We start from the raw sequence: 72,089 nt of genomic DNA, 5'->3' as shown, positions 1-72,089 counted from the left end.
GTTTCATTTAGACCAAAGGCTCCGAGGGCACACTTTGACATTTTCGTAGAATGTATTGTGCAAGATTATAACTCGCTAATGGACCAAACCTAGTCGAATCAGGTCAAACCATGAACTAGTGATACCACGTTATGTTTTTATAACTCGACTTTAATTGCACCGGACCGTGATAGTTAACTCGCGATTAGTTAAACGATGAGAAGAAACAAAATCAAATTCAAAATTCTAAAATATCATTTTATAACACAACCCTTGGCTGACTGGCACTCAACGTAAATGATAAATATGATGGTGTCAGAGCCTGTAGCTGATGTGAGACTAAGCCCCCTTCCAATGACAACTGGCTTCAACTGCCTGCTTGAATATAAAGCGAACGAGATGTTGTATGTGGATAGATAACATCGGAACTTTACTCCTATGTGGAGACTTAATTTTAAGGCTCTTAACACTGAAAGCTTCATTAACTTGCTTTCAATTCTATAAATATCAATTGGTTCCGTGAGAAATTCAATTATATATAGGCCCACTAAGCCCACGATGTCTTACGATGAGAGTACGGCATTGCATCATCTTGGCACTAACATGGTCACGAAGGCTCTCAACCAAATAAACTCCCCTAACAAATTTGCCAGTCGGGAACACCGACTGCGCGAGATAATATGAGGAACCAGACGGCTCGTGCTGGAGCTAACCCGTATGCTAGCAGTTCAGCGAAATGAAGGCCAAGGTTCTTGGTTCTTAAATATAACCTCCTTGTCAGAACATAGAGATTTTATCACATGCCTTCACTCAATAGTCAACAAAACTTAACCCACCCGGGGTAAACTACTCTAATAGAGACATGAAGTCTCAAGGGAGGTTGATACAATTAAAAATTTCAATCCGAAAGAGCTACACCGCCCAAAGGCCCACGCCAACCGAATTGTTCACCCCCTGCCGCTTCAAACACAATGGGAGGTACACTAAATACTTCAGAGAACTGACGCCTTCCTAGAGAGGGTTGGAGCAAAAAAAAAAATTACTTCAATTCATAATTATCCATTATATAATATTAGAAATATCATAACAATAATTGTTAACACGAAGAGCCGCAACTAAATTATTATATTATAATATATGTAACAATTCAATAATAAAAGGCCTCTCACCTGTGAATTTAATTGAACCCGTTGTTCATGTTTTGTTCTTATTTACATGCGGAAACTTAAATACTATCGCATTTAGTTGTTCCTGATTTTTTGTCTTCTTTCTGATTTGGGTTTTTTTTTTTCCTTTCTTTTATAGATTTCATTTGAACATATTCGTTTTGAGGATTTTATGTCTTCTTAACCTATTCTACAACAATAAGTCGAGCTAAATCCGTTATGAACGTGTAGTATCCATTATTTTTGACTGATTTCAGTATGAAATACCCTTATTTATAGGTATTTTATTCAAACATAAAGGTTGAAAGGTTAATAAAAGAATAAATTAGAGCGGCATGTTTTTAAATCCCACCATTTTTTTTGAGATATCCTGTAAAGAAAATTAAACTTTTAAATTTGTATTAATTTTTTTAATTTTCAATCGCCTACAAAGACCTATTCAGTTAGCTTATGTACAATTATGGTTATTGAGGTCAAAATGCATCTTATTCTACATCTAAAAATTAAATAATAATAACTGCAGCTGTTTCGCCACAATCTGTGGCGACCACTTCAGCAGGTTCGCGTAGACAGCGGATGAAGTGGACTGAAGAAATGAACCTCTGTATCATCCGCTCCTACTACGAAATAACGGCGGGGGCGAGTACAACATCTTACCGCCCCTTGTTGCACCAGAAATTCGTCGAGGGTATCTCGCATTTCGCGCACGTGACTGTGCAGCGAGTCGCAGACCAGTACCGCTTTATTAGTCGCAGCGACACAGCCCCGGCGATCGTTAGGGAGCGTGTTCGATTTGAGGTCATCGCGGAAACTGGTGACCGAGAGTCGATGTCTGTAAAGCAGACTGTGGGCTGACTTCGTTTAACTTGAAGGGTCGATTTATCAATCTTCTGAGTGGGGTGAAGCCGGAGCAAGAGCGGATCGATGAATGGAAGTCGAAGGCAATGCACGGTAAACACGTGAATTCTCTTTGGCAGCCATTTGTCGATTTGCGTATTGTACCTAGATCCCTCATGGCTTCCCTTGATGTCCTGGGCTTTCGCACAGTCTGGTTCAAACTATACAGAAGTACACCATTCTGCATACGTGCTCGATGTTGCGGGGAGTTCTCGACGGATTCTCCCATTGACCTATCACCGGCCACCACCACCAGCGTCCCTTTAGTTTTTAAGCAGGTAGGATTGTCCGAGTCTAAATGATTGGCACTTAGTGCTAGTATTAAATAAAATCCGACATCTGACGAGATTGTGACAACTCGGAAATATAATAAGTGTCACATATTTCAAAATATCTAATTCAATAGCAGAAAAACAGGCCATTTTTATAAAAAAAAATTAAAACTCGAGTATCTCGAAAACGGTTAAGTTTGGGGTAGGGCGTAGTATTAAGAAAATAGCTCAAAAACAACAAAGCCAATGTTCACTGTTCATCACGAAATAAAAACTTTAAAGAAAATGGTACTGTTTCCTGTAAAACAGGTGGTGGTGGAAACGACAGATTTTGCAAAACATAAGAATCAACTCCAAGGCAACAACATCTTTTGCAAGAAATGTTGGCAGGTATAGTAACACAAGTTCCTAGAACTGTTCGCAATTTTCTCCACAGAGAGAGATTAAGGGCCTGTACTTCAAAGAAGAAGCCATCGCTTTCCCAAAAAGATACTGAAACAAGTCGGGAAACCGGAAGCTGGACGCTTCAGGTACGAAAGGTTTTGTGTATTTCTTAGTCCATAGCACGTAATATATCCATATATTATGTGAGAGTATCCACTTTCGGGTGATATTGACATTCACAATCTTCAATTTTCAAAGAAGCAACAAATTTGAGGTATTATAACTTTGTTAGTAATAGTGCGATTTCCACCAAACTTGGTAAGATCATGCTCCATATTATAGCCTATATCAATGCAAAATTTCATGGTACTACGATGAACTTAAGGGGGGTTTCTAACCAATTACAAAAAATGTAGTAATACACTATTATTAACTTTATTTAAACAGATATCGGTATGGAAGGTATTTCGGAGCCCAGGCACCATATAGTGGCAGCCTTCTGATTTTTTTCAGATTTTTCGGTTTGGTAGTTTCTGAGAATGGCCCCCTTAAAGAAGTGATCACTTTCAACCCCCCGCGCTCGCCACCCTTCCAACGAATGTCAAAACTAAGATCGGCTTTGAAAAGTACTAATCGAGACCTTTAATTTGATACCCCACATGACTATATTTGATGAAAAAAAATTGGACACCCCCTTTTTGCATGTATGGGGACCCCCCCTTAAATTCAACGTAAAAGGATGTAATTCACTGTATGCGTGAGCGTTCACAGTTCCCACCTTTCTACCAAACTTGGTGTCAATCGCTATAACCGTCTCCGAGAAAAATGCGTGTGACGGACAGACAGACAGACAGACAGACGGACAGACAGACAGACAGACAGTAAACCGATTTTAATAAGGTTTTGTGTTTACACAAAACCTTAAAAACGAGGTAAATATGCTCAAGAGGTCGCTAATAAGACAGAAGAGCTTTGGCAAACCGTTATTTTTTCGCCGAGTCTAAATTCAACATTTTCGATTCTGACCGGCTGCAATTGGTATGGCGGAGAGAAGTTTGTAATAATGAGCCAACAGTTAAACACGGCGGTGGCAGCATTATCATGTGAAGTGCTATGGCGTCTAAAGGACGAGTATTACTATAAATAAACCACGAAAATACATTAGCTTGACATACCAACCCGGTACATACCAGCTACGGTTGCTATATTAGGCTTGTCATCTGATATAATGTTAGATCATTACATTGATACAAAACACTTAATCGGGGGGTTAAGAAATGGGTCCCCTATAACATCAAAGGGACTCTTGCCCAGCCACCTCGAAGCCCGGGTTTTAATCTGAAAATTACTGGTTACCACGAAAAATATTAATCTACTCAATATTAATCTACTCATTTTTAAGGTTTTGTGTTTGTCTGTCCGTCAGTCTGTCTGTCTGTCTTATTTTTTTTAGCTGGGGGAAATCCATCACGGTTACGCATCTGGAATCTAGGACACGCATGCCGGACACTTACCGATTAAAACCTCCCATATTATCTCCAGACTCTCCCCGCGGAACCACAGTTCCAGTATTGCTTCGCGGGGCTGTTCAGTTCTTAGCTATTCACTCTAAACTAGATGCTACCGCTTTGCATAGCGTTAATTGCCGTAGCTTCTAGCCTTCTATGTCTCCGCTGTACTTCTGCTGCTTTTAGCTGCTGGCGGATCCGTTTCACCATTGCAACTACCGCGTCCCATGCTGTATTTGATTGCACCATGTACCTTATCAGATTTTCCACCGTCAAACGGGTATTTAATTCTGTTTCAAGCTTTCTCCTTAAGCTTTTAAATCTTGGGCAGGCGGAGAAACCGTGTTCTGTATTTTCGGCTGCGCCTCCACACGTAGGACAATTCCACGGTGTCCGGTCAAGAACTGAGTCAAATCGTAACTCGTTTCACCGTGGTTCTGCATAATCCACATGCTTAGGTTTGGGATAAGCCTGTGTGTCCACCGGCTATTCTCCGCCTGGTCTAACCATGGAATATCTACCGGGATCATCCCTGCAATCACGCATGCCGCCTCATAAGATGATGTTCAGAAGGCGAAACATGTTCGGAGAACGCTTAATCGATATGCAGCTTGAAGTTGTCTGCGATTTTCTCCAATTTTTATCGCTGACGCCCAAACTGGTGCCGCATATAAAAGTACAAAGTTGACGACTCCGAGAAAAGTAATCGTCGACTGTGCTTCGGGCCGCCTACATTTGGAAGCCCTCTTGCCAGTGTTAAGCTGATAGTTGCCGCTTGCTGCCCAGTAAGCTTCAAGTGGGGTTTAACGCTCAGCTTGGAGTCGAATGTTACTTCCAGATATTTCAACGATGACTGAGAGCTAACAACATGCGCCCCGATGCTAATTTCAACAGTTTTCTGTTTCCGCCGCTTTGTAAAGAGTATCAACTCCGTTTTGTGTTCGGCAAGCTACACCGCGTGGTCTTTAAGCCAAGACTTGATCGTCCGTATAGTCTCGTTCGCATATATCTGTACTTCGTCGGGGTGATTGGTTGTTATTACCACTCCAAAGTCATCTACGAATCCGACGACAACGGTTTGTTCAGCAACTGGAAGCCGTAAAACGCCATTATACATTAAGTTCCATAGCAGAGGGCCCAGAACAGACCCCTGCGGAACTCCTGCTGTTATTATCATACATTCATCTTCGACCGTTTATCCGTATCATAAAGTAGCTTCTGCTGTCGGAAGTAATCGAAGATTATATTTATAATAATATATATTTTGGTGTTTGCGCCGCGATGAGCGTTTCGATGATATGGTCCCATCTGGCAGAATTGAACGCATTCTTGATGTTAAGAGTCACCAGTAGGCGGTTTTTTCTCCGTCGTTGGCTTTTCTGGCTAGTTCAAAAATCAGTTTGGTAGCATCAGCAGCTGACCGAGCTTTCTGGAAGCCAAATTGCCTATTCAATAAGAAACCGTCACTAACAATTTATGGATATATCCGGTTATAGATAACCCGCTCGAGGACCTTGCCTATTGTATTCAGAAGACAGGTTGTTGGTTCACCTATCGGCTTACCTATCTTCGGGATCAATACAAGCTTTTGTATTTTCCACTTTGCGGGGACCCTCCTCTTAGGCAGTCAGTAAATACCCGTGCAAACATGCTTGGTGTCATTCTCATTGCCAATTTTAGCGCCTTGTTGGGGATTCTATCAATGCCGGGAGCTGCGGCATCCCGGACCCTTTTCACTGCCTCGAACCGTCTGTGTTTACTGGAGGTATGCCTTCGACGCCATTGGTGTCATTTATGTAAAGGACGACGTAAGGCACAATTTGGTGGTTTGAAGAAAATCCAAGTTTTTTTTTTTATTCTACATTTTAATTAATTACAGCAAGAATTAGATCATTACTTATACCTCTAGCTTACTTTGTTACAATTCTTAACCTAGGATTTAAGCGCTAACAGTGCCAGTGCATCTGTGAGCTTTTTGTTCAAAAAAAAAAAAAAAAATTTAAAAATGGCCTCAAAGCATCATTTCTCAAGATTCAGGGTTATACCTGTGGAGATTTAGCACTGCCCGAGCTGATTATGTTGGATATGTTGGATATGTATCTCTTTTTCAGGCTCCTGCGATAGTCCTTATAGATCTGATATCCAAAGGAAATGCCGACAAGCGATGTTAGTATGATTAAGATAAGTTCAATTTGTTTTGACTGGACGTCTACCGGGTTAACTATTACTGAATTTATCACCTCGCCGGTATTGTCGACTTGTTTGGTTTGGCCGCCACCCATGTTCTTTGTGGTCTGTTGTTATGCTAATTGAAGCGGGTCTGTTCTGTTTAGTCTTATATACGGTTTGCTTTTAAGTATAGTTCTTGCAGTTACATTACGATGGGTCTGTAGTTTATTAAGGTATTTACTGCTAACTTTCATGGCCTCGGCCTCAATCGTTGCGATATTTGTGTCACGTTGTATGATTTTATTATTTACGTAATTTGGTGCGCCAAGTATTGCGCGAATAATTTTTGTTTGAGTTCTTTGAATAATCGCTAAGTTGGATTTTTTTGCAGAGGCCCATAGTTGCAGTCCATATGTTCATATTGGTTTTAGTACCGTCTTGTAAATCAAAATTTTTGTTGTTGTGTTCAACTTTGATTTTTTGTTTAGTAGCCAGTATAGTTTCCTAAATTGTATGTTTATTTGTTCTCGTTTTTTGTTAATGTGCGTCTTCCATGTAAGTCGTCTGTCAAGGTGCATACCGAGATACTTGATTACTTTCGTTTGTTGGATTGGTTTGTTATTTATGACAATTGGTTTGCATGTTCTTTTCCTCAGGGTAAAGTTAATCTGTTGGGTTTTTGCTTGGTTTATTTTTATTTTCCATTTATCCGCCCAATCTAGGATTTTGTTTGTTAGTTCTTGTAGTACCCTTGCGGCAGTTTGCGGATTTATATGGGAAAAGAGTATTGCAGTGTCGTCTGCGAATGTGGCTGTTAATATTTTTGCACATGTTGGAAGATCAAAAGTGTATAGTAAGTAGAGAATTGGGCCAAGGACGCTACCTTGGGGCACCCCAGCTTTTATCTGATATTTTCTGCTTAGAGCCTCTTTGTATTTGACCTTGAAGGTCCGTCCTTGAAGGTAACTGAAGAGGATTTTGTGAAATTTCGTAGGGAGGTACCTGGCTATTTTGAGGAAGAGGCCCTGATGCCAAACCTTATCAAATGCTTGGGAAATGTCGAGGAAGAGTCCTATGCAATATTTTTTCTCTTCAAGGGCCAGTTTGATATAATTAGTGATTTTGTGAATTTGTTCAATGGTACTATGACCGCTTCTGAACCCAAATTGATGGTCGGGTATTATTCCATTTTCTTCTAGGGAGGGTAGAAGCTTATCTAACAAAAGTCTTTCAAAGAGTTTGGATAGAACTGGCAGCAGGCTTATTGGCCTGTAGGATGAGACTATAGATGGGTCCTTGCCGGGCTTTGGGATCATTATGACCCTAGCATGCTTCCAACTGTTTGGGTAATAGTTTAAGCATAGAATTGCGTTGAAGATGTATAAGATGGCTACTAATCCCATTATAGGTAATTTGTTGAGCATCTTTCCAGTGATACGATCATGTCCTGGGGCTTTATTGGGGTTTATTTCGGAAAGTTTGCTACGTAGCTGGGGGAGTGAGAATTTCAAGGGTCTTCCCTCATGTATGGTCGGTGAGTCTATGTTTGGTTCAAGATCCGTGTCCTCTTGGCTGAAAACTTCGGCTAAGTGCTTAGCAAATATTTCGGCTTTTGCTTCGTTATTCATTACCCAGTTTCCTGCAGTGTCTTTTATAGGGGTTTCCGTTTCTACTGGTTTTTTAATTTTCTTTGTTGCTTTCCAGATTGAGTAATTGGTATCGGCTTCGTTGGAAAGGCCACTGATAAAGTCCTGTATTTTGTTGTTTCTGTCTATATAAAGCTCTTTTTTTAGGTTCCATGAAGCTTTATTGAAAGCTGCTTTAGCTGATGGAGAACGTGTTTTCTGCCATGCAGCTTTTGCCTATCTTTTAATTCTGTAATTCTGTAATTCTTGTAATTCTGTCATCATTGGTAGTAATTGTAGGTGTTGCAATATTTGCGCTTTCGGTGTCTGTTAGGTAGTTCAATGCGTTGTCTATGTCTTCTTGTGTTTTCAGTCTAATGTGAGGGCAAAAGTTTTTTCAAAGTATTTCGTGTATGCAATCCAGTTTGTCCTTGCGTTAGTTAGTCTGATTTCGTTATTTATAAGCGTTGGCTCAGAGTTAATAGTAATAATCGTGGGTAGGTGGTCAGATGAGAGTTCACTAGTAGTTACTGCGCTAATAAGCCTTGGGCTGACGTTTTTTGCAACTCCGAAATCGATTAGATCGGGAATTTTAGACCTGTCTGTTGGCCAGTAGGTTGGTGAGCCACCAGAAATGCAGTGAAGATTATTGTTATATATGGACTTTAGGAGTTGCTTTCCCTTCGGGGTGGTCAGTAGAGAACCCCAATGAGGAGACTTTGCGTTGAAATCGCCTGCCGTGAGGAATCGCGGTCCCAGGGTTCTAAAGAAATCGTCAAATTGTGCGGAGCTTATCGTTTGCTTGGGGGGGCAGTAAATTGCTGCAATATTAAGTGTATAGTAACTATCTTGCATGCTAATAACCGTGTGGTGGATATTACTGAGTTGGGTAGTAGGTAATGGAAAGTGTTTTATCCGATTTCTGATCAGAATCGCTGTACCGCCGTAAGGTTTGTCCTCGGGGTGATTATTGCTATAACATGTATAACCATAAATCTTAAAGAAATTTTTGCTATTGAGGTGGGTTTCTGAAAGTAACATTATATCAATACTATTTGTGTGAAGAAACGTTTCTAGTTCTAACATATGTTTTAGGATACCGTTTGCATTCCAGTGTGCTATTGTTATTTTCCTCATTATTTACCGAGTAGCTTTGATAATATCTCTGTCTGCTTGTTGAGAGCTGCTTGCATTTGATTCATAGTGCTGGTTAGCTGTTGAATATTGGTTGTTAGTGATAAGAGGATTTGCATGATATTACCTTGGAAATTTTCATTTATGAGGGGGGCTGCTGTTGGTTACTTTGTTTCGCTGATTGATTGTCTTGAGTGTGGTTTTGGCTTCTCACAGCGTCCGCATAGCTAGTATACTCGACAGGCCGATGTTCGGAGTTTTGATGGAAGTGGGTGATGTTAGTTTGCAGATCGTATTTCAGGTTTCTTTTGTTTCCAATGTTATTCGTGTTTCTGTTGAGGGCTACGTATACTGGGCATCCACGATAGTTAGCGGTATGGTTTTCTCCGCAATTGCTACACTTTCTGGTTGTTGGGTCATCCTTCTTCTTTTCGCAGTCTTTTGTTGGGTGTAGATCTCCGCACGCTACGCAGACGTTTAATAGTTTGCAATAGGATTTCGTGTGACCAAATTCTTGACAATTTTGGCACTGTACCATTGTTGTTCTTTTATAAGGCTCATCAATTGTCACTTTTCGATGGAGTATGTACTTGACATGGTATATTGGGTGTATCTTTCCTTTTGGTATTTTGCTCGATTCGGGGGTTAGTTCAATTTTGAACATGGGCTGTGGTATCTTGGATTTGTTAAGTACATTATGGGCTGTTTTTACATCAAAACCTTTCGTTTTGAGGTCACTGATTATGTCGTTTGGGTCGACATCTGAGTCTATTCCCTTAATGATAACACGAAGACCTTTTGCACTTTTCAATTGATAGGTGTAGTAGTGACTTCCTTTGCCATCAAGCCAGCTGACAACCTGGCAGTATTTTACTTCATCTGATACCTGGACTTTTGTTTCTCTTATCTTGCCTCTTTTCAAGTCGACAAGATAAAAATTGTTTTCACCAATTAATGATTTGAGTTCTGCTACTAGCTTTGAGCTACTTGGTTCCCTGATGTATATGGGTGGTGGTTTGTATTTGGGGCTAGGAGGGTCTTGCCTTGTTGCTTGCTCATTTTGACTATTAGTCATGTCAACATCTTGTTCGGTGTCTTGGTCGAGGACGCTGTAGTAATTGGATAAGTTTTCGTTATCTTTGACTATTTTGGCTGCTCGATCTGTAGTAGGACTGCCTTGTGGGCTTCTCTTTCTTTTCTCGACAATCGTCATGTATCTTTCTAGGCCAGTCTGAATGATGACCTTAGGCTTGGATAATTCAGTTCCTGCATTTCTTGAGGTACTGGGTTCAATGATCGTTGGATTCAATTTATTGGTATGTTGCGTAGTCAATTCATTCGAAGGTTCAACGTTCATTGAATTAATTTCGCTGACCCGATTGTGTGTGTCAGGCATAATCATGTTGTATGCACATATTGATTTCACTTCACTTGGTGATTGTCTATTTTGCACTTTTTGCTTTCTTTGCACTTTTTGCACTTTCACGAAATGTGTTGCACACGGTCTATTTTTCTTTTCCACTAAAATTCACTTCTTGCGAATTTTGCACTTTATGTTAAATGTTGAAATTATTTTCTAGAGCTACTAAAAAATGCGACAATGTCAGCTGATATGAATGGGGGGTCACAAAGAAACATTTGATTTTAAGTTTTTGGGTCATTTGAATGTCGATATCAATTACTCCAGACAGACATGTGTGTATGTAGGTATATATGCGTGATAATGTAGTTTGCGGGTCGTTAATCCAAACAGATATATTTGTACATTAATCGGTATTCAATATACGTACTATATATATATATATATATATATATATATATATATATATACTTTTGTCCAATGAAGTAAACCGAAAACATAAGTAGGATCAATTTATATATGTACAGTACTCGGTAATAGGCATTTTGTTTGTTTAGGATGAGAATAATGTCTGTGTCTGCAATATGTCCGTATTTTTTTTAGTTCGGAAATATAAATATGAAGCAATATGTCGGATTTGTAGCTATATACGGATGGAACAATGTGCGTATCACATAAGATGAACACAAAACCTTTATACCTTAATCACTCTGCTTCCGGTATTCCGACTTGTTTTGTTTTATCGCTATTTTTCAGCTTAAAATAAAACCAATCAAATAATAATGACGGCAGAAAATTTACATAACACAAAATAGGTTATCTGAAAACATAACCTGACTTGAGTTATTTGACTTCAGAATATATTGTAGTAACAGTCCAACTTTGACTGACTGTATATATACATATATTATACATCTTTTTTCTATTTCTACTTCATCCAGTAGTTCTATCAGTTTGGAGCATATGATCTTAATATAGTTTATTTTCAAACATGAACAGATCGGAAAACCTTTCTTGATTCGATCCTTCTTCCTTCTTTACATCAATTCCCGTCACGATGCTTTATCTCAATTGTTTTCGTTTATACGCCGTTCTATACGCCAATAATTACACAGAATTTTTTTTATTGAAAAATAATTCCTCTGATTACATATTCGACATTTCTCTTTTCTTAAGACACAGTAAGCCCTGAGATTTTTCATGATAATGACCATCAGATATTATTATATTATTTTGCCCACTCTTGATGAATTTGAAGAGCCAGAAGTAACCATTGCCTTGATCCCCGTCGAGAAGTTCATCCTTCAGTGTTTTGTAAATTTCTATATTTTCCCTAGAAACCCTGTGTTTATTTAGGACGATTCGCTCCGCTACCGTTGATTTGAAGCCAACTCACCCTTTTTTCAACCAATTTTGTTTCCTTTAAGTGCTTCCTAAAACGTATTTCCACGTTCCGTCTGGTTTGTCCGATATATAGTACCCTGCAATCAGCGCAGGAGAGTACCCCAGAATTTGACTCATTGGATCTTTGGTCGAGAAGAGTTTTGAGTTGGTTGTTCCTGCTGCTGAAAATGACGTCCAAACTATGTCTCCCCAATTTTCTTTTCAAATTCCATTGGTTTCCAAAGCTATTTTCCGTCTAAGCTGTTGATCCGGAGTAAGCTTGGTAAGCGCTTGCAATTGCAGCGCCCTCTTTCGTTTGCTAATCAAACTGCTGACGACCTCAAAAATATGCTTCGTCTCATTCGTCATTCCCTCCGAGGAAATGGGAAGAGTTAACATCCGATGAATCATGCAGTTGAAAGAGCCGACTTTGTACTGATAAGCGTGATTCGGAGTGCTAGGGATAACTAGTTTGATATCTGCCGGTTTTCTGTAGATTTCCGGGTCTACTTTCTTCTCCTTATTCTTCAAATCTGGTCCAAGAAATGTAATTGACTTTCTTTTTCCATCTGCAGGGTGAATTTGATACTGGAGTGCAGTTTATTCGAGCTTTTGGCTGCGCAGAATTCTTTCACATACATCCTCCAAAATCTTGGCATCTGATCCGCAAAAATTAATTTTGCTTCCAGGTTAGCCATGAATATTCCGCTGATGAACGGGGGAATGTATTGCTTTAGCTTACCTGTACATTGTGCATCTTCAAATTCTTGAAGAAGACAGCCCTCTATTAAGATCCATAAACCAAGAACTCCTTGCTTGACGAAAATCATTTCAGCAGATTGCTAAGTCGTTAGTAAAGGAATTTCAAAATATGGAAAAACAGTTTCAGACTAGATCGGTAACGAATTCAGCTAAGTTCTACCGGTTCCCCAATTGAATGGAGAAATCGATGAAGACGAAGCCCTAGTGTCTTTCGACCTCTTTAGTAGAGGATTGGCTTCTTCAACAACATGAGGATCCAGTTTTCTGCTGTTACCAAAGTTTGATCTTGGCCACCATGGCGACTTGATTATAGATGTATATATCTAGTGAACCAGTTGTGACGAAAGTACCGAGTCCTTTGTCATTTCTAAACTTATTAAATTGTTCTTGAATGTGGTGTTTCCACCTTAATCCTTAATCCACCTTACCACACTCGCTCGCACTCCTCCCCTACTGTTCTACACCAAGTCCCTTGGGTCGACCTCTTCCTCGGCCATCTTGAGAGAGTGAATTCCATTGTAAGGTGTAGCCCGCAATGCAGTTGTAATCTCCCCTTAGTGTGTAACCTATCAGTTCATTCAGTTCTTCATTTAAGATTGTGTCAGAACACCGTACTCCGATGGTACGACGCGGACAGGTATTGGCTAATGGCTAATGTGCTAGTCCCATATAGCAACACCAGTAACTGCATTACTAGATTTTAGAAAGGACAGCGAAAGCGGATCTAGTGCTGTTAATGCGTTGGGCAATCTCCAGTTCGGTGCTACTGCCCTCAGAAACCACGCCGTCTAGGTATACAAATTAATCGGCGCTCTCGATGCTTTGGATATTAATGCAGATAGGGAGAGTGCGATAACCCGTCAGGCTGAGAACCTTGGTTTTGTTGGTGTTTATGCTCAGTCCAACTCTACTTGCCTCTCTTTCCTAATCCAGAGCCATTTGACCAAGCTCCATGACCCGGTGAGAGAGCAAACAGAAGTCATTAGCGAAGTCGACGTGTTTGAAGGAAAACGCCATTTCTTCATGTCTTCTGGACAAGGCAGCATTGAAAAGTTCCCGATAGCAAGAAGAAATAATATCGATGACAGAATAGAACACGACCGAACTCCGCTTCCAACCTCAAAATCCTCCGAGACTTTACCTCGGTGCAGCACGTCACGATTTGCACCGCCATATGTCCCTCTTATAATAGCTATTAGTCTCCCCTGCGTAGAACACTCCAGATACACTCTCTATATACTATCATACTATCGAACGGTGTCTCGAAAGAGATGAAGAGCAAGTGGACAAAGATCTGAAATTCGCTCGTTGTTCCAAAATAATCCGTAGTGTGTTGATGGGGTCAATGCAGGAGGATCGGGAGCGGAAACCAGCCTTCTCTCGATCGATCATGTGCATCGACGGTTGATCTCCCCTTACGAAACCCGAATTGCTTGTCGGATAGGCCTCCTTTCTTTTCCGAAAAAGCAAACACCTTGTTGTATAATAGTCATTCAAATAGTTTACCAGTGGTACAGACCAGACATTTGTTAGCACTTCACTGGTGAGGGGGATGGCTTGGCAAGTGAGTGAGCACTACACCCACAGTGACCACCAGGCCATCTTCTTCCACATTGGGAACCGGGGAAGCAGTCAACGACGCTCTGGAGGTGGAAAGGCTAAGGCGGTTGGCTGGTCTATCGGAGTTTTCGACGAGGAGACATTCCTGGCCGCATTGGAGGGAGCCCATGATCCGGATGGAACAGCGGTGGAAAGGGTCACACAGCTGTCTCAGCGTGTAACCGAAGCATGCGACGCTACGATGCCACGACGACGTTTGCACCACGGCAAGAGGTCAAACTACTGGTGGAACACGGAGATCGCTGCCCTGAGATCCTCTTGTCTCCGAGCGAGGAGACTTTCCCACAGGACAAGAGGAAGGCCAGAGCACCAGGAGCGTGAGGAGGAATACAGGGATATGCGAAGCAACCTTAAGAAGGCCATTCGGAGAAGCAAGCGGGAATGCTACCAGAAGCTCTGCATGGAGGCTAATACGAATCCGTGGGGTACAGCCTACCAAGTTGTAATGAAGAAGATCCGCGGGCGAAAATCACCTCAGGTGACATGCCCACGGTTCTTGTTGCAAATAATTGCAACTCTTTTCCCGCAGCAGGAGCAGGACGAAAGGGAACCCCAACTGGCAGCTCAGCAGGACGTCTTCTCGATCCCTGATGTTACCGAAGAGGAACTTTGGGAAATCTGCAGACGTATTGGGGACAGCAAGGCTCCGGGATTGGACGGAATTCCAAACAGGGCTTTGAAGGTGGCGGTCAAGGCCAGACCAAGGTGGTTCGCAAGCACATTCGAATCATGCATGGCGGAAGGAGTGTTTCCCGCCCAGTGGAAGAGGCAGAAACTGGTCTTGCTACCGAAGCCTCGAAAACAACCCGGCGTGCCCTCTTCATATCGCCCTATTTGTCTCTTAGACACCATGGGGAAGATGTTGGAGAGGGTGATATACAACAGGCTGCCCCCGTTCATCGAGCCATGGGCAAATGCTGTGCTCTGGTGACGCTGGACGTCAAAAATGCTTTTAACTCAGCCAACTGGGGCTGGATTAAGGGCGTTTTAGCCAAACTGGGTGTTCCTAGCTACTTGGCTCGGCTCATCGAGAGTTACTTTTCGGATAGACTTCTCTGGTACGAGACGGACGACGGGCCGAAGGAGTACATTGTGACAGCAGGTGTGCCTCAAGGTTCTGTATTGGGACCGCTGCTGTGGAACATAATGTACGACGGAGTGCTTGGCCTTCGCGTGCCGGAGGAGACAACGCTGATTGGTTTTGCGGACGACTTGGCGGTAGTTGCAATTGCAAAGCATCCCGAGGACGTGGAGCTTTATGCAAATGAAGCCATTCATACCATCAAGTCATGGTTACGAATGGTCAAGCTGGACCTGGCGAACGAAAAGACGGAGGCGGTCCTCATTACCAACCGTAGGAAGAACAACACGGTTACCATCCAGGTTGGTAATCGTGAGGTCGTCTCAAAATCGGTTGTCAAATACCTGGGGGTGATGATCGATGCCAAGCTGAGTTTCAAGGGACACTTGGATTATGCGCGAGAAAAGGCAACAAATGCCAGCTCATCCCTTGCAAGGATGATGCCTAACGTGGGAGGGCCGAAGTATAGTCGCAGGCTACTCATCGCGGGAGTGGTGAGGTCGATCCTGCTATACGCGGCCCCTGTCTGGGCGGGAGCGTTGAACCACGCTGTCAACCGGAGGAAGATATGTTCGGCATACCGGCCAATTGCGCTAAGGGTGTGCAGCGCATTTAGGACGGCGTCGACGGAGGCAGTGTGTGTTATCGCAGGAATGATCCCTATAGATCTTCTAGCGAGCGAGGCACACTGGCTCTATGAAAAACGGAAGGCAAATCCAGCCGAGGTGAATGCGGATTTCCGAAAAGCCATCAGGAGAGAGTTGTGTGGCAAGTGGCAACAACGATGGGATAACTCCGACAAGGGCAGGTGGACCCATACATTAATCCCGTGCATCGAGAAATGGGTCAACCGAAAGCACGGAGAATTGAATTACCACCTGACACAGTTCCTTACGGGACACGGTGGCTATAGGAAGTACTTGCATCGCTTCGAGTTGGACGAGTCTCCCAACTGTCCTGAATGCGGTGCTACACTCGAGGACCCGGAGCATGTTATGTTCTATTGTCCCAGATTTCTGCAGCAGAAAAGGAGGTTGAACAGCATCTTAGGGGCGGACATCGAGCCCTCCAACCTGGTGGAAGAGATGTTGAAGTCGGAGGAAAACTGGATGGCGGTAAATGAGGCAGTAGCCGTGGTGCAGACAAAACTCCTGGAGTTGGATCGAGCTCGGAAGGCGGCGCGACGGAGACGTAACATGGACGAGCTGGTATAGCGAACCAGAGCCTCCCCCGCGAAGTAATACTTCACGGTGGTCCCGCGGGGAGGGGCGGAAGAGTGGGGGTGGTTTTAGTGGGTGTGAATCCCACACACTGCTGCAACCTGGCGCAGCAGCGTCTTTCTAAGATTTCCACCTCCATCCATAAAAAAAAAAAAAAAAGTGGTACAGACCAAACATATCAGTCGATATGAGGAGGGGCCCCCCATTGGTTGGGGAATTCTCTTTCTCTAAGTCATGCCGTAAAAACTTGGCCAAACATACCTGGTGCTGTCCTGGCTGTCACTTTCTGGGCGATATTCGGGATTTCATCTGGCCCTGGAGCCTTAATTTCAGAGAAATTCCATGCTGCACCAAGCATTTCCTCTTCTGCCACTACAGGAATTTCGCCGGAGTTTCTTTAGGCAGATGTGTGTAGTTCACATCCTCTAGGAAGGGAGTGTCCACTATGTTTTGTAGTAATTTAGGACAGGTAATCATGTCCGGATAGCTGAGTGGTTAGAGCACAAGGCTATCGTACGGAAGGTCGCGGTTCAAATCTCACTGGTAGCAGTGGGTTTTGTATGGTGATTTGACGTCGGATACTAGTCGACTCAGCTGTGAATGAGTACCTGAGTCAAATCAGGGTAATAATCTCGGGCGACCGCAATGCTGACTACATTACCTCCTACAGTATACTGTAGTGAACCGTTACGGTCTTGAAAGAAGTGCTCTAACACACTTCAAGGCCCTGATCCAATATGGATTGTTGCGCGTTTGCCTTTCAGTGATGACATTACCGACGTGTAGGCGCCACCTAATGGATCAGAGTCAGCTTCAGTACACATCCGCCTGAAATGTTCTTAGCTCTGAGGCAGTTTTTCCGACATTCCTCAATTTCTGAATTCCACTAGAAATTGGGATTTTGTCTTCGGAGAGCATGAACGCTGCAATTTTCCGCCCCCTGTAAATCTTTTTCTTGTACGCTTCCCGAAAATAATTTGTCATCAAGAAGTACCTCCTTGAACATTTCTGCATCGAGTTTGTTAGTTACCAAGCGCATCGTTATTCTTTTTGGTGGCTTTATCTAATTCCTGTGCGAGGTTTGGAAGATGATAGCCTGATGGTCGCTGTGTATGTACTCTTCGCTGACGTGCCACTGCAAGTCTTTGATAATTATATTACTGACAAAAGTGAGGTCTACAACCGATTGTAATTCTCCCCTCCAGTATGTGTTGACTCCTCTCCGGTATGTGTTGAGTCCCCCAGAGTTCGCAAGTACGACATTTAAGCGCGAGAATGTCTCTAATAGTATTTGCCCTTTGTATTTGTTTTTCTGCTTCCCCATTCTTCTGCCCATGAGTTTAAATCGCCGGCAATTATTTTGGGATTGTAGCGTCTTGCAACGAAGGATAGTTTCTCTAGCAATAAAGTGAACTCCGCCAGTGTCAGGCTCGGGGTTGGGTAACAGCTATAGATATATATACTTTCTATCTTGGCACGTGTAAATCCGTCCTCTGGATGTTTTTTCACATCTTCTACAGCTCGACTTCCATAAGTCCATATCGCGGCTTTGCTGTTTTTGTCTGCTATCTATACTCCGCTGTACAGATTTTCATATTGTTCGCATACAATAGCTATATCGATATTTCTTTCGAACACGCTCTGGGAAGAGCAGATCTTGGGTCGCATGACAGTGATTCAGATTTAGTTGCGTAAGCTTCATTTGTAATAGTACTTTGTGTGCTGCTATCGCTTTTTTTGCTGCTTTGATAACCAAACTTAGCGACGCTATCTTTCTATCACCGTAGGCAGCACTTTAGCCTCGCTCACTGATTGTAGTCCTGTTTGTCCGTCTGTTACACCCAATTTATTCAGAAACGGCTAGACCGATTGTCACGAAAATTGGTGAGACCGTGTGGTCTGCTGTTCCATTTACATGCAGCAAATGCCGCCATTTTGTGTTAGGTTTGAAGAGGGGCTCTCCATACATGTGAGCGAAGGGGCTCAATTAGTATTTTTCGGTCCGATATTGGTCCCATATTTGATATCGGATGAAACGTTGGGGAGTGAGGGCTCAAAATATAACCACCAAAAAGTGAAACAGGTCTCGTTTTCAGATCCTATCCAACCGGAAAATCTGAAAAAAATCATAGTGATATATCTAAACGAAATTTAGGCCTCAAAATATATTCGGCTCCGATATCTGCAATAAAGTTAATAATAGTATATCATAGAAATTTTGCCGGGAACCCCAGTTAAGTTTGAAGGAAATCCAACTATTATTTACAAAGTTATAGAACGTAAAATTTTTACATTTTATGTGGATTTCGTGCATTCTAAAACGTGTATGACGTCATCATAAGATATCAATTTGTTAATATCACAATAAAGTGAGCTCACGTGAATGAGAGGCCGCAAGGAAACATTTCGTTTTAGTTTTTTAATCATTTACATATCAATACCAATTACTCGAGACAGACATATGTGTGTATTTATTTGCATATGTAAATGAAGTTTTGGGGTAGTGCCTAATTTAGATAGATATATTTGTACATTGAACAAGCGGTATTCAATATACGTACTTTATATGTACATATGTATATTTTTACGGATGAAGTAAATCGAAAATAGTTGTACGATCAATTTATATCTTTGCATTTAGAATACAGTTTTCGATAATAGGCAATGTTTGATTAGCGTGAGCATAATATCTACGTCTATAATATGTAAATCTTGTAGTTTGAAAAAAATATGAAGAAATATTTTGGGTTTTTAGCCATATAAGAATGGAAAAATACGGGTAGAAAGTTTCCCACATAAGATGAACACAAAACCTTTACACGCGAAGCGTCAGCCATACCGTTAAGAATTTTGGCGAAAGCGTTTATTAGGTAGGTAAATCTGAAGTTAATGGTGTTGTTCAGATCAATATTGTTTTTGGGTAGTGGAACAACCTTGACTGTCCGCCATTTTTGTGGTGGTTGAAGGACTCTCTAAGCCCCATTAATCGCGCTCAGAAAGTGTTATTTTCTTCATTCAGCCAGTTCACATAAGAGTAAAATATCTTATTACTTCCTCAAGGTATACTTAGCAAGAACTTTATTGTTTGTTGAACTCCGCATGGCGCTTAAGGTGCTGTATCTAGGGATACAGATTTTCGCCATAGTTACCTTCTATTTCTGTGAGAAATTTTTCATCATCATCAAAGGCGCAACAACCGGTATCCGGTCTAGGCCTGCCTTAATAAGGAACTCCAGACATCCCGGTTTTTCGCCAAGGTCCACCAATTCGATATCCCTAAAAGCTGTCTGGTGTCCTGGCCTACGCCATCGCTCGATCTTAGGCACAACCGGACGGTCATGGTATCGCTCATAGATTTCGTCGTTATGTAGGCTATGGAATCGTCCATCCTCATGTAGGGGGCCAAAAATTCTTCGGAGGATTCTTCTACCAAACGCGGCTAAGAGTTCGCAATTCTTCTTGCTAAGAACCCAAGTTTCCGAGGAAAACAGGAGGACTGGCAAGATCATTGTCTTGTACAGTAATAGCTTTGACCCTATGGTAAGACGTTTCGAGCGAAACAGCTTCTGTAAGCTCTCTCTGTTGGCTGACAACAACCGTGCGCGGATTTCATCATTGTAGCTGTTATCGGTTGTGATTTTCGACCCTAGATAGGAGAAATTGTCAACGGCCTCGAAGTTGTAATCTCCTATCCTTATTCTTCCTGTTTGACCAGTGCGGTTTGATGTTGTTGGTTGATTCGTCTTCGGTGCTGACGTTGCCACCATATATTTTGTCTTGTCTCCATTGATGTGCAGCTCAAGATCTCACCCCGCCTGCTCGATCTCGATGAAGGCAGTTTGTACGTCTCGGGTGGTTCTTCCCATGATGACGATAAAGTCAGCATAGGCCAGTATTTGGGTGGACTTAAAGAGGATCGTACCTCTTGCATTTACCTCAGCATCACGGATCACTTTCTCGAGGGCCAGGTTAAAGAGGACGCATGATAGGGCATCCCCTTGTCGTAGACCGTTGTTGATGTCGAATGGTCTTGAGAGTGATCCTACTGCTTTTATCTGGCCTCGCACATTGGCCAGGGTAAGCCTAGTCAGTCTTATTAATTTCGTCGGGATACCGAATTCTCTCATGGCCGTTTACAGTTTTACCCTGGCTATGCTATCATAGATGACTTTAAAGTCGATGAATAGATGGTGCAATTGTTGTCCATATTCCAACAGTTTTTCCATCGCTTGCCGTACAGAGAAAATCTGATCTGTTGCTGATTTACCTGGAGTAAAGCCTCTTTGGTATGGGCCAATGATGTTGTGGGCATATGGGGCTATCCGGCCTAGCAAGATAGTGGAGAATATCTTAGAGATGGTACTCAGCAACGTGACACCTCTATAATTGCTTCACTGTGTAATATCTCCCTTTTTATGTATGAGACAGATAATGCCTCGTTGCCAATCGTCAGGCATGGATTCGCTGTCCCATACTTTGAGCACAAGTTGATGAACCACTTGGTGTAACTGGTCGTCTCCATATTTAACCTATTCGGCTGTAATTCCATCGGCTCCTGGCGACTTATGATTTTTTAGCCGATGAATTGCACGGAATATTCTTCCTAGACTTGGTGGTTGCAGTATTTGTCCGTCGTCTTCAGTTGGCGGGACCTCCAACTTGCCGATGTTCTGGTTGTTCAGTAGCTCATCAGAGTACTCAACCCACCGCTCCAATATGCCCATTCTGTTGGAAATCAGATTTCCCTCTTTGTCTCGGTAAGATGAGCATCGAGGTGTATAAGGCTTCATCCTGCTGACTTGTTGGTAAAACTTGCGCACCTGGTGCGGTTGCTCCCTGTAATTTCCTAGTTCACAGACTTGTTGGTTCTCCCAGGCTTCCTTTTTCCATCCGTGAAGTCGTTTCTCCGCTCCACGGATTTCGTGATAAGTCTTTGCGCGTGCCCGCATTCTTTGAGAATGCAACATTACTCGGTATGCGGCATTCTTTCGTTCCGTTGCTAGCTTACATTCATCGTCAAACCAGTGGTTCCAACTCCTTTTGCGGCTGGGGCGAAGTATGTTTGTGGCCGTATCCGTGATAGCGTTCTTCATGTAGTTATGAAGATCATTTGTTGATGCTTCATCTCCAGTTCCTCTGTTGATTGCGGTTATTGCGGCATCCATTTGCCTCTTATCGGTTTCGCAGAGGGCTCTGTTATGGATGGCTTCAGTGTTAATTCTCACCTGATTGTCAGAGGGGATTCTAGGTGGTGTTGTTATTCGAGCTCGGAGCACCATGCCAACGAGATAGTGATCCGAGTCTATACTGGCATATGTTCTGACATTCATCAAGGCTGAGAGGTGGCGGCGTTCGATCAACACGTGGTCGATTTGGTTGAAAGTGGTCCCGTTTGCAGAGGCTCACGTTTGTTTGTGGACCGCTTTCCGCGCAAACCAGGTACTTCCAACAACTATTTCGTATGACCCTGCTAATTGAATAATCCGCAGTGCGTTACCATTGGTATTTTCGTGTAACCTATGGGACCCAACGTATCGCCTGAATACGGGCTCCTTCCTTACTTGGCTGTTAAAATCCCCAAGTATGATTTGGATATCATATCTGGGACAGGCTTCGAGGGTTCGTTCAACTGCCTCGTAGAAGGTATCCTTCTCCGACTCTGCAGTTTTCTATGTAGGGGCGTGAACGTTAATGAGGCTTATATTTCTAAACTTGCCTCGCAAGCGCAGAGTGCATAGTCTTTCGCTTATGTTTTCAAAGCCGATAACAGCAGGTTTCATTTTTTGGCTGACTAAGAAACCTACTCCAAGCGCATGGTTTAGTGGATGGCCACTATAATATATGGTGTAGCGGCTCTTCTCCTGGAAACCGGTGCCTGTCCAACGCATCTCCTGTAACGCTGTTACATCAGCCCTATATTGGGACAGGGTATCGGCTAGCTGCTTATCAGCTTCATCTCTGTACAGGGAGCGCACGTTCCATGAGAAAATGCGCAAATCCTTATTCCGTTGTCGTTGCCGGGTTCGTCGTTGTATAATCCGTCCAGTCCAAGGCTCCTGTTGTGGCTTCGTAACAAGTTGTTTTCGGTGTAGGGTTGTCAGCCCCACCCAACCCCCAACCTGGAGGACCTGTTGGTCCAATTTGTCCCGTTTGTTGTTGTCCCAGCGGTGGAGATAGGGTTTGGTAGTAGAGCTGTTGGTGTTGGTTCACCAGGCATTTCCTAGGTTTTATGCTCCATCGTGGGTACCAATCCACGTTTGATTCTTGATTAAGTAGGTTGCCTAGACCCTTCCAAAAAAAATGTTTGACCCCCTGATCTTTAGCCAGAACTGTTTGGGTCGGTCTAGTTCGACATTTCTTCCCATAAGTTTGTTTTTGCCCTCCTGATTTCTTCCTTCGATCGTTCAGTTGCCTGTTTGCTCCTGAGGAAATTAATCGACGTTGCAATGGGTTTAAGATTTAGTCTTTCTGCAATCAGTATTTCATGTTCAGTGTCAAAATTGAATTTTCTAAAGGTTACTCCGTTGCAAAAGGCGAGCGCCACTCCGCCATATCCACCATCTCTCAATCTGGACACTAAACAGTATCTAACTGTACTTTGAAAACCGGAGAAAAGTTTCTTGCAGGGAGACTATGTCGATGTTGTTTAAATTGTAAAATCTGGTAGTCTCGTCCTTACAGTTCACTATGTTTTGCATGTTCTGGTCCTTACCATCGGTAGAATTGTTAAATTGAAGGAAGCATTTTAAAAAACATTTGTTTATTACTTTAACGTTCACAATAGGACAATACTTAATCCACTTACAAAATTCTCTCATTGTTCATAAAACTCATAGCTTAAATCACACAAAGGCAAACACACATCATACACTTCTAATACGCCGGATGGGTCACCATTAAAATTAGAATTTGTCTATGTACAAGGCAAAGCGGCCATCGGCACGTAGTTTAGTCATCAAATCTCTTGTGCTTATTCTTCAGGGTAGAAGAAGGCCCTCCGAACTCTCTGTTTTGGTTCTCGTCGTCCTGTCGCTTCTTGTGCAACCCGTGGCGGATGAATCTTCCGGCCGCTCCTTGATCCAGGACCGGTCGAATCGTATTCCTGTCGTGCAGCGCCTTGTCCCTCATCATCGCTTGCCGGACTCGAGACAGTTCGTGTTTGATGTCATGCTACGAGTAAAATATCAAATTATCTAGTATACTTGGTCATATGGGCTGCACCTTACATTGTTAGGATCCATTCCTTGTATCTTTACGTACATCCAGTAGAGCGAGTTTATCGCGTACGAAAGGTAGAGGTCATACTTCACCTTCTCTTGGGTCGAAAGACGCTCATAGTCTCTCACCTCCAGCATTTGCTGGATACTTTCTTCTATTTTATCGAGTGTAGCCGATATGTTTGTCACTTTGTTAACAAAGTTGGTATCGTTCTTTAATTCACCGAAGTCTATCGCTTCAGAACCCATTTTGCCTCTATCACCCACTTGTTTACTGTTACTGTCACCACGTGAGTGCCGGGCAAATGTCAAAATAAACGTCAACTCAGGATGAACAACAGTGGCTTACATTATACGTGCTCTCAACTTCGGTATCGTACTGCAGCTTCTTTTTCGGTGATAGTAAACATGTGAGCTGTCAAAGTCATGGCGGAAAGGAACTTCAAGGAATCGTTCAAATTCTATAAAGCGCGCTTTCCAGCTCCTGATCTCAGTGAAGTTCTTGATGTGGATAATGCTTCCGAAGAGGTATTTTTTTATGTTATTCATATACCCGTCGAAAGGCTCATACGGCTTCTTTATTTTAGACATGTTCCCCATTCAAGGCACAAACATCCGGATCAAATCCATTTCCGCTAATTCTAAAACCGCCGGATAAATGGCTCTGTTACGAAGTAAACAATCGTCCTGGGTTGATATTCATTAGGAATCCGTTCACAGCACTTGGCCAACGATATTGGGTCGTTCGGAGTGTACGTGACTACCCACAGGCGCCAAATGTAGTCAATCTAATCCCAAAGAAATTTGAAAAGGAAGTCATCGACGATTGGTGGCGAGCATTCAGGTCGGCCAAGGACCCAAAATTCAGAGAGAACTTGAAGGCATCCATGCGCTGGGCAACACTTGGATACCACCATGATTGGGATACCAAAGTTTACAGTGAAAGCATGAAAAATGTGTTTCCCACCGATTTGAGGGAGATGACGAAATTCTTTGCGAAGGCTTTAGGCTATGGAAAGTATTCTGCCGAGGCGGCAATCGTCAACTTTTACCCTCTGGGTACCACTCTGTCCGGTCACACGGATCATTCGGAAGCGGACTTGGACGCTCCTTTATTTTCATTCAGGTGAGTATGTGATGCTTTCCCCCTTTTGCGACTCAGTTAAGTTATGCAAGGGTTATTCAGCTTCCATCGAAATCATTTTTATGGGACTGTGCATCCTAAGGTCATTCGGTCTCCATGTTGCTTTCTGTGTAGCGTCCGCGGTCTCCAAGGATAATCTGACAAGAGAGTGCATATAATTATATGTAATATTCCTCCTTTTTGCCGTTTTAACACTCCTTCACTTTCCCAATTTTTGCCATCCCCATCCCGACATTCATTTATTATATATTTTATTCAATGCCGGGGTTGGCGCAACGAGGAATTAGTGGGATTCGGACTGGCGGATGAGGTTGAGGATTGATCAGCTGATGTCGGTGGGAGAGTTAGATTTTAAAAGGGCATGGATTAAGAAAGTGGAGGAGTGGTTAAGTCGACTATTGTCTTGTCGCCGTGAATGAAGAAAAACTGGTGTCAGTTGTAAGAACGAGTAGGATAAAGTGGCCATTGTTCAAGGATCGCGGATTTAGATCTTCCTCCGTTAGTTCCCTTTTACGTAGTTTTGCAGTCGTCCTGCTAAGGGCATTGTGTCGTCACCATTGAGGTAATAGTATTAGTTTATGAGTAAACAAGTTGTATGTGAGTTGCGGGTCTATGGAGTACGTGGAGTGCATCGTTGCAAGTGACAGCGGATCCACCGTGATGGATATAGTTTTCTATTTCCTTCATGTCTTCGTCCAGTTGCCGTTATGGAATTGAAGTGTTTAGGATAAGTGCACTAGGGACGGGAGAAACAGTTTCACATTCACTGAAGATACAATTCAAGTGAGGTCGGAAAGGCAATGTATAAAATGGAACATTACATTACCTTAAAGATTAATTCCAAAGATGTGTTAAAGAAGGGAAAGAGAGGAAAAAAAAACAAAAACATTTAAGTTTTCTTCGTGTGTTGCACCGGTACCTTTGGAATGCAACAAAAAATGAGATGGTCCAACGTCTCTAACGCCGAAGCAGACATTCTGCACTGGTCGTTCTCCAACCGCTCTTTCATTATGAATGGCACACATGAATTCCTCCGTATCAGCAAAGAGTTCCCTAGCATGCAGCCATCTCCTCGACAAATGATCTTGATCTGTCTTCACCCTATTCAGAGGATTGGAAAATCGATCCTTCAAGTTAAGTGAAGTCAGCCCGCAATCTGCCTTACAAACAGCTCGCCTGCTCTTTGCTGTAAAAATAAGCGCTAAGCGAATCGACTGGGCAGTGAAGTTGTGCCGCCAAGTCAACAACGTCCCTACCTCTGATGTTATGAGGCAGGCGCATCCGCTCCATGGCAGAGTTTGTATGATGTATTCGGAATTTGGACATAGAAGTCCGTATCCGCCGCTAGACATTTTCCAGGTCGGTTTTCGTTCGCAGTAAAATTTCGAATTATATAAGCCAGTGAAGGAATAGCGAATACATTATTTTATTCTTCCCCAATAGATGCGATTTCAGTACCAGTACCAGTTTGGACAACAGAACACCCTTCAGATCATCAACTAGACCATGGGTTCTTTGCAAAATTGCTAGGTTGTAAAGGTCTGCCTCGATCATAGCTTGGATGTGGAGTTCATCAATGCTATGTAATGCGGCTCGTGATGATCCTTGCGAATGACTTGAATTCAACACTTGTATAATTCAAATTCCATCCGAATATCACGGCTAAACATGTCTACTATTCGCAACAGGCATTTAAGGTGCCATGAGTACCAGCATACAACCTGCCGTTATCTAATCGCATCAAGTTCGTCAGCCCGTACTCAGCACGTAGGCCATACTTTATTGCGAAACTATGCCCTCTAGCATCATTCAGTAGCCATAAAAGGGAGTTCAGTGCCATGCTCAGTGATTTCCCCTGGAAGATGCTCATCCGTAAACGGTTAGGCTCTGAGGTATTGGTACCCTCAGATGAGTGCACTAATAGATGGTATGTCACTCCTCCATGACTGTTGCCAAAAGCTTTATTAGTTTCAGATCAATGCGATACAGATGTAGGACAAAAGCCTTGGCATAAAGAGGTTTCTTTGGCTTCTAGTTGCTTATCTTACAAATACTGATAATGAGTTGCTCTTTGCAATACCTTGACCCGCGTCGGCAGCCCTTGTGCTTCTCGAACAGAATGAAGATGCGCATTGACTCTTTCACTAATTATGGACGTTATGCATTTGTAGAGGGTTGGTAAGCAAGTAATCGGTCTTGTGTCTGCGTGGTCCTATACGGTGTCCTTCTTAGGAATAAAGTAGGTAATCCGCGCAGTGAGGAAGAGTGGAAATCCCTCTGGGCGACTGATGACCTGATTTATGCTGTTTGCCAACCGACCATGTATGCTGGTGTACTGTTTGTACCAGAAGTTCTGCATCAAACCCAGACCTGGGTCGTTTCAGTTCTTCGGGCTGTTTATGGCTCATCGAACTTCCTTTTCAGTAACGTCCGCAAAATTCATGCTCGGGAAAGTGGCATTGCCTTCGAGCCTCATGGAAACCACCTTGTCGTGGTGGGGTAGCCCTTGGTAGTTTACTACTACACTAAGGGTGCCCAAAAACATGAAGATGGGAACAAAGCATTGTAATTCTCCAAGTGGTAACAAGTCATAGACTTCGAATTCATCTGCGACTTTGAGAAATCATGTCGTGGCCGAAGCACGGATTTTGGAGGCTTCATCAGATTCATGTTCTCCCACGGAGAAATCTGTTTAAGACAGGCTCTCTACTTCAGTCGAAAATCTGATTGTGGTGTATACGGCGGGGTCAGTCAGAAAGGATAGTACAGCAACTCCCTTAATTAGAGGAACTGTAAAGCTGACTACGGCCGGCCTATCGGTGACACAGTTGTCTAACTCTTCCAAAAAAACGGGAGAGGAAAGCTCGGCAGAAGGAAACTTCACCCACAAACGAGGGAGGCTCCTAGTCGACGACAACGGAACGTACTGTAAAAGAACTGGAAGTTTCTCGGGAATGAAGACATGGGCGTTGCTAGACCACCAAGTGTGGCGATATCCAGAGAAATCGGATGCAGGAAAGCGAAACTTTCCGCGAAAGGTGAGGACGAGCTGGTAACCCCGGTGAAATCCGCACTGAATGCAACAGACTCTTCAATTAGCGGCGGTTTTCATATTACTGACTGCACTTATGTCTACAAACATAAGAGTTAGTCGAATTAAACTGAAGCATACCAAAGCCTCTTTCTATCTACTGGCAGCAAGGCTGGCAAAGTTGCAGGACTGTCCTTATATATTTCTGGTTTAAGAGCCATGGGTTCCTTTTAACAAAATCTGCGATATTGGATCAGTCAAGGGGACTAAGATCTTCTTCTATGAGAGATCCTCGAGATCGAGGGCCTGCGTTCTAATATCAAAATTGTGAGAGGAAACAATGCTGGAGACATTTCTGTTCACAGGAACTTGCTGCGGTCAATTTACAGTACCAGGCTATTGGTAAGAGGAAATACGTCATAGTTGCCTCTGCTTACTTACCCTATGATGTTTTGTGTCCCCCGCCAACGCAAGAACTAAGGGATCTGGTAGTGTATGTGGAATCAAGCGGCCATGAACTCTTAATAGGTTGTGATCCGAACGCTCAGTATATTTGCTGGGGCAGTAGCAAATGCAATCCTAGAGGAGAGAACTTGTTTGATTTCATCACTTCAGCTAGTCTGATGAGCCCCCTACGTTCGTCGGGCCAAGCAGAAGTAATTGACCTAACAATCTGCACTTCAAAGTTGTTAGAGCTGATTAGAGACTGGCGAGTGTTAGATGAAATCTCATTTTCAGATCATCGTTTCTTAGAATTCAGTCTGGCTATTGCAGGCGAACAGTCCGTAATAAAGTTCAAAGAATTTCTTAGCGCCAGAGTGGAACTCTCTATGCGACTAAGGATGGCGATAGAAGATCAATTGGAAATTTTGAATCGCACTCTAAAGTGCTTTGAAGAGGCTTGCCTTATTTCTCGGACCAACGTGGTAAAACTGTTCCATGGTGGAAACGAGAACTGCAAAGACTCTGGAAATCAACCAGACGACTTCTAAATCGTACTTGCAAAAGCAATAATGATGAAGACTGGTTAAATTTCTGGAATTCACAGCGTGAATATAAGAGGCTTGTAAATCGTGCGCATGGATGGTATCTACCTTGCGATGTTAAAGGAGGGTATAAAGCACTTAAAACAACTTCTGAGAAATATTTTCCGAGGATGCCTTACTCTGGGCTATATGCCTTCCTCTTGCAAGAAGGTTAAGGTAGACTTCATATGTAAGCCTAGAAGAGATGAACATTCAAATCCAAAGACCTTTAGGCAAATCAGCCTAACATCATTTTCGCTGAAATGTCTAGAGACTCTGATTGAGCGTCACATTCACGAGAAGGCGCTAAGGTCGCACCCACTAAATGAAAACTATCATACTTACCAACGTAGAAAGTCCTATGAGTCTACTCTTCACTCTTTGATTTTCCAAGGAGGATGCAACTCTGAAAGGCGAGTACGCGTTGTGGATGTTCATGGATATTGAAAGGGCGTTTGACTGTTCATCCTTCCAAAAGCTTGCTATCATTAGGCCGATATTCGCTTATGCATACGCAGTGTGGTTAGTTAAGGGGAAACAAAAGAATTTTCACAGCAAGCTACCCACACTGAAAGAGCTCATAGACTAATTCGATTAGATCTATGGGGAAACAATGGACGTGGGGGGCACAGAGCATTGGAAGAGTTATTGGAAGAATTGAATTAAGTTTTCGCAATGCCTTCTGATTCTCCAATCCCCATAAATCTGTTTGGTAGAAGATATGAAGTTATCTTGAAACGAAGAGAAAGCTGGGACGAATCAAAAGAATACGTGTCACGATATATTGATGTCTTTTACATCGAAGGCTCAAAAACAGAACTGGGTTCTGGAGCAGAAGTCTACCTCTTGAATAAAAACGAGAAGTGTGATTTTCCATTGGGATAATATACAACGGTCTTTCAAGCTGAAGATTACGCGATCCTAAGGGCGGCAACCTGGATAATTGACGAGCGGTTGAAGGGCAGGCGCATCGCAATCTGCAGCGGAAGTCATGCTGCATTGGTGGCGCTGAGCAGTGCTTTGATCACTTCAAAAATCGTTTTGGAATGTAGAAATCGATTGAAATCTGTTTCTAGTTTCAATACGATGGAACTACTTTGGATGCTGTAGAGGGAAATGGAATCTTGGATGCTTTAGCAAAAGAGGGTTCAATTTCCCCCATCCCCGGACCGGAACTAGCAATTGGGAGTCAGTAGCATTGGCTAATGTTTCTATCAAAAACTGCGAAACAGCGTCCCATAATGACAGATGACCGAGCCTTTCCTGTCAGAATCAAATAAACATACCGCAAAGTTTATCCTCTCGAAAAACGGGAAGACTTGCACTGGCCAAAATTCATCATACGTTCAGAATAGGAATTCTCCAAGATGATACGTGTCCATTCTGTAATGAGGAAGCGGAATTCACGGAACATTTTCTATATGAGTGCCCCGCCGACTCATCAGACATCAGATTTTTCGTGTTGATGTCCTACAACAGTAGCGGGTAGCATCATATCCACTAACGGAACTCCTGCGATGCATAAACGAATCCATGATATTCCGGTAGATGGGGCAGTCGAATGCAATGGACCACTAGAGCCTGAGTGCTTTTTTCCTTCCCTCACTTCAAAGACACACTTCCACACGCCTGGCAGTCCACAAGTTCCCTCTCACGCCCTACCGAATTACTATAATTTGAACGACTGAGACTTTCCGACAAGACAAGCAAAAAAAGCCAAAGACGGTTTGCATAACATTTAAATTATAAATAAAGTAGGGATGGGGAATGGGGGGGGGGGGGGGGGGGGGTGGGTAATGGAAGGAGTATATTAGAGAAGCAAAGGGGCGCTAGAACGTGAAAAATATAAAATAAAAAAATGTTGCATAGTAGCGAACGCACTCTCCCGTCAGATTGTAACCGGACAAGGTGAGTGAAACATTGCGTATGTCACAAAGCCAAGGACCCTAAAATCTCATCGTGTTCATATATGACCAATTTGGGTTAAATAGCTTTCAAAATGTGTTTAATAAGGCGAATAAGCGAAGAAATCCTATACATAACCCTTCATTCTTGGGAATTGTTATCGCAGTGAAAAAAATGTGTTCCGATAAGACAATATTTTACAATTTTAACTGTTTATTTTATATATTTCATATGTTACAAATTTTTTTCAGCTTTGGTCAAAAGGCAATCTTTCTGATAGGAGGGCCCACCAAAGAAGAGCCAGCAACAGCATTATTTCTCAGGAGTGGTGATGTTGTTGTTATGTCAAAGCAAAGCAGATTATGCTACCACGCTGTACCTAGAGTAATGAAGGATTGTCTGGAACCTTGGAAAAACTTAGGGGAGTCAAGTACAACCGTATGTGAAAAAGACGAGGTTGAACAGCCAAACTGTAAAAAAATGAAGGAAGAAACTTCGGATTTATTAGCTGAACTATTAGACGATTGTCGCGATGATTCCTTTTGGAAGCCATTTCAAAGTTATTTGGAGACAACACGTATAAATATTAATATAAGACAAGTTTTAAAAGATGGACAAACAAGTTTATAGCAATAAATGTATTTTACGATATTTTTTACGATTTTCAGTTTTCCTATCATCACCACTATGGGGTAGCTAAAGTGATTGCTCCGAAGAGTCCAATTAGCGTTGTGGTGCGTCGTTTTTACCCCACAAACGCCTAAAACCATGAATGCTGTGCTGCGGAAAAGGCAAGGGGAAATCTAGCGGACTTAGATCTGCAGACCCAACCCGTAGCATTTACGAACGATAAGAACTCCCCCACCCTTAGAGATCTCATTGAAGTCTCTAAAGAATTTACCTAGTATTTGCAGTCTGGTTCTAGCCAGATTTGAGGATCGCAAAGGAAGAGCCTGAGGGTTTTTCCTCCTCTCTGTAATTTCTCAATGCGAACCGTAGACGTACGTATACCGAATCTGCCGGTATGGTCCTCCATTGGCTATTGACCTGTGCAAATGAGTGTTTTATCATTAGTTAGTCATATTGAGGAGATAATTCATTATACTTTGGAACGTTACTGTTTTATATAAAGGAGAGGAATTGTGGAAGTGATAAATTTTAATACAGAAACGCCGAATCGATCAATCGCCAGGAGAAGAATTGCCGCCCAAAAAAGAAAAACAGAAATCCAGGTTGAAGTACGATCGCGGAGATGTAAACAGGAGGTAGGAAGGTTCGTTATAGGATAAGGTTAGCCGAGAGTGACTGCTCTAAAAGTAGTAAGAGTAGTTTGAAAACCGCAAAGAGTAGATGGACAGTTCTTGGGGAATCGTAGAAAGGTTGCTTACAAGGGAAGTGCTCTAGATTTTATTCTAGTAGATCAATGTCACTTCTCTTGAATTGATATGACTTACAGAAATTTGAAACTTAAAAATTCAATCACATATTTCAAGAAATTTAGACTTGCCTGTAATTGTTAATTTGAGTACAGTATAGTATATGTGATAATCTTTTAGTCTTTCCGATGAAGTCAAATAATTGGAAAAACATAATATAAAAGTGTAATAGAGTATTGCACTTCAAAAATTAATTTTTGGAAACTTCGATTAGTAGTCGCTTCCATTTTTGTGTAACTGGCAGAAGAATATCATTTATCTTATGATAATTCAATCGACGCGGCCGGATGGCCCCGAACCTGTCGAATACGGCATCCATTGGAAAACCAAGGAACTCATAAGAGCCCTTCGGAAAAGGCGCGTTGATATGTGCGCTCTTCAAGAAACCCGATGTTCTGCTGCCAAAAGCTGCGACGTAGAAAGCGAACGTGGTAAAAATGGGTATATACTTCTCTATTTTGGTAACCCCCACATTGAATACGGTGTTGGCATCGCCATCGCTGGTAGTATTAACCAAGTCGAACGATTCGATGAACGGCTGATGAAGTTCACAATTATATTAGCTGATCGCATTGTTTACTTCTTCACCACGTACGCACCACAAGCAGGTCGATCTGATGCCGGGAAAGATCCCTTCTGGCAATTTCTGGATGCAAAAATTTATAACGTGCCCGCTGATGACTATATCATCATTGCCGGTGACGTTAATGGTCATGTGGGGGAAAGCCAGACAGCAACAGGTGCGATTGGTGAAAGGGGTGTGGAGCGCGCAGTGAGGGTGGCGAGAGAATAGTGGATTTCGCGGACATATCCTTGTAATTATGAATACATGGTTTGCCAAGCGATTGTCTCATCATCCTATATTTTATACTGGGAAGAGTAAAACGCAAATCGATTACATTCTCATAAGGCAGCGCCATTTTACCACCATCACTGACTGCAAAGCCGTTCCCTATGGGATCATTCCACCTCACATTGATTGCCGTCCTGCCAATCAGCCACCAATAAAACAGCGTGAGGAACGAATTAAATGGTAACGATTTCGTGAGAAGAAAGAAGAAATGATCTCACTTACGCTATTACTAACCATTACGAATCTGGAAACAAGTTAAAGACACAATCCGCAAAGCCCAAAGCCGCCTATGCCACCTTCGTGGTTACCAAAGGCGGTTCATCAACCGAGACAGTTGGCTTTGTAATGACGATCTTGAAGTGAAGGTCCTTGAAAAAAAACATCTCTACCACAAGTTTCTGCACGATAAACCTGGCTGGCCAATTGGTAAATTTATAAGAATGCCAAACTGGAAGCAAAGAGAGCGATTGGTGTCACCAAAGTGGTCCACTACAAAAATCTATATGATAAACTGGACCCTCGAGATGGCGAGAGAGACCTGTATTGACTTGTGAAAAGTTAACATGAACGTACACATTATAACGAATACTTCTGTTGCGTTACTGACAAAAATAGTACATTGCTAACCGACCGACGAGCCGCGGTGAATACATGGCGAGAATATTTCGAGCAGATTTCAGTGGAAGAATTTGTTCATCCTCCTCTTCCACAAGCATTGCCGACATTTGGAGCAACTCCTCCTGTCAGCGCGACTTCAGTCAAGTAAGCAATAAAACGACTTAAATTGGGGAAAGCAAGAGGAATTGACGACATCGCATCTGAGCTCTGGAAAGCGAAGAGCTGGGACCCAGCACTGTGGCTCAGTGAATTCTTCAATCAGGTTATTGAAGAAGGAAGGAAATAACCTTGAATTAAGAAGGGTTTGTCAAGAATTGTGGAACTATTGACGTAATACACGCTGCGCAGTTACTTATGGAGAGAAACCGTGAGTAGCATCGCGTTCTTTACATATATGGATGTGGAGACCGTTTGATCATATGGTATGGTGACAACACATAGCACTAGAGCAGCTCGTGCGCTGGGTCCAATTGCTCTACTACGATCCGAAAAGTAAAGTTTAAAAGTGTGGCGGTTGTATCAAAACCGCTTCGTGTCTCCAACGGTGTTCAACAAAGACGCGCCCTCTCACCACTGCTTCATGTTCCTTGTTATGCCACATGTGACATTCGACGTAAAGCGCCCTATCCACTGCTTTATGCAGAAGATGTCTTTCTAGCGTCTGATAGCAAAAATAATTTCAAGTAAGTTGTCCAAAAATTTGAATAAAACTAAATTTCTGACAACCGATCCCCAGAACTAAGCGATTGAGATACCTCGGGTTAATGCTATCAGCCAATGAAGGACTACCTTATGTAATTACTTCACGCATTACCGTTCCACAACTGGTTTGCTTTGTGATCGACGTACAAATCAAATCTAAAATTAACCGTAAAGTCGTCCGCCCTGCCACCCTGTATGCTTGAGAGTAAGTCTACTATAAAAGATAATCAACGGCTTTTTGCTTTAATGAAGCTGAAGATGTCGTACTAGTGGCGTCACAGGCCTTGATCACATCCGAAAAGAGAATATCCGCGATCGATATGGAGTTTCACCGATCGTCGAAAAAATGTGAGAGAGGCATCTTCGATGCTATGGCTATGTAATTTGCGCTAATGATAATTCATTTGGCAAGATTGGTCTGAACATTGAAGTCGATAGTAAGCGACCAAAAGGCCGGCTAAAAGAACGGTGGCTTGACACGCTGGAAACCTCGCGATTACATCCAGATCAGACTTATGATAGAACAAAATGGCACAACCGATCACGACGAGCTGACCTCACTTGTAAACAGGACAAAGGCTAAAGAAAAGGAAGAAGATTTGGCTCAGGTACTCATTCAAAGCTGAGTCCGACTCTTAATCAGAATATGAATCCCTCTGCCACAGTGAGAGTTGAACCGATGTCTTCTGCTACGATAGCCTCGCGCTCTAACTAGTGAACCATCCTAAGATTTTGGTTTTATCGGTATTTCTTTTCAGTGCAATTCTGCTTGTCTTCTTCTTTAAATCCAGGATTCCGATTTTCAGTATCTTAACCATCAGCTCTTTTTTCCTCTCTTTGTGAAAGATCACGGTTTCCCAAAATTTACAGATTTTAGTATTTCAAATTCGTTTAGCTGCTCTTTAACCCGAGTTCTAACTAACGTATTCTCACATGATATCATGTAAATACCATTTCGCTTTATTTTTTAACGCATGGCTCCTACTGGATCCTGTCATCTTAATGTCTATCTTGCACATGATTCGTCGTAAAAGGAGGAACATTTTTGTCAAGTCTATTACAATGTCAAGTGGTTACGTTCCATGTTTCTTTCTTATTAGGCTATGGATCAACGGTAGATGATATCCATCGCTTCTCTCACTTCGTATAATGAGGACTTAATGATATAAACTTCAATCGCCTACAACGCTCCAAATTTTGTTTCACACCGATATATTTTTTAATGGTCAATGTTTACGTGTTTGCGTGATATTTTTGACATATAAACCAAACGATAAATTTAGGAGTTTCTGATGTTTCTTGGTTGGAGTACATAATAATCCGATGTCGAGATGTTAATATTTCCTTTTCACTCCGTAGTGGAGTATTGAACATCAACACAGTTATACTGTGATTAGTTTAACTATTAGCACATTTAACGCTGTGCAAGTTATAAGCTCACAGCAGCGAGACAAAAACAAAACGAATACAGATACGCATGGGGACTGAGGTTCGAACCCAAAGCAACGGTATTGAGAAGCTGACGCTCTACACTCTGAACCTCGCGCCCTTAAGCCAAGATGTACTTCTAAATATTATGCTTGACTGTTGTCATACCAGTTGGATTTCTGCTTGTAGTTGCCTCACCTATCGCTCCTAGTGAACATAACTAGTCAAGTCTTCCTAACGTTTACCGTTAGTGAGTTACGGCATAGATGGTATATACTGCGAATATGTAGACTCAGGGCACCTACTTCTTCCATTGCTAGAGCAGGAATGATGTCATCCGGGCTCGCAGACTTGTATCTATGGAACAAGTTAAATGCCCATTTTACTCACACCGATGATACTACTCTCTTTGCTAGAGTCCAGTCTTTCGGGTGAGGGCGCTTCGGCGCTGAGTTGTGTAGCGATTCCAGCAAACGACTGATTCAAACTTTAGAGCCCCGGTGAGGAATACCCTTGTCGTCCTCCGTTTTATCCAATCCGAGTTCCACGATGGTATTTTACCCTTCTTTGGTGTATTTAGTAGATACCTCCCCTCGAGAACTTCCCTCAAACTGATTATCTATGTCGTTAGCCCAATTCCGCCAATAGATTTGGTGCGCCTCCCAGGAATTGTAGCTCAGGCCCTCCGTTCTGTTTTGTACCCCGCCCGGTCTGCTTTTTCCTTAAATTCCGAAATGAAGCGGTTAGAGGTGAATCTATGGCCATCTCGAAATCAATGCATTTGAGATCAGTGAGCGTGATACTGGTCGATACTTCACTTCGACAAGAGCAGTCATTTCAGTGGATGCTACCAAAATGTTGCTAACCTGTCGCCTGACTGCATTAAAGAACAACAACACTATCAGAGTAGCGGATCTGAAGTTCAGTTTCTGTCAGATATTTTAATAGTCTTGATCCTCTTCTGTTAATGCCAGAACTCCCCTAATAGATGTGGTGGGCGTTAACATCACAATTTCATTCTCGTCGTAGGGAAAATAAGTACAGTATCAAAGAATTTTTTTTTCTCTGCTGAGTTTTTATGTAGGTTGTTTACTAAGATGGTATGAAGGCCATTTGAAGTCATAATGCTGGCTGGGGCTCCATACCCCCATTGACACAAAACAGGTCAGCATATCGGAAGTTCAAGCTCATGAATTCTCCACAAACACTCCATGGTTCCTTGTATAAGGTGTATAAATCTCTTGCAGCTATTGACCCAACGACTAGTTAGTGCAGCGGTCGGTTTTCAATTAAAATTTATTGGGGAGATTATTTGATCTTCAGATGAAAATGTTCTGGGTTGCACGGCCCCTTCAATGACCTAAAAAACGGCACTTGTAACGTCACGTGTTCTAAGCCCGTAGTAGAGCTGACAGCTAGTTTGTTCCGAGCCTTCTAAATATCTATTTCAGCAGCGCTATAGTAAGGAAAGTTCCCGGCTTGTCGACTCTCTCTCTTGCTTTGCTATCTACTAGCATCTAGATGAAGGTGCTGAGAGTATTCTGCACACCAAGTTTCTCCAGCACTCAGCACCATTATGCTTCTCCTCTGAAAGCGTGAGAAATACCATTTTGAGTGATGGGAGCTCAGTGACCCCTTCATTGGGTTAGTCGCGCACGTCTTACATATCATTGAGCGAGAAGCAGTACTGCTTGAGCCAATCGTTCGAGCTTTCTGCGGCCACGTTTAGCAGCAACATTTTGCTTTATATATTTACCAACTCAAAGCGAAACTTGATGCTTTTTGAGGATGCAATTCTTACAGCTAGGAAATGATTTTCCTAAGCTGCTCACACCGCTCACTACCGTAGCCGGGTGGATTGGTATCCTTATACAGGATGATCCGTTGGCTTTATTAGACTTGGTTGGAAATAAAGGCTTATCCGAGAACACAGGATAGCAGCGGATCGCTACCATTTCAGTTCGCCCGTGGTCGCAGATGACCTGGACGTTCCTTTCCTCTCAACTTCGGTACAACCCGGGCGTTTTGGTTTATCGTTTGCTCGAAAGCAATGTTTTGCGTAGGTGGTTTTTTGCCCGAAAGCAGATTCTTACCGATAAGACTTTGACAGAAGCGGTCTGCTTTGGTTTTCCGTTAAGGACTTAGTCCGGATTGGATTGGTCCGCAATTGAATGAATGGAGGATTCGAGTTCAGATTCAAGTTTTCCATCGATGTGGCCTGGCTTGTTCTTTTACCTAAGGGTTGCGTTGTTACGACTGAAATTTAATTTTGACTTTGTTTTCCTCGTCAGTTCTATCATGACTGGCTGCCAAGGCCTTTATTTATATGTTTTGATTACCCATAGTTCCCTAATGGATCTTTCTTGCCGAGCTCTTTCACTACGGCAAGTTTTCTGGCCAGCACTAATAAAAGCCAGTCTTTTAACTAAACTAGACACGCCTTTTCGCCACTTGTCCGCATCATTGTTGTTGGCTAGCTCTATCTGGTGGTTTGTCAAAGGGTAGTATACGTCCCAGATCGAAACGTGGATTTGTACCCACGATGGAGCATAAAACCTGGGAAACGCCTGCTGAACCAACACCAACAGCTCTTCTGCCGCATATCTGTCGCATACATAAAAAGGGAGATATCATATTGCTGAGTACCATCTATAAGATATTCTCCGTTATTTTACTAGGTCCGATAGCCCCATACGCCCAGAACAACATTGGCTCATACCAAAGAGGCTTCATTTCAGGCAGATCAGATTTTTTCTCTGCGGAAAGCGATGGAACAACTGTTGGAATATCGGCTACGTTTTGTCGATTTTAAGGAAGCTTATGATATCATAGCCTGAGTTAAGTAACAACACTTAGTGTGTCTTTGTTACACAGTTCTTTATTTTAGTACTTCCTTTATGTGATATAGAAACAAGACTGATATCGTATCGAAACCAGCCTTGTATTTATATTTCTTTAAAATTGTTTACATAATATACATATGTTCCTTATCTTCTATGAAATTATCTAATACGTAACACATATTAACATATGGTTCTTATCTACGTAAAATCCTATAAATCCGTAGATTATATTATTTTTTATTAGGGTCATTCTGAGCAGCGAAGATGCGCAAATGCATCATCGTTTATTATTCAACAACAGGACATGTTGCGAAGGAAAACATTTGACCTGAGTCGGGTATGACGAGATATGGAAAATGATAAAGACCGAAATATTTATAAGGGTCATACGGGGGAAAGAAGATGCGCAGATGCATCTTTGTTTATTATTACTTAGAACCAGGATTTATGCTGACCGTTAATAGATGCCGACGGTGCCGACGGTTCCATAACTGCCTGTACATGGCCATAAGAGAATTCGGTATCTCGAAGGAATTGATAAGACCCGACTAGGCTATGGCCAACGTACGAGGCCAGATAAAAGCAGCAGGATCACTCTCGAGGCCATTCAACATTAACAAAGGTCTAAGACAACGGGATGCCCTATCATGCGTCTTTTTTAACCTGGGCCTAAAGAAAGTGATTCGTGGTTGGTTGGTTTTCTAACTGACGGCGTTGTTTGGTTTGTACGTTTAGGAATGCTTGTTTTTGTCGACGACGACGACGAACTTGATATCACTCTACACATTAACAGCACTAGATCTGTTGTTTTGTCCAAATTAAAATGGAGCCATCTCAACACGAATTTTGAAATTCGAGTTAAAGCTCTTGTGAGCAGTACATGGGTAGTGACCAGCAAGCATTCATCAACAATGTCTTGGACATGGCCGTATTGAATAAAAGGTGAAAGTGACATTGAATGGGTCACACATTAAGCAAGGGCGAAAACTCCATTGCTGGCTATGCCATGCCGAACACGGTGGACGAGTGGGTTCGCCCAGAAGTATGTAGCACAGAACAGGGGAGGAGGTGCAAAAGCTTCTCCCGAATTCCTAGGAGAATTGAAACATATTTCATTAAACCACCAACGATAGGAGTTTACATACTATGTTCCATTTGATGATTGATCGATTGACTTTTAGCAATTTGATCAAATTTCTGTCTGCTTGCATTGAATTTGTTGCGCCTGTTTCTAGATTTATACACTCATATTATGATTTACTGATTCCTTCCCCTTCACTAGCGTCAAAATACTTTATCTTGGTGGAAGCCTTTGTTCACGATTCTGAGATTCTGATTTTATCGCATCACACGGAGACCTCCAAAGGTTTTAAAATATTGTTTCTATATCTAAATCATTTTGCTATTGCATGGATAGTGAAAATGTACTGGGGGTAGACCGGGGGTGACTGACTAGAATAATCACGCGTTGAATTTCAATTGCACGCCTCGGTTGTACGCATATTCTCCCGAAATGAAACCAGTATCCTTTGGTAATATCTAACACATGAGCAAACTATTTTAATCCCTAATACACAGTAGAAATATAAAAAATACTTAGTATCTCTATATTAGTCGTCCACTAAAAAATTCCCTAAAAATAGAAATAGAATCGTGACGACACTATAACGTTCACATTATTGAAAAACCGAGTTGGAACAGGAAAGCGCCAAGAGCGGTTTCAGCTCCCACCGCACAGCCTACTCCTGTTTGCTTTCATTGTTCAGAAACTTTCTTCTTAGGCGTTCCGCATGGCAGAATCAAGGATAAATATGGATGAGCGATATGAGCTGAATGGACCGGAACAAGATGGCAAAGGCCTAGAAAGTCGTAAAGATTTATTCCGAAGATTGCTGTCCACCATAAAATTGAGTGCTTTGCGGACATCTGTAATAAAAGGATAGGAAAAAAGATCATAAATTTTCAACGAATTTCTCCTATTGTCTCCATGAAACAGAAAACTCGAGAACTGATTTTTAACGCTGCCTTGCATTCCCCACTTTTCCGTATTCCAGAAAAGTTCAATTATGAATTATTCATGGCGGTTACTTATTGGGATAGGACCTTTACACAGGGCTTTGGTTTGCCTTCGTGTCCTTGTGTAAATCGCGAATAAGGAACTTGAAGGCAAAAGCCAGAATCAATATTTACTGTGCACGAAGGCGTTCATATGTAATTTTTGTATAGGAACTCACCTTCTCCTCTTGGGTCATTTTGCTTGTTCGAATTGTTGCCTTTCTCCAAAATATAATCTCAGTGTTTTTCAGCGATTGTTAGCACAGCAAATTATTCCAAACAAAATGGATGTTTAGCAGAATAGACTAGAAAGTGGGTATTTTGTAAAATATTAAATGACGTTTTGCAATAACCGTTAATTTTGCGAAGCTACATGAAACTTAAGGCGGCGTTGGCACTTTCGTGCATTGATTTGGCCCAAACAGTAGTTTGGAGTGAAGCAGGAAATTAAGAGAAATATATAGCCAGTAATTTTAAAATGTAGATTAAAATTTCTGTGTGTATTAAAAAGGAAGGTGCAAATATGAATTAACAACTAATTTTAAAAATAATCTATTTTACGAATAATTCACTCACTTAAGGACATTTTTAACACTCAGAGCAGAATTAGAAGTGTTCTTAAAGTTGTAGTGAAAAACTACACGTAAATTTATATCGGTCACTGTATGCGTGGTATTTCACATTTCCCTTATCCTGAACATTCTAGCAGCAGCCTTGTCTGCGGTGTTGTGAATCTGCTCGAAGAAGCTCATCTTCGTGTCTATCTTAATGCCGAGGTATTTCACCGTCGGCTGTGATAAAACCATGTTTTCACAAATTTGACTAGGGTGGACTCTGGCAACCCTTTCCTTGGTCAGCACAACCACTTCAGTTTTCTTCCAGAGCTAGGGAGAATCCATGCTCAGCCATTCATCTGCTTACTTGCCGCATTATCAGTCCCAGTATGCGCTGAGCTTGCTCAACTGTGCATGTGGTAACCAGTGGCGCAACATCGTCCACCTATCCGATTAGATTCGATTCATCAGGCATCTCGAGCCGTAGAAGGCTATCGTATAAGGCGTTCCAAAGGTCCGGACCAAGGATAGAGTCCTGAGTCGCCCTGATGTTACATTCATTTTGCGCTGTCCTTCTAGGGTCTTATAGAGTAGGACACGATCCTTTAAATATTTCTTCAACATCCGCAGTAGGTAGCCTGGAGTATGGAGTGCCTCAACCACCACGCAGAATTAAAGGCGTTTCTTACGTCGAGGGTCAAAAAGAGCACCACTCGCCGACAATGGTGACTGTGTGCCTCAGCCAGTTTTACGGCTTGAACCACCTCCTCAATGGCATCAATTGTGGATCGCCTCGCTCTAAAACCATATTGTGTTGGTGAGTACTTTCCCGCTGCACGTATTGCGTCAGTCAGTGGCTTAATGAGCTTCTCAAGCAGCTTCCCCGCTGTGATCACCATACTGAGCGGACGATACGATACCGTGGCGGCGTCTCTGCCCTTGTTTCCAGGGAGTGGTGGGGGGGGGGGGGGAGGGGAGGGGAATACCCGCTGTCAAAGATGGGTTGAAGTACTCACACCTTCATAGACAGGGTCAGTGCGGATGGGGTAGGCAGGAAAAAGGGCCTGCACCATTTCGTATATCTTCGGTATTTAGGACAATGAGCCCTGGCAGCAACCTCCAAAATCTGTGTACCTCGAAAATCTGGTTGAACCATGCTCCATTCGATTAGTGTTAAAGCCTCCTCCGACTAGAATTCTTCCTTTTATGTTTCTAATCTCGTCCTCTGAGGCGGCGAGCCTAGTTCGAAAAGCTTGTATAGATACGTTTGGTGTGAGGTAAACGCTGAAAAACGTCAGTTCCGCACAACGAACACAAACGAAGCAGTCCTTTTGACCATGGGCACGCACTCGCAAGTTACCCGTGCCTCTCACCCAGATGGGAGCAGCAGTGCCAGATATATTGGCATACCACGATGGTGAACATCTATCTCGGTACGCTAAGAAGCAAGAAGTCAATTTTCCTTTCTTGCACCATCTGTACATGAGGTTGTGAGCAGTTGCACTCCTATGCCTGTTTCCTTGAAGGATGTTTGCCATGGTGCTTGACTTTTTGCTTTCTGCAACTCTTCCTTGAAGACCTGGCAATGCCCAGAACCGGGAACATGGGTCACATCTTTTTTTCCAGATCGCGGTCTTTGCAAAGGACCCAGCACTTTGCGAATCACAAGTTTTCGTTTTGTTCCCGGGTTCGCCACACTTGTAACGCAAAGCGCTTCTGCCTTGCACCTTGCAAGGCTTTGATATATGTGTATAATAATAATAATCGGTCATTAAAGATCCAAACCATACACTACAGTATACTGTAGGAGGCAATATGGTCAAGATTGCGCTCGCCCCAGATTATTACCTGGATTTGACTCAGGTACTCATTCACAGTTAAGTCGACTGGCATCGGACGACAAACCAAGATCCAAATCCCTCTGTGGTCAGTGAGATTTGTACCGCGACCTTCCGTACAATAACCTTGCTTTCTTACCACTCAGCTATCCTGATACATATGTCCGTATGCCCAGCACTTAAAACAGTGGGTTGGAACTGCCCTTCGCTTTATTTTACAAATAATCCAGCCGATTTTGATTTTCCGGCAATGGAGAAGTTGGCTCGATGTTTCTTCAGGGACAGTGACAGGCTAATTTTCGCCCTCTAGAGTTAACAGACGTAACTCCCACCTTAAGGTTGCCTTCATCTGGGTAATCCCTTTTTATCGCCTTCTCCACCTTTTCATTATAAGTCAGACAATCCAAATCCCTTATTTTAAGGGTGTATATGGGTTCTAGGCTGGAAGCTACTGCCTTCGTGCCTGGGATGCTTTGGACTGTCTCGGAGAATGTACTCTACTTTTTGGTCTTCGACCCCAGCTCTACAAGTATATCGCTGGATAGATTGAAGATCTACTCCAGCGACTTCCGGTTTGGCGTTATTGTAGACTTCTGGAAGAACTTCTTCGAAAAACCTATCTGTGTTTGCCTTAATGAGAATGGCTTCTGACCGTGGTTGACTTTGACTTTTTAGAGTGGAGCCGCTGCTGTCGCTATTCAACTTAAGTTAATGCTGAATTTTTTCCTGTTTTAGACGCTGCTTGGTCCGCTCGGTTACCATTTGGCGGGATTCTTCTTGCTGCGTCTTCGTCGGAAAATTTCCGCTGTTTTACTCTTGCCTCCTTTTGTCGATTCGTTCCCCCAAGGCTGACTGAGGGCACTGCGTTTTGCGTAACTAGAGCTGTACTAGCGATATATTATTTCTGCAGCTCCCCTGTGGCCGTCATCCAGGAGTTTCGCCGGTGTGCAATAAGGTCCAACAGTTCTTCCATCCCCATTATGCCATTTTCCATCCATGAAGATTTTTCGCTGCACGATGGTAGTAGCCTTTATTTTCCTTAAGACCAACCCGCACTTTTTGAGTAGCCTTTCTTCCTCTACTTTAGTCTTTTGGATGAGGTCGATCCTCTTCGGTGAGATGACTTGCATTTCCCCCTGATTGGAGAGTTCGTCACTCTTTGTTTCCCAACAAGGGAATGTCACGCCGCTCGAAGTTTACTATCTTTTCTCATAGCCCCTTTTTCGGACGGGGTCTGTCCTTTTTGATCGCCAGGGCTCTTAGTCTCTGCGGTGTCACTTCCCTTTTCACTTCCAGTCGCCTTCACCGTTGGGACAGTGGGCAGTAGTTGGCCGTCGTAGCTTGGCGCTTCTTGCAAAGGGATTTATAGGAAGATCTCCCAATTTAGTTGCTGCTTCTTCCAAAAATTTCGGCCGATTGTGTTGTCGTGTTTGTTGTTGTTGTTGTCATTGTAATTTAGATTCAAGCTGCTATCTCCGCTAGAAAGTGCAGTCGCCTTAAAGGATCCCCGTGATTATCTGTGCAAGCATGGAGATCATGCGTGGGTTGACACAAATTCTTACGGAAGTTTGTGTTCAGAGCCGGGATCAGGTGCTAATCAGGAATCCATCTCAACTGAGCCTCCCCTGCCAACTTAATGGTGTCATAGCTTTGAACCTACTTGCAGCCCTGCGAAGGTTATTATCGTGACGGAGGTAGCTGTAGCATTAGCCAGACAGCCGTTTCCACGAGATGTCATTCTGAGTACTAAGGTAACAGAATGCTGTCAACCTATTTCAAATCATTTCCTAAATCATAAGTCAATGCCATTCTAGGTCTTCGTCGTTGTCGCCGCTCACGTTACTTCACTACCAGATTGACTAGCGGTTATTCGGGGTTATCAACCAAGAGGTGTGAGTCGAGTTGGTTCAGAGATAACAAGGATCGTTGCCATCCGTTCGGGCCATAATGATGAGTATTACGATCATTTTAATAAAAAGTTCTTAAAATCGATCCGAGATTTCGAGATAAACGCGTTCAAAGTTTCAGAAGATGTTTGCGAAAATTTGAAACATAAAATCTAATTAAGTTTAAATGCAAGTTACTAATTATAATACTAAATGTCCGCCAATCTCAAGCAGTATTCGAGCAAAGGTGGTGTCACAAATACAACTCATATGAAAATTGCTCTGTTTCGCATTTTGTGGTTCGTTAGTGACTTTTATGAAATTTCCTGACTTATCTTTGCGCAAAAATTTTCAAAAAGGTGTACTGCCAGTTTCGATTTGAAATATTGAGTGATTATTCTATCGAATTAGCATCAACTAAAAAAATTAAAAAAGAAAATGCGGTGTGTGACAAGTTCACTTTAGGGTGGGTTTATTCTTTCCTAAATTTTCAACCGCGTTTTCCTCAAAACCATGTTTCCCTAGTCGCTACGCAGAATTTCTCGAAAACCGAAGAACCGATTGCCTTGAGGCTTCTTTGATTATTCTATAGACTATTATCTAGTATTTGTCATAGGATTTTTTTGTCATAAATCGATATTTTCAAAATCGGCTATGACAAGTACTAGACTATAGTGTCTTCCTTTTTTTATCTCCCATTATTGTTGAAGAAACGGCAGTGGGTTCCGTGTACGCAGATTTTTTTACGGCGCTCCAAAAATTGTACAATATACTTGTACTTTTTTGATATTTTTAAATAAAAGAAACTAAACATATTTTTGAACGTATATACTTTTAGATAATTGAAATCCCAATTTGAAATTTCAAGTAGTTTTTCTTAAAAAAATTCACAAAAATGACCTTTTTTCCGGCTTCAAAGTATATATCTCCCTTAAGTTCATTTTAGGAACAAAGTAGAGCAAACAGATTCGCACATAATTCTGCCAATATTCGTGGAAATCTGGTTATTGCCAAAGTTATAAAAGTTCAAACCTATCAATTTGGCGCAAATAAACTGTGGATGTAATCTTTTTTGCAGAATATGGTCATTTGGGGTATCGAATGAAAGAGCTTGATTAGTACTTTTTGAAATTTGTACCCCAAAAAATGTAACGGGTTTCGTTCTCAGAAACTAACGAACCGAAAGTCTGAAAAAAAAACCATGCTGGTGCAGTTGTTCGAAATTGAGGCTTCATAATATATCCCATTCCGATATTTCTTCAAATAAAGTTAATAAGTACATTACCATATTTTAGGGATTTTCCAAAACCCTCCTAGTTCATCCTAGAAGTTTGAGGTTGGTAACATTATAAGCAATAATAATAATAATAATAATCGTTGGCGCAACAATCCATATTGGATCAGGGCCTTGAAGTGTGTTAGAGCACTTCATTCAATACCGTAACGGTACACTAGGAGGCAATGTGGTCAGCATTGCGCTCGCCCGAGATTATTACCCTGATTTGACTCAGGTACTCATTCACAGCTGAGTCGACTGGTATCCGACGTCAAATCACGATGCAAATTCCACTGCCACCAGTGAGATTTGAACCTAGCCTAGTGCTCCAACCACTGAGCTATCCGGACACATTATAAGCAATAACACAACAAAAGTTTGAAAAAAATCCAACTATTATTATAAGAAGGGAGAGACATTTGTAATGTCATCATCTTATAAAATGAACACATATGGTCGGAGCGGCTGGTTTGACAATGAATGTAAGCTAGCTACGGAATGGAAGAATGCTGCGCATCGAGTGATGTTGCATTCTCAAACAAAGCGGGCACGCGTAGAGACTTATCACGAACTTCGGCGAGGGGAGAAGCGACTTCACAGACGGAAAAAGGAAGCCTGGGAGAACCAACAGGTCTGTGAACTTGAAAAGTACAGGGAGCAACCGCACCAGGCGCGCAGGATGCAGCCTTACACACCTCGATGCTTATTCTGCCGAGACAAAGAGGGAAATCTGCCACCACCAAGTATAGAAGAAACAGTCCGTGCAAGTCATCGGCATAAAAATCATTAGTCGCCAGGATTAATTATAATTAATTATAAAGGCATCACATTGCTAAGTACAATCTATAAGATATTCTCCGCTATCTTGCTAGACCGGATAGCCCCATATGCCCAAAATATCATTGGCCCATATCAAAGAGGCTTCACTCCAGGCAAATCAGCAACAGATCAGATTTTCTCTGTGCGGCAGGCGATGAAAAAACTGTTGGAATATGGACATAATTTGCACCATCTTTTCATCGACTTTAAAGCCGTCTATAACAGCATAGCCAGGGTAAAACTGTACACGGCCAGAGAGAACTCGGTATTCCGACGAAATTAATAAGAGTGACTAAGCAGCAGAATCACTCTCAAGACTATTCGACATCAACGACGAAAATGGAATGTCCTATCATACGTCCTCTTTAAGAAAGTGATCCGTGATGCTGAAGTAAATGGAAGGGGTACGATCCTCTTTAAGTCCACCCAACTATTGCCTATGCTGCACGGGAGACGTGCAAACTGCCTTCATCCAGATCGAGCAGGCTGCACGAGATATTGGGCTGTACATCAATGAAGGCAAGACAAAATATATGTTGGCAACGTCAGCACCGAAAACCAACTAACCAACAACATCAAATTACACTGGTCAAACGGGAAGAATAAAGATAGGAGACTACAACTTTGAAACCGTTGATAATTTCTCCTATCTAGGGTCGATAATCACAACTGATACCAGTTACGACGATGAAACTCGCGCACGGTTGTTGTCAGCCAACAGAGCCTATTTCAGCTTACAAAAATTGTTCCGCTCGAAACGTCTCAACATAGGGTCAAAGCTCTAACTGTACAAGACAATGATCTTGCCAGTCCCCATGTATTCCTTGAAGAATTGAGTTCTTAGCAAGAAAAATTGCGAACTCTTGGCCGCATTCGAGAGAAGAATTCTCCGAAGAATCTTTGGCTACCTCCATGAGGATGGACGATTCCGTAGCCTACATAACGACGAAATCGATCCCGTGACCATCTGGGGAAGTACAAAATTTTCCGATTTTTCGACTTGATTTTGGGTTTTAGCCTATAACAGAGGGGTTCGTGAACCGAAACCGAGAAAGAAAGATTCTTTCCAATTGGTCCAGTCCCTCAAGTGGGTGGCGGACTCAGGACTCCCACATATTCATGAACAAATTTTATATCAGTCTCGGCCACCTTAGGGCCCATGACGTGTGATGAATTACATATAAGGGGGGAAATCTTTCTCTTCAGTCTTTGCCCCGTTCACAAGCGTGGTTGGTTCGTCGTGATTGGTTACACCGTTCTATTTTATCAAAGGTCTGGTCTGGAAGTGGTCGTGCGACCTCCAAATCACCTTCCAGCGTATCAAGCCACCGTTGTTTCGGCCAGCCTTTTGGTCGCTTACCATCGACTTCAGTGTTTAGATCAATGTGGGAAAGTGAATTCTCGTTAGCGCGAATTGTATGGCCATATTAGCGGAGACGCCTCTTTCGCAATTTTTCCACGATCGATGCAACTCCGTATCGAGCGCGAATATCCTCATTTCCGATGTGATCAAAGCGTGTCACGTCGCTCGACCAACGCAACATCTTCGTCTCAATTACCGCAAGATGCCGTTCATTGTCCTTTATATTCGGCCAAAATTCAGAACCATAAAGGGCGACGCGCCGGACAACATTGCGATAAATTTTATATTTGAGATCTTCGTTAATACGACGATCCCAAAGAACATTAGTTGTGGAACGCTTGTAGCAATTTCATAAACTTAGTTCTCCATTGGCTGAAAACATTGTCACCAGATATGGTATTTAAATCACTCAGTTCCGGTCTCATCCACGTGCAGTGATTGCGCCTTTTTCATGGAATCGATCGACAAAAATTCTGTTTTAAACAGATTCAACCTGAGACCGTGTTGCATGATAAGTTCATTGTATTTTTGGACAAGTTGCTCGAGATTATTTTTGCTGTAAGACGCATAAAGCAGTGTATAGAGCGCTGGACGTTGGATGTCTCGTGTGACAGTGCCCATAACAAGAACGAAGAGGGGTGGTGAGAGGGCGCTTCCTTGACGAACACAGACAGAAACACGAAGCGGTTTCGATACACCCGTCACACTTCGAACTTTACTTTTCGGATGATGGCAGAGTTATTGAACTCAGCACACGAGTTCTTCTGGTACTAGGTATTGTCGTAGAATATACCAGATGAGTTCGTGTGGCACACGGTCAAACGCTTTCTCCAGATCCAGAAATACAATGTAAAGAGAGAGATGTTTCTCACGGTCTTTCTCACGGTTTTTCTCCATGAGTAACCGCGCAGCGTGTATTGCGTCAGTAGTTCCGCAGTTCTTCACAAATACGGCTTCAACGATTTTGCGAATACGGTTGTCAAGAGTGCATTCAAAAATCAGACGGTAATTTGAACATCTTGCTGGACTACTTTTCTTTTTCCATATTGGTACTGTGGTACTTTTTATTAAAATCGGTTTACCGTCTGTCTGTCTGTCTGTCTGTCTGTCTGTCTGTCTGTCCATCCGTCTGTCTGTCTGTCTGTCTGTCTGTCTGTCTGTCCGTCACACGCATTTTTCTCGGAAACGGTTATAGCGATTGACACCAAATTTGGTAGAAAGGTGGGAACTGTGAACGCTCACGCATACAGTGAGTTACATCCTCTTACGTCGAATTTAAGGGGGTGTCCCCATACATGCAAAAGGGGGGTGTAATTTTTTTTTCCATCAAATATAGTCATGTATCAAATTAAAGGTCTCGGTTAGTACTTTTCGAAAACGGACTTAGTTTTGACATTTGTTGGAAAGGTGGGGAGTGCGGGGGGTTGAAAGTGACCATTCCTTTACGGGGGCCATTCTCAGAAACTACCCAACCGAAAAATCTGAAAAAAATCAAAAGGCTGCCACTATATGGTGCCTGGGCTCCGAAATACCTTCCACACTGATATCTGCACAAATAAAGTTAATAATAGTATATTACTATAATTTTTATTAATTCGCTGCAAAAACCCCCTTAAGTTCATGCTAGGACGACGAAATTTCGCAACAATATAGGGTGCAACATAGAGCATGATGTTACCAAGTTTGGTGGAAATCGCACTATTGCTAACAAAGTTATAATACGTCAAAGTTGTCGCTTCTTTGCAAATTCAAGGCTATAAATGTCAATATCATCCGAAAGTGGATATTCTCACATAATATTGTATATGCATATATTACGTGCTACATACTAAGAAATGCACAAAACCTTTCGTAACTGAAGCGTCCAGCTTCCGGTTTCCCGACTTGTTTGTCTGTTAAATGCTGTTCTACCTTCCTCAATAACCCAATTGAAAAATTCACTGAGACAGTGTTGGGTCTTAGCTTCTGGGTTCTGTTGTTTTCTCCGATTTCAGTCGTTTTATTGCTTTCCCGACTACAATTGCACTGACAGGTGGAATTTCTCCAAACGTCAGCGATGCTTGTGGAAGTGGAGGATGAATAAATTTTTTGCTGGAAATCTGTTCGAAATATTCTCGCCATCTATTTGTCGGGGCTCGTCCGTCAGTAATCAAAGTACCGTTCTTGTCATTAACGCAACACAAGTGTTCATTATCCTGTGTGCGTTCGTGTCGGCTTTTGGCAATTCGATACAAATCTCTCTCTCTCTCTTTGAAACAAACAGCTCAGGCGACAGTGATCGCTTTCTTTGCTTTCCGATTGTTTTATCGTCGAGAAACTTATGATAGATGTGTTTCTTTTCACGGACCTTTATTTCAACATCGTTATTTTAAAGCCAAGTATCTCTGGTGGCGTGGGCCACTTTGAGTCATTCATGTAAGTGAGATAATTTCTTCCTTGACGTGACGTGCCAGTGCGCTCCTCATGCTGTTTTATCGGTGACCTGATTCGCAATCAACGGCCGATGTTGAGGTGTGATAGTCTTGTAGTCAGCGATGGTGGTAAAATGTCGACGTCTGAGAATATAGTTGATTTGAGTTTTACTGCTTCCATTTTGAAATGTAGGAAGATGAGACAATCGTTTGATGAACCATATATTCATAAGTACAAGGTCATGGATGTCCGCAAAATCGATTATACGCTTGCCACCCTCATTGGGCGTTCAAAATCCCTTTCCTCCATGGCACCTGTTACCGTCTGCCTTTTCACCCACATGACAATTTAGATCTCCAGCAATGATGATATAGTCGTCAGCAGGCACTTTACAAGTATTTTCATTGAGAAGTTGCCAGAAGGCATCATTCTCGTTAAAAGGTCGACCTGTCTGTGGTGTGTACGCGGTCAATAAGTGAATAGTGCGATCAGCATATATAATGGTGAGCTTCGTCATTCGGTCATCAAATCGTTCGACTTTTTTAATGACTTCACGGGAACCCTCTGAGATGACAATGCCAACACCGCAATGAGTGTGTAGTCTACCAAAATAGAGAACTTAATGGCCATTTTTACCGCGTTCACTTGCTATGCCGCAGCTTTTGGCACCAGACCATCGGGTTTCTTGTAGAGCGCAGATATCAATGCGCCTTTTCTGAAGAGCTTTTTCGAGTTCCTCCTCCCTCCATTGAGGGTGTTAATATTCAGCGTGTAGGCTCATATTTGTTTTACTTGGAGTAACTTACTTACGTCCTGGGACTTGGCCACTTCTCGACAGGACCGGGGCGGTCTTGCCGCGTCGACTGAGGTTACCAGGCTTATGATTCAACAAGATCATTTCGTTTTTTTTAATAATAACGGATGCATTTCATTGGTCGACCTGCCGCGGGACCTGTCGCTTGGAGAGAGCAGGTTGGACTTAGCGTAGCGGAATAACTTCAACTATCCTTTATTTATCTCTTTCCCTGATCTCAGCGCTTTATTTATAAAGGATATATAGGATATATATACCGGATATTACAAAGTTCGTTGACTCAAAACCTCCTCCTTTAACTGGGCTCGGGACCAGTATGCTATGTAAATAATACTGCAGATTGTACATATAGATAAGTAACCACAGGTTTTGGTTGAATGAATGATTGAAGGAGTAAAACTCAAGGAAGAATGGGGTCTACTCGTACAAATACAATATGTAAGCGAAAAAAGCTAGCAAAATATTAGTGTGTTGCTGCACTTTGGGGAAGGTGCATGGTGCCGTGTACAAAACTACGCACACAAACTGGTGATTACACCCAAGAAAGGAGAAAAGAGAGCGAGCCTTCAACGATGGAACCAAGGAAGAGAAGAGCAACAGTCATTAGCTCACAACAGAGGAATGCTCCCAAGAAACCCCAACCCGAACTCGAAAGGAAGGAAATCCCGGGTAGGTTAGGTGTGAGCCAAGAGCTAGGAGACCTATCGTTAGCTAAGTTATTGGGGCCAAGGGTATTTGACTCGCCATGGAAATTATCAAAGACTTTGTTAACAGTCGGATTTACAAGGGGTGAAGTGATGGAGTGCCCTTTCGACCAGATCTTATACTGGTGGACTGCACGATGAAGGATGTGGTGGGATAGCTTGGGATCATGGTTTCTAAATTTCCAGGCTGGAGGTAAGCAGAACTGTTAACATGTGCTGGGGACGGCATACCAGGGGCACACATAGTGACATTGTACCTCAAAGCCGCAGACTTGGAGACGAAGAAAATTCCAGTCCTCCTAATTGTTGAAAATAAAGATCTCAATACGCGATTATGGAGTGCCTTTAGGAACAAGGTGGAGGGCAATGAACTCATCACGATCAGGGTAAATGACCGATCCCTGGAGGTAATTAAACTTCGCAACTGTTGTATAAACTACAGATTTGGCAACATAACTTTGCAATGTACACAGGAAGGAGGAAAGTTTTTTCGGATTGTACATTCCATGGAATGTCTACCGAAGCAATCGCGGAGGCCATAGAGGCTGAAAGGGCACAATAAACGAGGGAAAAGGACTTGCTACTTAGCGAGGAGGAGTAGCTGGATAATATAGACCTGGATTTTCTAGAGCTCAAGGCGGACAGCGACACCAGGAAAGTGAGGGTTGGAGGAGGAGGATGACACTTTATCAGTAGAGAAAAGGCCTAAACATTAATGGGGAGATGTTTAAATAAATTTCAGGGTTTCGGGAAGTTTGTGAATAAAATTGTGAAAAGAAATAAGTGAATATCGGGATGGTGGGAAATCTAATGAAATGATACATTTGCTATGAAGTGGCGCACACTACAAAGCCGCAGACACTACAAAGTGTCAGTTTTTGAATGTTCTGGTCATTTTATTGACTTTATTCATTCTTCGATCTCGGAGCTTTGGATTTTCCCCTGAACCGACTCTCAGTAAATAGTAGAGCGTTTTGCTGCAAAGAAATAAAAAATGATATTCCGGGTTTATTATTTCTTCTTTAAGGTCTTCGAAATTATTGCCCAGGGTAGAGTTCGCATTTCGGATTCATTCTTGAAACACTTTTCGATTAATTCCCGTAAATACTAAGCGCAGAACTTCGTTATGCCAAAAATGTGCGAAAACCTTAGTTTACGATGCCGGAATTTACCATTGGCTTTACCGGTAAATGAAAGTAAAACCCTCTTCAAGTTAAACAGAAATGAACACCTTCCTTCAATCCCTTGACACGAAAATTTGCCCCATACACTCTTAACAAGGATTCGTTCGCTATGATTGAATTCCAGATCCCAAAAACATTTCCCTAAAACAATCTTCCGAATCTTTAATCGAGACATTGGATTTAATTTCCTTCCCGTAATGGCGCCTTAGATTTTTGATGGGGAAAACTTTTCTGTGAATATTCAATACTACGGTACCTGCTCGAGCAACACCACCACATTACAACAAAGTTTTCTCAAGTAAGACACTTACGCATTTCTTGGGGATTTCGCCATCATTCTGACGAAGTGCTTTTACGATTGCTAATTTCTTTGAATTTAGGTGTTGATTCAGTTGTTAACGTTTATTTATCTCCAAGCCTTGGCGCTTGTCCTAGTGAGACGAGGATGTGAATCGTCCGAAAAAAGGACCTGAAATTAAAAGAAGCCTTTGCAGCAAGATAAGAGGGTGTCTAATTTGAGATAACTGAAACTTTCTAGTATATTTGGGATAGGAAGAGGGTATTCATGTTGAATGGTGAGATTAAATGAATGTTAACGAATTGTGTCTTATCTTTTCGCGTAATTACAATTCCCTATAGGTGTAAGAAATCTCATGGCACGTCCATGCAACTAACGACGAGGGTGGTTCTCTAATTTGTTGTATCCCTTTTCGCAATTATACCGTTGCTGCCTTGGGAAATTGCTTTAAATTTCGACCACAAAAGCGTAATTAAAATTTTAATGATCGGTTGGATGGAATTTGAAAATGGATGCAAATTTTAAGTTTGAATAGTGAATGTCGGTAAGTTATGGAATGGTTATGTTCATGGCCGTTTTTCTGCCATTGCATCATTAAGGCTTTGTGTAGAACACATCATTATACAGGGTGTCCTGATTATGATGGTACAAGTTTTTTTAGGAGAATTGGTCCAAGGAATGGACACTTTATCTTTTACGCTTACAGTTAAAGCGTTTTTCGTGAATAGTGTCGAAACGCATGACTTTCCTAAAAAAAATCACAATTTCCCACTCTCTCAATCATTTAATCACAGATTTGATACCATTTTTTGAAACTGCATAAATGGATACTTTTTTAATTGCAAAAATCACCACCACTTCGAAGATATAACTGTTTAAATTTTAAAGATATTTCGAAATCTATTTTTTATTTAAATTTCAATATGCATTGTTGTAACGGTACGTGAAATTTACAAACGTGCAAAGTCTCATACCGATCAATATTTTCAAATTTCATCGGAAAGCCCCCGTAACCTCATTATATGTTTACCAAAATTGGCAAGAATGTAAGGCGCATAATATTGGAAATTTCAAGGGAATTGTACTTTCATTGATAAAGTCAGTGCAGATCAAAGTTGTCTATGTCGTGTGAATTCACTGTACCCTCAAGCAGTATAAAATGTCAGTATCTCATTAATGTGAATATCCTGATAGCTCTGGTCTTCCACTTGTTACGTTTTTAGCTTTTGTAATTAATTTCAAAATCCATAACATCATCATCGTTATCGGCACAATAACCAGTGTCCGGTCTATACTTGCCTTAACAGGGAATCCAAAACATTCCCGTTTTGCGCCGAGCTAAAAATTTTCCACTTCCCTTTTGAATGTATGGAAAGCCCCTCCTTAATCTCAACAGAAAATAGGGTGGACGATTCCCTAGCCTACACAATGACGAAATCTATGAGCGATACCATGATCGTCCGGTTGTGGATAAAATCCGGCTCAATAGGTTACGGCGGGCGGGTCACTTAATCCGTATGGATGAAGATGATCCCACCCGGAGAGTCTATAAGGGCAATATCTATGGTAGAAAAGGAAGACGAGGCAGACCCTGCCTAAGATGGAGCGATGGCGTGGGCCAGGACGCCAGACAGCTTTTAGGGATATCGAATTGGTGGACCTCGGCGCAAAACCGGGATGTCTGGAGTTCCTTATTGAGGCAGGCCTAGACCTGATACCGGTTGTTGCGCCGTTGATGATGATGATGATGAAAATAGGGTGACTAACTTTATTCAGAGAATTCACAGAACACACGTTTTCACCAAATTGCTTTACAATATGTTCAGCCGTTTCCAAGTAAATGGGGTGTGACAGACAGACAGATACCAATTTTACATAAAGCCATAAAAAATGTGTTAGAAATGTATGAAAGTAATCCTGCTACTTTTGTCTGACCTTGCACGTTGGGCATGGTCTGGTATGGATTGATGATGTTCTGGGTGTGTGGTTCTATCCGGGCTAGTACGCTAGCGAATAATATCTTATAGATGTTTTTTATTCTGTTTAGGTATTGAGGAGCCCTATGTCATCATCCACTTGATGTCAGGTAACTGACCAGAAACTGCCTCACCTCTGCCTTGGGAACAGCGTGATCGAAGCGGTTTGCAGATGTTATAAGCTCTATTTTATAATTCTGAAAACACAACGTGGGTGCAAATTTAGTTGAACGTAAACCTGCCCCCACTTCAAACCAAAGCTTGACCGGAGCTAGAACATTTTTGTTTAAGGATTGAGTAGTCCTAACTCAGTCTCCATTTAATGTTGGACCCGACTAAATGAAGACCAACTTATCCCTACTCTTTTAGGTCCATGGATTCTACTTTTTGGGCTTAACATCTAACGTTTACGGTTCGATACCAGGGCAGAGGCAACTGATCAGAAACTTCCTCACCCTCCTTTGTGAGCAGCGTGATCCTACAAATAGTACTCAGCAACACAATACCTCTAGAATTGCTGGAGTGATATCTGCTTTTTATGTATGGGTCAAATAATGCGTCGCTGTTAGTCATGATGAAATTCGTGTATGCATTAATTCGCTTTTCCAAACTTTGAGGATAACTTAATGAACCTGTTGGTGATTTAGCTAGCTCGGTTTTAATTCCATCGGCCTCTGATGCAAGCAAGTTTTCTTTCAAGATTTTTCTCTTTAAGTTAAAATCTATAACCAACATCCCAATCAATTAAGCGACTATTCAGAAGTATGACAAAAGTTTCCTATTGAATTTTTTTTTCAAAGTGATATTGGCTGTAAGGCCTTATGGACAATACAAAATTTTTTGAAGGTCTTCCTTGGTGAGAATTCCCTTGAAACATCATCTCGAGGCATAAACATTTTTTTCCGTGATATGTATAAGTTTGGTGATGACAATAATTTTAGATTCTTTTTTGAAAAATGGCGGGGTGTAGAAAAAAGGCATTTTGACGAAAAAAATTGACTTACATTTATTATTAAGAAAAAAACTTCGTGTTCTACTGTTCGGTGATTTCCAAAACATGATTTCGCATCAACTACACCAACGCCATATTGTTCGCGGTTACCTGAAATGCGTTTTAGTTCCCCCCACGACTTCCCGAGAAGCCCACACTACCTGTTTACTGTTCTGCGCTAAATGCCTTTGGGGCGAACTGGATTTCCAAATTTTAAACATGGCTGCTTATACGTCAGGCAACATCCAGTTCGATGCCACCATCATCAGACACCACCCTTTCTAGATGTGCAAAGTGATGAATGCTTTCCATACTCTGCCCGTTAATGCAAATAGGGAGAGTGCCATGACCCGTCAGATTGAGAACTTTCGTTTTATTGGTGTTTATCTTCAGTCTGATTATATTTACTTCTTTTTCCAAACAGAGACAAGGTGATGCCATAGTCCATCGAACTCTTCCACGTCCCCAGACAAGACAGCATGTAGAACATCATCGATAAAAAGGAGAACTAATATCGTTGATAAGATGTAGCCATTTCGGACTCCGTTTTGAACCCAAATTCCTCTGAAAGTTCACCTCGTTGCAGCATTTGACATTTTGCGCTATCATATGCCGCTCAGATAATAGCTACCAGTCCCTCAGCCTAGTGAACGTCAGGTGGACTCGCTGTTCACGCTATTGGAAGCTTTCTCCAAATCGACGATGAACAGGTTAATCGAAGATCACTAGTCCTAAATGATCGGTAAGGTGTTTATTTGGTCAATGCAGGCGGATTCTATGCAGAAAAAAGCCTACTTTCTGTCGATCAACCTTTCGAGGTGTTCTTTGATGCCTTCTAGTGTTATTTTAGCTTTGACTTTCTAAGATCATTGTTAAAACACGGAACAAAGAAAGTTCTTTGAAAGAGTTTAGTATTTATGCAGTACTTTTCATTATTTTGTCTAACTTATTTCTATAGTTTTGTTGAAAAGTCACTGGCTCACTGCTGTGACCTTGTCACTTGCACAGTGGTAAACGTGATAATAATTAAACCGAAGTGCAGTTTGATTTATGGATTTCCTGTACTGCACTAAGGAGTGAACAGGAGACGCTACTACGCTGAGCTTAAGGCGGTCCCCATACAGGTAGAAGAGGTCACGATAAGTATTTTGCGAAGCAGGTACATATTAATTTTGACATTAGTTGCAAAGGGAAGGACTCATTCTCAGAAACTTCCCATTACGATATCTGCTTAAATAAAGAATTATTAAATGTTTAAAATTTATTGCTAACCATCCTTAAGTTTACCCTAGATCAAAACGAATTTGGATTAACTTGGGTTTTAAGATGAAACAGTTTTTTATTGAGAAAGAAAGAAAGTTTGATGGGAATACTAATAAAATTAACAAGATTAAATTTAGTGCGTCGAAGTTACTTCTTTTGCATAAAATTATTGCTCCTTAGCAGATAAACTGTCAGTACTACATGGAATTGCCGAATTGGGTATATTCAACGTATATACAGTATGAGCTGTGCATACATAAAACCATCGTGTGCCCAAATATTCTTGCATGAAAAATCAACAAAACCTTTGACACCTGAAGCAAAAAAGCTTTCCTGATTTGAACTTGTTTATTTACGAGCGCAATGCTGACCACATTGCCTCCTAGTGTACCGTTACGGTCTTGAATAAAGTGCTCTAACACACTTCAAGGCCCTGATCCAACGTGGATTGTTGCGCCAACGATTATTATTATTTACTTAAATTCTATTAGATTTAATCATATAATAAAAAATATTCTTGCTGCAATGACAGGTGAAATATTCATTTCTTTTGTTTCACGTCAATTATAAATTCTGCTTGTTAGAAAATCTCAATGCCAGCTTGAATCAAAAATGAAGATGAGAGGGAGAACACCAGAGCTGACCTGCTCTCATCTTCTGCCCTATATCGTAATGGCGCTCTTCCACCCGGATAAAGGGCAGCATTTCGCGTCTACACCATACCTGCAGCAACTAAGCAGGATATTGTAAAGATTTGCTGGAGAATCAGTCATAATAAAGGTCCCGGTTTGGATGCTGCTCCCAATAGAACTTTTAAACTCGCTTTTAGGATCATATCCCACTGGTTTATCAGGGTATTTGAAACATGCATGATAGAATGAGTTTTCCCCGCTCACAAGAGCACAAAAATATAAGATTGGCTTATCGACAAGCGCATTCAGGGCTCGATACCGTAGACGCTGTTTTGAAGCTGGTTCGAAACGGGATGTTGTCTAATAAATGCTGTGCCATGGTGACGTTGGACGTCAAAAATGCGTGTAATTCAGCCAGTCGGGAGTGAATAAAAAGATCATTGGCTAAAACGGGTGTCCCTAGTTATTTGACTAAGCATCTTGAAAGTTACCTTTCGGAAAGAACATTTTGGTACGATACGGATGAAAGAACCAAGCAGCACACCGGCACGGCGAGACTACCACAGGGCTCAGTGTTGGGTCCTCTCTTGCGGAACGTGATGTATTGTGGGGGCCACGATAATCGATTTCACTGATGACCTAGCTTTAGTTGTCGTCGCGAAACAATCTGAAGACGTTGAAGTGTACGATAACGAAACCATTAGGATGGCTGGACCTGGTTCAGCTTGACAAAAGATGGAGGCAGTCTTGATTACCAACCGTGCGAAGAACAATACTATTAGTATTCGTATTTTTGGCCACATCATCTTCTTGGTTATCAAATACGTCGGGGTGACGATTGAAGTTAGAATCAATTTCTTGGGGCACCTGCACTATGTCTGTGATAAAGTGGCAAATGCCAGCTTATCATTAGCGCGGATGATGCCTAACATTGGGGACCCAAGATACAGTCGTAGATTACTTGTGACCGGAGCGGTTCGATCCTCACTATTATACGTGGCACTAGATTGGGAAAATGGACGAGCGTGTGAGAGTAATCGGAGGTTAGTAAACATGACTTACTTCTTAGTGGCGCCAAAGGTATGCAGCGCCTTCAGAAGAATCAAATGTAAGACTGCGTGTGTTATTGCGGGAATGATCCCGACAGATATTCTGGTACAGTGTCTGTACGACAAAAGGAGAATAAATCCACCTGAAAAGCATACAGAATTCCAAATTGCGGCAAGGGATGACTTCCAGAGGGGGCTGGATCCACACTTTGATTCCCGCAGATTCAGCGACGACATGGCGAGGTTAATTACCACCTGACACAATTCTCGTTACAGGAAGTATCTGCACTAATTCAGGTTGAACGATTTTCCCTTTTGCTCTGAATGTGGTTGCACACCAGAGGACCCCGATGCCATGTTACACTGTGTACGATTTTGCTTAAAGAGGAGGAGTCTTGAAGACTCTCTGAAAAACAAGATAAGCCAGCAGAGCATCGTCGGGGAAATGTTGAAGTCGGAGGGAAAGTGATGTACGGTGAAAACAATTAAAGGGATATCGGCGGAAAATTGAAGGTTTGGTCGCTTAAGCGACAAACAAACGAGAGACCACTTCAAAAGCTTGGTGGAATAAGAGAAAACTGACTTAATACTTACTACATCAAATCAAACTGCAGAATTTAGACGTGGATATATTCCACTTAGTATGATTATCTGCGACGAGAAAGTCTTCGATAAGGCTAGGAGATAGTATCCCGGGATTCCTTAGATAGAAAAGCCATGCCGAATAGGCTCATAACGATCGTCTAAGCTAGCCTATAGTCTATTACTTCTTCCGATTTTGAGAAAGTAACTAAGATCTATAATCATCTTGACTTCTTCTTCTTTAGCCCTTGCTTAATAGTGTGACCAACTCGCCCAGATTGAATTCGCCATTTTTCTTGGTCGTAAGCTAGGTGAGTTGAGAGGGCCTCCAAATGATATTTGCTTACTTTCTCATTAAATTGTGAGCGATGTAGCGAATGCAATGGAATGCATTATACAGTATAGGACAGTTGATAAGTAGCGTACTTTTATAGGGAGGTTAAGAAGAAAGGTAAAGCGGATAATTATTAATACGGCAAAGATGTAAGTTAAATGAAGCTGCTTAACTCTGTTTGTACTCGTACATAAATACATTCACCCATATTTGATGTATGATATAAAAAATCATCAAAATCTGTGAACGGAAAGTTAAGTCAAGTCAAATGCATCAGAAAGCGACATAATTTTCTTTCTGTAATGGAACAAAAAAACGCTGTTATTGCTCCTAAATTAACTTCCAACTCCAATATAGTATGTAAAAATATCATGGGGAAAATAATGCATTAAAGTAGGTTTATTACGTAATAAAATAATGAAAACGTAACATTAAGTGATTTGCCTTAAAGCCCTCATAGGCACCATCTGCTTATTACACTTACATAATGCGAGTATTGTTTCTGTTAACATGAAATCAACAGAATCGATTGTGTCCTATAATCGAGAAACTCAATACGCGGAATCTGAAATCATGTGAAAGGACAACTCACTGAAATCGTGACAAGTGCCAATAATGGTTTCAATATACGAGTGGCGTACGCTGGGGGAAGAGATAATGTCCTTATATAAGATAAGACGCACGGCACGGGCCGCATAGGGAAGTGCAGACTTCGCTAATATTAATTTTCTTGGAAACGGTCACCAAATTGGATGGGGTTCTATTTAATCAGAAAACTTACACCCCTGGTTTTCTTCGTGGAAGGCCAATGGTGAAGGCACTCCTTGCCTTCATAATTACATTTTCACCTCTTTTTCCTTAGCCGAATAAAGAGGAGTATTTGGATGATTCGGGACATTACTTTTGAATTTTGGAAGGGTGGTCTGGGTAGGGTTGTATGTTTGTAATTCCATATCCGGTTCGCCCAAAGTTAAACTTGGAATTCTTTCCTTGTGAATGCAAGTGAATTTCTCTACCCAGGTGTGTCGTTTTTGGACACATATCTATCTAAGGATTTATGATGGTGGAAGATACGAGGCAAAAGTCATATCAGGAATAAGATATAATGGAATGCAACCGGCATCTATTGGAGATGTTTATAATGAAGCAAATAATTTCTAACTTCGTACAGATTTCAGAATAATTTAATATTTGGAACTCTGTGTTCCATTTAAGAATGGGTACGGGAGAAAACGAAGCTGTCGAAATTTCCTCATTTCATTCCTGGTACAAACTTGAAACAGATTAGGATATATTTTCGAAAATGTATTTTTTCATATTAATTGAAACTCTTTGTGGTGTAGACGTTTGCATTTTGGGTTTTTGGATTTGGATTTAATTGAGAATTTGGAGGAATTGGAGAGTTGTAAAGATAATAGCTAAAACATTGATGAACAGAGAGCGGGCTGATTTGCATTCTGAATTCTCATATTCGTATGTGTCTATGCGGAGTTTATATCCCCGCTTAATCTGCATTTTGGAAATTTTGAGGAAGCTTTTTACTTCATCAACAGGGATCCTATTTTGAGGGCTCTGTTCAAGAGGAGCGTTTGGGGGAAATATATAGCTGCTATTGGATCGAAATTTCCATGTTTTGCATCTAGGTTAAACCTCAGGAGTTCAAAGAAAAGTTCGCCAGGGTTACATTCTGTCACCGATCCTTCTCTCCTGGTTATCGGTCGCTTCCTTCATGCTGACCTGTTTTAAAAATTTAGAGAAGGAGGCGAGGGGGTGCGCAGAGTCCTAATGACGAATACGAACAAAATCAAAGATCCTAGTCTGACTGAACATTGTACTATCAAGAAAAATTTGTATAATATACATCGGTGCCTTCTTGTTTCGTTCTAAATTTGCAACAACTAGCGTCAATTTGAGAAAATAACAAATGGGGAGTGGAAGTTGTTCCGGAAAAAAAACCAACCAAAATCGCGAAACCTGAGCTAGTGGATTCGGACATGAAACGAGTGGAAACGCGGTCGACCACCCTAGCTAAGGCCGACGAGGAAAAGCTCATCAGGAAATGCGCGACAGTCGTAAAGTATTTGCGGTCGGAAACGTTCCTTCTGAAGAACATCAGTAAAGGAGCCAAAAATGGGCTGACGAAACTGGAACAATTACTGGACCGCATTTCCTTCGATAAGTGAACATGAATAGAAGCGAAAAGCAGAAAAAGCCGCATTTCCGCAGAGAACACTGCAATCGTCAAATGGATCGCAGTTAGCCTACTGCAAAGCGAACAGGCGAAAAAGGAGAAAGAGGAAGACGCCAAGGATGGAGACTTTACCAGGTAGTTTCCAGAGCCCAAAAGAAGAAAGGAAAAAGGACCAAAGGATAGCACACTCTTCGTCGTCAGAAATGCGTCTGCTCAAAGACAACCAACTAACAGAAAAAATGTGGAAACGAAGAAGGTATACGCTCTGTTCATTAATCCGACGGAAGGAAAGACATTTGCAGAAGTCCTTAGTGAAATCAGCTAGAAGATGAAGCCTGAAAGCAATGGAACAGAAATGTCTTCCATATGGAAAACGAAGAGCGGCGAAGTCCTCGTTGAATTAGGCCCAAAAACGATTAGGAAGAGTACGTTCTGCGAAGCTGTCAAGGGGCTACTGGGGAGAGAGCGCTGGTTCCTACTTTAGAGCCTACGCGCTCTCCCGGATCGTGAGGCGTCCGGTAAAAGCGTTGCACATTTCGCAGGTTTACAGTCTTCAGGGCGGATCTGGAAAGGTCCAGGGTGAGACTAGCATGATTTGCATCCTACAAGTTAATATGCATCGGAGTGCATCCCTGAGATAACTTTTACGTGGGAATCTTTAGCAACGTCGGTGAACGGGTTTTGCGTTCTATCAGACTTCTCGGGAAATGATCATCAGTACATCGTGTTTGAAGAGGTTGACGCTACTGGCGATCTTCCAGGATTTGAAACGTCGCGAGGGTGAATACCAGAGGATTTGTTGAAACTGTTGGAACAGGCAGACTCGCGCTGGAGAGCACTCCAGGGGTGGTAGTATTCACGCTGGCAGGTAAATTCAGTGACGAATCTGGTAACGACAGCTTATCAACCGTCAATGCCTCGGGGGCTACAGCCTACTATGTACTCTTGGATGCCAGAATCTTTTGACCTACGGAAGGAGTGTCATGAGCCCCGCGGTTTTGGCATAGCGTTTACACGCCCGCGAGGAAACATGCAATGTAAAGGAAGTGTACAGATCAACAAAAAGGAGATTTCGTAGCAAATCTTGAGGCTAGCAGAACCTAATCAATGAAGTAAACGAGGACCAGTGGGGACTTGGCTATAAACTTTTTACCCAGAAAATCAGGGCTTTGAGGAAACCATGCATAATAAGTACCAACTAGATACAATGCACCTGATGGGCATTATTCCTCTGACATCTCGTACAGGTCGGCCCGGAAGGCGTCGCGGATTGCCCCTTTTCACAATGATAGAGTTCGAAAAGGCAGTTCTTACCATGAAAAATCAGAGGGCGCTAGGTGGTACGATGGTATTGCGGCCGAAGCTTACAAACTGGTCGTTAGCTAATAGACAGACTTGTTGCTCAGCGCTTTTAACGCTTGCTTGAAGGAAGACATTTTTCATTTCCATTGGAAGGAGGTCAGGCTCGCGCTAATTAGCAAGGAAAAACAGATGATGATCTGTTGTCTGCATGCCGACCGTTATTTATGCTAGACACGGTCGGGAAAGTGTCTAAAAGGCTTATCAGGAGTAGACTCGCTGAAGCTATCCCCGCTGCCGGGGATGTATCCCGAAGGCAGGTTGGATTCAGAGCAGGGGAATCAACGGTGAAGGCTGTTATGGAGATGGTGGATGCGGTTCATCGAGCGGAGGTGCACAGTCCCCGATCTTGACTGTTTTTTTTTGGATCGCGAACTACAAATCGATAGCCGAGAGTGTTGAAGAATCGAACAGACCCCCTGGGTCTGATTACCAAAGAATAACAGCAATTTACTATAATACACACATAACGTGGGATTTACTACGTAGCGATTAGTAATACAACTCGGCGTGAAGGTATGTGGAAGACTATTTATGAATTTAAATTGCTGGCTTAGTGTTTATCTACTTTTGCAACCGTGGAATGCTGCAAATATTTTCTAATGTCTGGGAGTATGGTGTCGTATTTCTTGGTGTCCATACCAGATGTAACCTGATACATAACTCGCGTGTTGATCTTTCGCTACCTTGGTTCCGGTGTTGACCCACCCATCGGTTAAAAGGTATGTATTGTATAATGACACATGCGGGATCGAAGCTTTCTTTTTTATCAAGATGACTACACGCGCACTGCAGTATGTCCGGCAACAAATGCGGGAACAATTCTTCTGGCATGTCGAGTCTTAGCAGACTAATGTAGGAAGCGTTGCGGAGGTCCAGCCCTGGAATCCATCCTCCTCTGGCACCCGAGCGTTTCATAGAGCAGGGAGCGCCCTCTCAGATGCCCCAATATCCGCAAGAGATACTTCGACACCTGGAGTGAGTTTTCTAATGTGCCTACCATATCTGTCCATCTTATGGAATTGAAAACATTTCGGACAAAAAGTGATACGAGGAGCGCTAGATCGGGGACTGTTTACTCACTCGATGAACCGCCTCCACGATCTTCATAACAACCTCCACCGTTGATTCCCCTGCTCTGAACCTGACCGTCGATGGCGGAATTTCTGGCGTCTATTCTCTTAGATAGAAAAGAATTTGGCGTCAGAAATGAAGTAGTGGTTGCGTCGCTGAGTGCCGTTTTGCTACTTCGGGAAGTAGTTTCCACTTTGGGTGGGGATTTCTTGTTCATGGTTGGGAGAGCTTTAAGAGGGTCGTTTAGTGGATCCGAAATGCCTGCGGCTCTCGAAATTCAGCGGCGTTAATAGTTGAGCATCCCTAGGTCGACGAAGGTCAGTTGCTGTCTATGGTTTCGGGAGCTCTTTGATAGCTTGGACCTTGCGTGCAAGGGGTTTGATACCTTCGACTGAAATTGAGTCGCCAAGTATTCTACTTCGTTTCTACCCAGGACGCATTTGTTTGGGTTGATCCGCAACTTAGCCCAGAGAAGGATGGTAAGTAGCTATTGTAAATCTTGGATGTGTTAATGGGGGTCCTCCGATGCTATAAAGATGTCGTCCAAATAATATTTGGCGAATGGATAATCCCGTTTAAGGGACTGAACAGCGTTACGCAGACCCATTGATGATCATGTAAATTCGATGAGGTCGAATGTTATTGTTATTACCGCCTCAAGGATGTTTTTGTTTGCGATAGGAATTTGGTAAAAGGCTTTGCGGAGGTCGATTACGTTGAAGATCGCTTGTAGCACATCTCCGATAATAGGCAGAGGGTAATGTTCTGGCCTGCAGTCTCCAGTGATTCGCCATGTCCCGTCTCGCTTCATGACAAGATGGAGCGGGATGGCACACTGGCTAGATGATAGATGGATGATTCCTTGCTCCCGTAAGTTGCGAAATTACTCCTTGGCGCTTTGAGATGGGTTCCGACAAGTGTTTGTGGTCACTCGAAGACGGTCGGCTCGTTATGTGTATTTCGCAAAACGCCGGCGAAGTCTGGAAGCGCAACGTGAAGGGCGGGGAGCAAAGGTATATTACGACCTTGATTTGGGTTTTCCGGTAGAGCATATGCAGGCGGTTTTCTATAGGGACTATAGCGTCAAATTCTGCTGTCGGGGTTGGAGGTGGCTTCCTTAGTCTCCTTGGTTGCTGAAAGTGCATGGCGTCTGACAATTGCGTGTTTGAAGGCGTGATGATACCTGTACCAGCTTGGGTTGCTTGCTGGAGAGTTGTGAAATGGCCTCTTAGTAGACTTTGCCCTCTTGATCTTGAGTGACTTTTTTGCTGATATGCGGGTGCTCGCTGTAGTTTGCGCTATGTGACGCGATGATGATAACGATGCTGGACGGTATCGGCACTTGTTGCTGGTTTGACAGCCACTTGAATTGTCAAGATGCAGATTGCGTCGCTGATAGTAAGATGGTGGACTGCTCTGTGGGGTGGGAGTTTTCAAATCTAACCTTCCCACCAAATTTCGTGTCTAGATTTGTAACCGTTTCTGAGAAAAGTGTGTGTGGCAGCTACACAGGCAGAAGGCAGATATCCCTCCAATTATCGCATTCTTTGAAATTTTAACGGCAATTTTCTTTTTCTCTTCTGTTTGGAGGAGCCCTCCGTATCTACATGTTACCCTGACTAACTATTTTGTCCACAAGGGGTGGAACTTCACATGATGCGATACATACAATAAGATTAATTAGTTATCTAAATAAATTAGCTAACACTTTTCCAAGTTATGTTAAGGAGGTTCAATGAGAAGATATCAGATACTGTTCAAATTAGCAATTTTCATGCATGAAACAACTTTTGCTATTTGTGACTCTGTGAAGAAGTTGATATAACTTATTTGGTAAAAAAGTTATATTCGAATGAAGTCGTGGTAAAAAAATTGGAGTGATTTTATGTCTCATCTCTTGCGTATGATGACAACTTTATTAAAATATTAACATGGTAATTGAAAGTCATAAATTATGTTTCTCACACTTAACCTAGGCTCTCTACTCACCCGAGCACGAAAATTGGAATTTGGGTTGCTTTGGAAAACTTCCAGCATGAAAATAACATAGATGATTGCATATATGCTACCTAGGGCTTAGATATAAAGTGTAATCGTAGTTCCGAAGCGACAAAGGACTTTTGTCTAATATCTTGAAACCAATCTATCCTACTCTAAGTAGGGCACTTTCACGAAAATCTAATAAGAGGATCATGAGGGATGGTAAAACTTCCATACTTCAGGATATTAAATTTGAATTGTTGTTTGGCATGAAGGTACAGTGTTGGATGTTTTACTAAGCACCTGCTAGTTCACGGGACATTTGAATATCCTTTTTCAGATCCTCAATTTTCTGTCAATTATCATATATATGCAGATTCGAGTTCACGATATGCCTTTGCTCAAAACGCCACACGAATTCTCGCTTTTCTTTTCTAAATTCTATGCACTTCTGTATTGTTTGCACCTGAATGCATGTCAATTTCATATGTTTCGGATGCCGCAAATCGTTCTCTCCCCAGTGTCGACCATTGTGCAATAAATCCTTGGAAACTCTATATGAAAGTTAGTGATTGCACCTCATTCGCTGACCTCATTTGGGCGCTACTTCGTTACCCGTGTTGACTTCTGCAAGTTCTATCAGTCTTTGATGTATCACCGTTAGTGCTTGGTTCAATGTCTCATCTCCTCTCCGAGGTTTATAAAGGTCCACTTTCCATCGTTTTCGTCCAGAACATGCCTTCAACTTCAGTAGGTATTTTGTTGGATGACGAAAACGGATTTTGAAAGTGCACTATGTGGAGGGATTGTGGGGCTTCTACCTACCTAAATATGATGACATTACTCTCTAAGCTTTCAACCAACCGGCTATATTGGAATTTAAATTTTGCAGATAATTTAATCCGCTTACGATGTCTAGAGAAAATATTAGACCGCTTGGAAAGTGAATCGTATGTAATCTTCATATCAGTATGTACTTATAGGATGATAGCGCTTGATATTCTATCAAGGTTTACCGAGGATGATAAAAATCCAGGAACATTGAAGTATATTAAGCAGGAAATTGGATTATTGGGTAAGTTATTGTAAACTTCAAAGGATGCAATTTCCCTTGGTGTAAGTATTATGAGCAAGCATATTATTTTCATGACTACCTAGTCAACTTTTAGATCTAACGAAATATATTAGATATGTTGTTTGAATAAAAGCGAGCTTAGATCAAATATTTCTTGAAAGTAAGTAAGTAAGCAGAGTTTTTCATGATGATGCTAAAGCACCATCAAGTTGGGATTACTTTAAATAATTAAGACTTATTGTTTAAGATAGTGAGGGATCCTAAGTCCACATTCACTTGATGTTGGACCGGACCAAATGGAGAGGAACTTACTCTCACGTTTTTTGGTCCAGGGATCCCTCGTTTGGGGCATGGCACCTAAGCATTTAAAAACAGGGACTAGCGGTTTCGTCCAGGGCAGAGGTAACTCAGTAGATGCTGCCTCATCTCAGCCCTTGGAGCAGTGTGACCGTAAGTGGCAACAGATGGAAAAGCTCGCTAAGGGTGCGAATTATATCTAAGTGAAACCGGCAATAGTTTGAGCCTAAGCTAAATTATTGTTTAGGATAGTGAGGAATCCTAAGTCCACATCCACTTGATGTTGGAGCGGGCCAAATGGAGAGCAACTTACTCTCACGTGCCATACCATACCCCAAACGAGGGATCCGTGGACCAAAATTCCTCACTATCCTAAACAATAATTTAGCTTTGGCCTAGCTTAGGCTCAAACTGTTGCCGATTTCACTTGGATATAATTAGCACCCTTGGCGGGTTTTCGCGAATATATAAAGGAGCGTTTTCCATCTGTTGCCACTTACGGTCACGCTGTTCCCAGGGCAGAGGCGAGGCAGTGTCTGATGAGTTGCCTCTGCCCTGGACGAAACCATTAGTCCCTATAATTAAAGCTTGCCTTTTCTTTTCACTAGTAATATTTATTAACCTTGCAAATACCGATATATCGGGAATCACTTGTTCTCTTCATCAGTGCTAAAAGTCTCCTCTTAACTGGGTTTGCTAATAATTTACTACGACTCTAAATCTATACTATTATTCTAATTAATCCTAATTACATTATTATATTAGTTACTAAAAACTTATTTCTATATCTGGAAAAAGAAGAGCTTTTTTCAATTACTTTTTTAAAGAATTTATTTGTAGACAATCAAATTCCTCAAACAATGCTTGAAGTATGATACCACACCCAAGTCTTATGCAGTTGGTTAATACCAAGTCAGGTTTAATTTTACCCTCTAATCTTACTAGATCAGTGGAGGAAGCTCTAATTGGCTCTAGTGTAAAAAAAAATCACATGTAAATTTAGCATCTGCTACACTGAAGGCATACAATATACACTTGCATTTAGTTGCAATAGAAAACTTTACGGAATCTAGCTTCTTCAAAATTCTATGGGGTTACGAATGTGAAAAAGAATGAAAACGTACATAAATAAGGAAGAAGCTCAACCCAAAAATTCGTCGCGTACTAGACTGGAAAACTAACAGTAGGTTATATTTCCAATCAGGTTATTAATAAGTCAGAAGATATGGATCTACAAGGGCTGGAACTACGCCGTAACGACGGACCTGCCAGTTGAACACCTTGCAGTAGATATTAAAAGGGGCTATAAAATTCATGATCAACGAGGCGAAGGAGGGAATCCGGCACGGAGTATCAAAAGCCATTGCATACTAAACGAAGTTTCCAAAGTCTACTGGCTGACGGGAAATTAATATCGTAAGAGAGCTGCAAAAAAGCAGACAAAGGTAATGCTATTGTAATTATGGATCAACAACACTACGCAAATCTAGTAATGGAAAAGTTGAATGGAGGAAACTATTTCGAACTGAAGAATGATCCATTAATAATAATAATAATAATCGTTGGCGCAACAATCCATATTGGATTAGGGCCTTGAATTGTGTTAGAGCACTTCATTCAAGACCGTAACGGTACACTACAGTAGACTGTAGGAGACAATGTGGTCAGCATTGCGCTCGCCCGAGATTATTACCCTGATATGACTCAGGTACTCATTCACAGCTGAGTCGATTGGTATCCGACGTCAAATCACGATACAAATGCTCTCTAATGGTTCCTAACTCAGTCCAGCTTTGGATGGTAAACTAGATGTCAACCTTCTCTCCCCACTCCGAAACGAAATATTTATGGCAACGCTGGAGGAGAAAATGGACCAGGATCACTGCGAAATATATGATAGAGGTACGTGGATGACATTTTGGTCGTGGTCCCAGAAACATATGTTGAGGTTGAAGTTAATAAGCAGTCTTCCTTCTTGGATATATTAATCAAACGTTACAACCCCCATCTTTCTTTTTCTATTTACAAAAAACCCACCAACATCCAGCGGACAACCTCAGTCAATTCGCTCCATAGTTACCAACATAAAATGGCAGCCTATGGCACGATGATTTACCGCCTTCTAACAATTTCACTCAGAAGATTTTGAGGACGAAAAACATTATATAGTATTAGGAACATTGCAAGGAAAACGGGTACAACAGCACCACCATAGATACGACGATCTGGAGACACGCACCATACTCTACAGCTAACAATCGACTTTTGTCACACTAAAAAGATCAAGCATCACTTTTTCAACTCTTTCACGGGATATCGTCAAGGCGTTTGCGAGACAATTAATGTCCGCCCATATGAGACGAGCACATCGCGTCGATACGCAAAACATTTGCACCTGCAATACTTTACATGGTCCGCACCAGTGTCCCAAAAAGTAGGGGGGATAATCCTACCTGCATCAACGGAGAGTTATTGCAACGCATGCGGCGAGTTATTGCAACTGCCCGATGTTTGTTCAAGCTCGCGCTCGCCAAACTCAATCCGTCCAAACCTAGATCTGTTTTCTTGACCAGATCAACCCTTCAGCTTAGACCCTCTCAAACATTTTCTGCTAATAAACCTCAGTCCCACCTTCTGTCCTATGCATTCATAGCTAGGAATGCGACTCGTCCCCCATCAGCTTTAAATCTAAACTTAAAGATCCAGGTCCTCTTTAACGCGTCCACGTCCCAACTTGCTGCCCAATCATCCGCAATATTATTCGCCAGTATGTATTCTTTTAACCAATCTCTTGATTCAACTGACATTACGCAACTAGCCCGCCACCTCAGATTACACCCAATAGACCACAATAAATAAACCTCCATCGTACTAGGGGGCGATCTAAACGCAAAACATAGTTCATGATAGAATACGGCCATGAATCGGATAGGCTGGCCTACTGGCACGCCTCCCTCTCTCGCCAACTAACCCTCCTTCCTACCATCCGATCGTCTTTCCACCATCCGAACATGCTATCCTACATTGACCTCTTTCTAGTAAGCAACTTAGTTACTCTATCCTATGGCACCACCACTCCTATTGAGCTTCCAACCATCACGGGCCTCAGTAGCTACGATGGCGTAGTGCTCCCTAATTATGTGGCCACTAACTGAAAGCTCTTCAACCAGCAACTCGCGGCCAAACTGTTCACTGTCATCCTCCCACTCTCCCCATCCCCCTCCCAGACCGATTCTTTTGTACAAAAGTACACAGAAATTACTTATGATATTTGCCGCCGTACCATCGCTTCAAGACTTTTAAACTACCAAAGTATAATCG

At 42.2% G+C, this 72,089-nt stretch overlaps 2 protein-coding genes across 2 annotated transcripts; one reads left to right on the top strand and one right to left on the bottom strand.

Moving 5' to 3' along the window:
• Positions 1-23,301: 23,301 nt before the first annotated feature.
• Positions 23,302-24,095, bottom strand: LOC119658022 (nuclear nucleic acid-binding protein C1D). Its single transcript, XM_038065251.1, has 2 exons — positions 23,787-24,095; positions 23,302-23,730 (listed from the first exon to the last, which is right to left on the bottom strand). Exons 1-2 carry the CDS (start codon positions 24,024-24,026, stop codon positions 23,509-23,511), a joined length of 462 nt encoding a protein of 153 aa, XP_037921179.1. The 5' UTR covers positions 24,027-24,095; the 3' UTR covers positions 23,302-23,508.
• Positions 24,096-24,153: 58 nt separating this feature from the next.
• LOC119658021 (nucleic acid dioxygenase ALKBH1) lies at positions 24,154-31,523 on the top strand. Its single transcript, XM_038065250.1, has 3 exons — positions 24,154-24,305; positions 24,365-24,903; positions 31,134-31,523. Exons 1-3 carry the CDS (start codon positions 24,204-24,206, stop codon positions 31,510-31,512), a joined length of 1,020 nt encoding a protein of 339 aa, XP_037921178.1. The 5' UTR covers positions 24,154-24,203; the 3' UTR covers positions 31,513-31,523.
• The last annotated feature ends 40,566 nt before the right edge of the window (positions 31,524-72,089 follow it).

The sequence above is a fragment of the Hermetia illucens genome, chromosome 5, assembly GCF_905115235.1.
Source record: "Hermetia illucens chromosome 5, iHerIll2.2.curated.20191125, whole genome shotgun sequence".
In the NCBI taxonomy this organism is placed as follows: Eukaryota; Metazoa; Arthropoda; class Insecta; order Diptera; family Stratiomyidae; genus Hermetia; species Hermetia illucens.
This window is presented reverse-complemented; position numbering and strand designations above follow the sequence as displayed.

Coding starts and splice junctions, on each gene's coding strand:
- LOC119658021 (XM_038065250.1), top strand. CDS start 24,204: ATGGCGGAAAGGAACTTCAAGGAATCGTTCAAATTCTATAAAGCGCGC. Junction 24,306..24,364: donor TGGATAATGCTTCCGAAGAG/GTATTTTTTTAT, acceptor TCTTTATTTTAG/ACATGTTCCCCATTCAAGGC. Junction 24,904..31,133: donor GCTCCTTTATTTTCATTCAG/GTGAGTATGTGA, acceptor AATTTTTTTCAG/CTTTGGTCAAAAGGCAATCT.
- LOC119658022 (XM_038065251.1), bottom strand. CDS start 24,026: ATGGGTTCTGAAGCGATAGACTTCGGTGAATTAAAGAACGATACCAAC. Junction 23,731..23,786: donor AAGGAATGGATCCTAACAAT/GTAAGGTGCAGC, acceptor TTTTACTCGTAG/CATGACATCAAACACGAACT.